The sequence below is a fragment of the Adiantum capillus-veneris genome, chromosome 11 (genome assembly GCF_014529385.1).
Source record: "Adiantum capillus-veneris isolate H3 chromosome 11, ASM1452938v2, whole genome shotgun sequence".
In the NCBI taxonomy this organism is placed as follows: Eukaryota; Viridiplantae; Streptophyta; class Polypodiopsida; order Polypodiales; family Pteridaceae; genus Adiantum; species Adiantum capillus-veneris.
In genome coordinates this window covers 120,219,559-120,291,647 of record NC_140941.1, presented here as the reverse complement: position 1 = coordinate 120,291,647, position 72,089 = coordinate 120,219,559, and the positions used below count along the sequence as shown (strand labels likewise).

The following is a 72,089-nucleotide window of genomic DNA, read 5'->3' as shown; positions in this document are numbered from 1 at the left end:
ACTACGGACCAATGCAAGCATACACTATATTTTAGATCTTGCAAATTCACATATTCACACATTAAGCATACTCTCAACATACTACGGGATTTGGTTCTGTAGGGTCTAGTGCTAGCGTTGATGCCCGGTCTACATGGGCTAGTGATATTGGTAGTGGAATTGTAGCAACAACAGTTAAAAGATTAGGGTAGTGGAGTGCACAGATGGCATGAGAAAACAATGCATGTTGGGCATCGCATAGTGCTATTTCCAAGACCACTTTTGGATAGCAATAGTAAAGTCCAAAAGAGACTATCCACTGGTCAGGATTCATTTCCATGTGCATGTGAGACCTTGAGAGCAAGAAGCCAACATCGTATGTTCTGACAAAGCATCAGCAGAGTTCATTTCCCAAAAAAGTTCATTGTTGAATCATCTGAGAGAGATTGATGGTGCTAAGCTTCCTAATTACTTCATCAAAAATTTGCTCGTTGTTCTTCCTGCTAAAAGCAAGACTGTAGACAAGGAGAAACACAAACTTCTTGTCCTTGATGATAGAAGGAGAGTCAAAAGTCTGCAAATGGAACTTCATCAATCAAGAAGTTGCAAAAGAGAATATGATGGAGATCGCAATAGATATGATTGACATGAGGATGGAGATTGGGGTAGACATAAATGGCATGAGAGAAGTATGAAAGACAAAGAGAGCATGACAGATTGGATGATTTTAAGATAGAAGGGATCATAGCCACAAAGATGTAGTGATTGAAGACTCACAGAAAGTATGATAATCACATGGATCAAAACAATGGATATGGTGGTAATGACAATAATGATGAACATAGAGACCTAGAAATAATTGGCATGAGAGAAGAATGAAAGACAAAGAGAGCATGACAGAGAGGATGATTTGAAGATAGAAGGGATCATAGCCACAAGGATGCAATGATTGAAGACTCACAAAAAGTATGGCAATCACATGGATAGAAACAATGGATATGGTGGTAATGACAATAATGATGAACAGAGAGACCTAAGTAGGTGGGAGATGCTAAAAATCCTAGCTCTTTAAAAGAGAATCAATCTTAGGAACTTGACCTATTTAATGTTTACTGAGGTAGGGGTTCACATGTCATGGATTATATATACTTTGTGCAGCCTTTTGTGATTGAAACAAAGGGATTGTACATGTTGCACAAAGGGCTTGTTGGGTTTATGATCACAGAGGAGGATGAAAATGAATCTTCTAGGCAACTACTAAAGAGAATGAAATTAAGCAAATAATGACAGCAGGGGTCTTGGATGTGATAAACAAGCCCAATTATGATGTTGATAGATCTTGACTCTTATACCAAGATGAGGCAGACAACAAATAGGAGCTTGAAGTTGAGCTCAATGACGAGGAACTAGCCCTCTTAAGGTACAAAACAAGGTACTCCATTGATGTCTCACTTGCAAAAGTCATCAAAAATTTGGATGATTCATTTCATAGCTTCATTGACACAATTTGAGAGGATAACCATCATCCCAAAAGATGTGAATTTTCCTCCCATGACACAAACAGGAGAGAAGCCCCTTGCTAAGAGACATCATGGTCCAGGGCTCTCAACATATGATACGCCGTGATGGAAAAAAGGATACATTCATTAAGGCATCCACATTTGGCCAACGGTGAAAGGTATTAGTAAGGGAACAAATGCAAGTTTCCTAATGATCTTTCTTTCCAAAATGTAGTTTCTCAAAAGATGTTGATTGCAGAATTCGTCCACCATGACTGTGGCAAGGTCTAGAATGTGAATTTACTAGAGAGAAATTCACATGCTTGTGGCATGGACTTGAATATCAAATTGTCATAGAGAAATTTAGGTTTGTTATATATCTTGTTCTTGAATACCATGACTATGTAGTAGGAATGGGACTGTAGGGTGAGGGGTGAACTAAACATTTTTTCCCTAAACCCTAGTTTATCCTTAGTTCACTTGATGATCGAATGTTGTAAATCATTTCAACATCACGCTCGATAAAAAAAGAGATAGATCCCCCTCAAGGATCTTGTGTGAGATAGTAATGATAATGGCCCACTAGCTCCTATATTTCTTGACAAGAGTTGTAGATCCCTCTTGAAGGAGCTTGAGTGACGAGGATGGCCCAATAGTTCCCATATATCTTGTATATGGACTTATAATTGATTTTATGCAATGCAAAGGGTCAAATACCCACTTCTATTGTGTGTGTGTGTGTGTGTGTGTGTGTGTGTGTGTGTGTGTGTGTGTGTGTGTGTGTGTGTGTGTGTGTGTGTGTGTGTGTGTGTGTGTGTGTGTGTGTGAGAGAGAGAGAGAGAGGGAGAGAGAGAGATAGAGAGAGGGAGAGGTAGAGAGAGAGAGAGAGAGAGAAAGAGAGAGAGGCCATCACCAATGTTATTGCTGCCCACATTAACCAAATTGCTAGATTTGCCTCCGACTCACCTACACTATTGCCATTGCTTCTCCGTCACCAACTCTTCCAAGTTCTCACACTCAGCTTTGAATTCCTACACCTGCTCCTACACATTGTAGCTCTGCAACCACATTTTGTTGGCTAGACTTCAAAAACCATGATAAAAGAGTGAGTAAAGTTATGAAAGAGTGAGTAAAGCTATTAAAAGATGAGCTCATTTTTTACTATATGTTAATGGCATGAGAGAGGCACTACATTGCACTGATTTACTCAGAAACAACATCACAAAATACAAGTTCACTTCTATCCTAAATTTGAGCATGGTCAGAGCATCAAGCAATAGGAAACTAGGTGTATTATAGCTAGTATTTGATAGATAGAAATCATGATCTTTTTGGTGCTCTTGGTTGAAGTGATTATTGGATCAAGGATTGCCTTCAATTTTGACATGATTTGCGGTCAGGACGGATCAGCACTTTGAGATTGCTTGCAATGGGCTATGGCCTCTTGAATGGCAGTATGGACGTCATGTAGTGAAGAGGAATCAGGGGGCTTGTTGACAACGGCAACAATCACTCCATTGTGATAAGGGGGAGATCTCATGGAAGTCGGGCAGCTTGTTGTGAAGCACTCCACTATGATGGGGGGAAGATCTCATGGAAGTCGGGCAGCTTGTTACAAAGCTGACATTGATATAATTTGAAGAAGGGGCATTGTAGAACTCCATAGTGTTGCCTACATTATCTTCCCTTCTTACTAGAGACTTGGTGAAAGGGATTGAGCTTAGTATTTTGGCTTTCATAGTGAACCTAGAGTGTATATCTTCATGTGGATGCCACGGAATAATTTGGAACTGTCTATCCCTCTTTCCTTTAGATCCGAGAAGGAGCTCCATGAACGACTAGTGAAAATATCATGTGGGCAACCCTCGATCTTTGTGATGTGCACCTCCATTGGAGAGCCATTCAAATCCGAGATGGTTGCCTTTTCTTCTTATGTAATGTTGTGTAGTAGCTCATAAGCCCTCTTGTAGTCTACACCACAAGGTTCTAGTTCAAGGTAGTCTTTAAGTCCAATTCTTTCCCAAAGTGGCCGGACTGCCTCTTCTTTGACTAAGTCTTCAGCTTCCTTTGGCAACATCTGAACGTCAACTTTAGATCCGTGTGCGCTTTTGAATGAGCCATGGTATATAGTGACATGTTGACTTTCAAGCTGTTCTTTTGACAGCCAAGTGACATTTGCTTCTTTGAGGGAGTCTTCTTCTAACTGGTATGGTGGAAGCTCTGCAAACTTTTCCTTCATGGTTTTCTTCTTTGGAGCTCCCGAGGTAGATGAGAGTGAACTAGGCAGGCAGCATTCAAGTCATTGATCAGGCCAAGTTAGAAAATCTCAATCAAGTAGAGAAACCAATAAGACAAAAATAAGCACTAAAAAGCACATTCTTGGCAAAATTTGTCTTAGGCATGCCTAAGATACAGATGGGTAAAGGTGCATGCAGTTTTGTGCCAGAGTGAATGATTAGGAAGTGTATGGGTTGTTGGTGGAGTTGGATAGCTTTTAAACACTTGCGGTGAGAATTGTACATAAATATGTGTCCACTTTACCGCTTTCATAACCCTTGGTGATTGAGAGGGTTTTAATGTTCCAACCCTGATGAAACTTGTCAGTGGGCCTTATTTGACCCTTGTAGACATATCTGTGTCATTAAACTCCAAGTCAGCCCTTCCCTCTAACAATTTTATTCTAAGCGCACCTAAGATAAAATTGACTAATTTGGACAAGTTTTGTGCTTCAAGCACCCTGATGGTTGTGGTGAGTAGAACCTTGATGTCATATGAAGGTGGGTTTTGATTTGATAGCCTAAAAGTCAATTTTTGGTGTACTTGACTTTATTTGGTGTGGTAATATGCATTTGAGAGTAATTATAAATGAAATGAGTGTACCAGTACGATATGGACAGTGCGAGGGTTAGGGGAGTCATACCAGGTGAATGTGTGTGTAAAATGTGCTCCCATCCTAACAGATTATCTTTGGTGCACCTAAGATAATTTTTACAAAGTACTGCAATTTAGGCCCAAATCTTGCCCCATATAGCCTCTACTAGGTTAATTAGGTAGGGTGAAGCCCTTGGTTGTCTTTCTTGCACTTGGTGGTGTCTCCGATCAGGTTGACAGTTCCCTTTTGAGCCGAGCTTGACTTGCAGTCTTTAGTCACTTACTGTCTGCTCACTCAAGGCTGGTAAGATTCCATTGTAAGTTGTAGAGTGTCCCCTTTGAGTTTGAGGTTAAACGGATCAATATTTTGCATTGTGGTGAAAAATGTCACTTTACGGTGAGGATATGGTCATCTTGCTATTCACTGATGCCTCGACCTTCATTGCACCCCTAACTCTCCAAAAATGCCTAACATAATAGCCCCAACAGGTCTGTGAAATTTGGTCCCCATCTGGGTCTTCTATCTTTGACGTGCCTAAGATACTAGGTCTTTTTTTTGGGACTTTTTGCAAGTTTGACCCTAGCATTGTGTTGCCCTACTCGTGAAGAGCCTCTGGTTCACTTTTGGTGCAATTTGGAGGTCTGGTATAGCCGTTTTTAGTGGCTCTGATCCCGAAAATTCCCGATTGGTTTGTGTATATGTGCCTCTACTACTCATGTGTTTGACAATGTGATATTCAAGATGCTTCTGGACATAGTGAGGAACTTACCCCTCATGGTTGGAGTGAGTAAGAGTCGATAAACAGGGCATAGGAGAGTGTGAAAGGTCGTCGAAATCCACAACTTGGAGCTCTCCCTCTAACGTCTAGAATGCAAATGAGAGGAAATGTGGCCCAAGGAGCTATACATACCTGGACTTTTTTTATATCACGTATCTGATGAGTCTACTAGGCCTGACAATGTACGCTCGGATCAAAAAAATTTGAAAACTGACATCCTTGGACCTTTTTGTCACAATTTGCTCTAGATGACTATTGAGTTGTAGTGGTCGTTGAGTTTTTTTATCGGACTTGCTTCAAAAAAAATTTGGTTGTTCCATTGAGGTTCCAGATTTGGCGTTTGAAGTCAAAAATCAATTTTGATATTCTTCTCATTAGTTTTTATTTTCTTTGATTTTATTAGCAAAAATAAGGAAAAATTTACCTAACCGCTCAAAAAATTCCATCTTATACTCGAAAAATATTAAAACACTTCTAAATTTATTATTTGGCTATATTTTTGTGGATTACTCCATTTTTATAATAATTTTGGCCAAAAAAACACACAACATAAGTAAAAACTGCACTATTTATGGTTTTTGGCAGTTATGTACAATATATACACATAGCAAGGAATTAACTCTTTGCATTATCCAATCATTATGTTGCATGGAAAATCAGCTAGTTTATTAAAGAAAGATTGTATTTTAACACACAATTACTTCAAAACATTGCTCGTATCTTTCCCAAGTCGATATGTTTTGTCCATTTTCAGATTGTCTCCCCCCTCCTGCTGGCTTCAGTTTGCCAGAATAACTGAGTATTCTGGTTGTGCAGTGCGTAGGTTACAAAATCGTGTCTGTGCATGGCCCTGATTGTCCCTATAATGCTATTGATGTCAATTTAGTTAAACACACTATGATGTGCAAGAGGTGGATCTTGAGTATTGTAAAGGGTTTTCGCTGGCGAGGTATGTTGTGGTTGAAATCTCTTGAATGTAGCACTCACTTGAGCACGTTCTTTTATGGTGCAATATGTACCTTCTACGATGTTCTGACTGGAGCCGATGGGCCCAATCGTGGTTGGTGGTTTGACTTTACATATCCACTTTGTACCTGATGGAGGTTGGTTTGAGTTGTGGTGGGGTCTTTGATACCCATAGTTTGACTTGTCTGCTTTGGGTATCCGGTCTTCTATTATGAATTGCATGCTTCTCCTTTGGCTGCCATATCCATTTCTTCTTTAGTAGTGGTGGTTTTTGTTGAAAAGATGGATGCAATTGTTTGCTCCTATGGTTGTTGGTGGTGCATAGCAATCTTTTGGGCACCCAGATTTACTGACATCGGTTAACCAGTTGACTTTTGGGTATCCAAACTTGCATGGTTCCCTGCATTGGTGGAGTACTGGAAGTCATTATTGGAGCTATAGTTGTAATTGTCATGGATGACTCATGCTCGTTTGATTCAAATTCACCTAAAGCTTTTTTCCATTCCTCTTTAATGTAGGCAAATGGTACTTTTAGTTATCCTCCTTTGAGTGTGACCTCTAGAATTATGGCATCCCAGTCTTGAATTTATATGTAGGTTCACTACAAGAGGTACTTCACATTAGCAATGCTCGCAGTGCGACGCTCAAAAGTAAAAATTCACGGCGTCGCTATCGGCATCGCTATGAGCGTCGCTAGTTTATTTGTAACATAGCGACGCTCATAGTGACTCCCATAGCGACGCCGACAGGGGTAAAAAATAAACCGAGAGTGCCCGAAAACTCAGATCTCGGATCTCAGATCTCAGTTTTCGGCGCTCAAGCAAGCAAAGAGGTAACCCGCACTCTCCCTCTCTCTCTCTCTCTCTCTTTCTTCTTCACACACACACACACATGCACGAGGAGAGGAAGGAGAGCCAGGTATGCTCCTTCCCTCTCCTCTCTCTCTCTCATGTTCCCTTCCCCTTTTTCTTTGTCTCTCCCTCTCTCTCTCTCTCTCTCTCTCTCACACGCACACACACACGCACACACACACACACACATTGTGTTTTTGAGAGAGAGAGAGAGAGAGAGAGAGAGAGAGAGAGAGAACATGCATAAACAAAACACACACACACACACATGCATAACAAAGAAGGCATACACACACACATTGAGAGAGGAAAAGATATATATATATATATATATATATATATATATATATATATATATATATATATATATATATATAACAAAGAGAGAGAGAGAGAGAAAAGAGAGAAGAAGAAGAAGAGAGTTTTAACGTCGTAGGAAACTATCCCAAGAGACCTTAAAGATCTAGCCGACGAGGAGTTGAACTCAAGACCTATTATTCAAGAGGGAAATGGCATAACCAATCTACCACACTTGGGTGATAGAAAGGTTATACCATTTTCCTCTTTTTATTGGCACACACACACACACACACCCGAGAAGAAGAGAGTTTTAACGTCGTAGGAAACTATCCCAAGAGACCAGCTTAAAGATCTAGTCGACGAGGATTTGAACTCAAGACCTATTATTTCAGAGGGAAATGGCATAACCAATCTACCACACTTGGGTGATAGAAAGGTTATACCATTTTCCTCTTTTTATTGGCACACACACACACACACACCCGAGAAGAAGAGATTTTTAACGTCGTAGGAAACTATCCCAAGAGACCTTAAAGATCTAGCCGACGAGGAGTTGAACTCAAGACCTGTTGAACAAAGAGAAAGAGAGAGAATAAAAAACCAAAGAGAGAGAGAGGGGGGGAGAAGATGAAAGAGAGAGGTAAGGGGAGAAAACAAAGAGAGAAAGGGATTATGTTAAAATTTAAATTAGATTAGGTTAGATTACATTTAGATTTATGTTTATGTTGAGTTTAAGATTTGGTTACATTTAGATTTACGTTAGATTATATTTAGGTTTATTTAGGTTAGATTAGATTAGATTTAGGTTTATTTTGAGTTAGATTTACGTTAGATTCGATTTAGGTTTATTTATGTTAGATTTAGATTTACATTAGATTAGATTAGATTTAGGTTTATTTTGAGTTTAAGATTAAATTATATCTAGATTTATGTTCGATGGACTAGATTGTTTTAGATTTAGGTTAGATTTTAGTGCATGTCAATGAAGGTGCACTCATGATGTTAAGCATTGTATGAAAAACACTTGCTCATATGAAAAACACTGAAAAAGACTTTGTTTTCCTACATGAGAAAATTTCTTGCGCTCACAGCCTCGACCCATGCGGACCAGCAATTCCACCTGCATGTTTGACTGATGCTGCCAGACAATAAGCCGTCATGATCAGCCAATGGAAGAGCAAATTGAGCCTACACAGAAATTAGTGATGCAAGATGACGATTCCAAGGGTCACACACACGCACACGCACACACACACACTACACAACTTGTCAAATCTAGAGTAAGAATTAAGTGCTTTGAGCAGGCATCAGCTACATTGCAAGAATGGCGTACCTGCATGCTATAGACAAAGATCTACTGTGAAAAGATGTTAAGATGCTGTGAAATGCTACAGCTAGAGAAGAGGCAAAGGGGTTTTTTCCACTACATGCACTATCATGTAGACGTGGGTGTGTAGATTTCTTGTACCCACAAATATAGGCATTGACCAATAAAGACAAGATTATAACCCGGTGGTTCTAATCTCCGTGCACCTCTAGACCGAGGTGTGTGGGAATTGGACATGACTAGAGAATGTGAGGTAGTTTACAGTGTGAACAAAAGAGAGAGAGAGAGAGAGAGAGAGAGAGAGAGAGAGAGAGAGAGAGAGAGAGAGAGAGATAAAAGACGGAGGATGCCAATAGAAGATTAAATTTAGAGAGAGAGAGAGCGTGCGAGAGAGCATATGACAAATTTAAAATTTAAAATCATGCTATGAAGTGAGGCCCATTCACATCTACGCAGCTAGTAGCTCCATTGGTATGTCTTTTATTCTTCAATGGAGCGAATCACCACATGTTCAATTAGATTAGATTTAAGATTAGATTTTGGATTGAGTTTTTATATTAGAGTCTACCTTCGCGATTACGGTAAAAAAATTAGAGTTAGACGAACGGTGATCCCTCTCTTCCTCTCTACGGATGCGACCTTAAGCTGGAAAGCTTTCAACGGCATGATACTCAGATTGGAGGCCAACATGTAATGTGTTAAGTAATCGTGAATCGTTAAGATCTACTGTGAAAACTTGTCAAGATCTTAACGTGATACTCAGATTGTAGGCCAACATCTACTGTGAAAAGATGTTAAGATGTTGTGAAATTCTACAGCTAGAGAAGAGGCAAAGGGGTTTGTCCACTACATGCACTATCATGTAGATGTGGGTGTGTAGATTTCTTGTACCCACAAATATAGGCATTGACCAATAAAGACGAGATTATAACCCGGTGGTTCTGATCTCCGTGCACCTCTAGACGGAGGTGTGTGGGGATTGGACATGACTAGAGAATGTGAGGTAGTTTACAGTGTGAACAAAGAGAGAGAGAGAGAGAGAGAGAGATAAAGGACGGAGAATGCCAATAGAAGATTAAATTTATTGTCCAAGTTATAAGGTTTTTACCCTCATTATGAGTAGTGACGAGGATGTGGGGCCGTCCAACCGAAACACCTATCTCTCAACGAGGATTTTATGTCCTTGTAATCAATGCAAGCATGTTGTGCGACGGACAAGATGCGTTTCTTTGTAGCACGCTCGTGAATTTGGCGAGTTTGATCCATCTATTATAGATTGAGTTGTTGCCAATTATAACTCGTCGGACTGTGACGCTGGCCAACAGGCAGCAATCTTGCAATCCAATAGACATCTTCGCAGGCGCTTTAGTCGAGCAGCATATGTGAGGCCACAAGATGTAGCCTCTGATAGCTCAGGGATGATCTTGCAGACCACATTCCCAACGAGGCAAAGTTTGAGCCCAAGATCAATGAAATGATCAAGACGATCATGGATTCACAAAGGCTTATCTATGATGATATGAAAAGTGAAGCCGATACGCCATTGTATGATTGAGCAGGTGTGTCTAGATTGAAGGCGCTCCTGGTTCTTCTCAACATGCAGACAAAGTTTGGATGAGTGACACTAGCGTCACAGCACTTTTCAGGTGATCTATTACAATGTGTTTACTTTAATAAAAAACTTTAGATGTATAATGATCTGATAGATTTTTACACAATTGTACTGTATTTTTTTGGTTGTGTAGATTGCTCAAAGAGCACATAGTGTCAGCTAATAATGTGATGCCAAATTGCGAAACTTGGGGATGGATTACAATTCAATCCACGCTTGTCCTAACGACTACATTCTTTTCAGAGGGGAATACATAAACATGGAGAAGTATCCGAAATGTGATTCTGAGAGATATCGAGTAGATCTCCACGGAACAAAAATTCCACAAAAGGTTTTGCGACATTTTTCTCTGCTTCCTCGCATCAAGAATTTCTTTGAATGTAAGTCCATGGCCGCCCTAGCATCATGGCATGAGGAGAATAAATCTTCGGATGGTGTGCTACGGATTCTTGCAGATTGCGCAGCCTGGAAACATATAGATGAAACATGGTCGGATTTTTCCAGGGAAGCTCAAAATTTGCACCTAGGCCTGGCTATGGATGGCATAAATCCATTTGGTCAAAGATCAACATCCTACAGTGTATGGCCCATTGTCATCGTCAACTACAACATTCCCCCGTGGTTGACAACGAAGAAGGGGCACCTATGGCTAAGCTTGATTGTATCGGGTCAGTATAAAGTGAAGAATATGGATGTGTATCTTTGTCCGCCATTAAAAGAGCTACAACAATTGTGGATTTGGCATAGAAGTGGTGGATATGAGCCGACACACAGGTCGACGGAATGCTTTGATCATAGGCATTCTAATGTGGACCATGCATGACTATCTCGGACTAACAGAATGCTCAGGTTATTTACACTTAAACTCAAACACTGTAAATCTTGGTTTTTCTCAAGCTTATCTATTATCATGTGTATACATGCAGGGCTTCAAACAAGCGGATACTGAGCATGTGTCACATGTGGACCTAGACTGAATGCACGTCGGGTGCCCTAATTGAAGGAGCAATGTACAACGAACGGCCACATAATCTTTGTTGATTGTAGTATAAGTCATACACAGTAGCATGGTGTAAAGGTCGACATTTTAGGGTGGAACGGATCGACAAAAAGCGTTTTATTCAAGATTGTGGAATCATGGCAAAATTTGAACAGTCTAGTCGATGACGGTTCTCTGATGCAGATCCTATGGTGGCGGAACTCACTTACTTCGGCACGCTACAAGATATTTTGAGGATCGATAATAGAGGATTTTTTGTCGACTGATTCGACGTGCAATGGTTCAAGATAATCATGGAGGGTCGCAACGCTACAGTGAGTAGAGGAGAGTTTGGTTTTCTTGAGGTGGATTCAACTAAGAAATGGACTGACCTAAGAGACACTTTCGTACTACCCGAGCATTGTGAACAAGTAAGTACATAAATAATTAACATCCAATTTTAGAAGTTATGTGCTTGGAAGATCTCATGTAAGTTATGTGGCTCTAGCAAGTGATATTTCATCCTACAAAGTCTGCATCAAACTGGTGGTGCGTCATAGAGGTAGCCCCTCATAGTGCACGGACGTATGAAGGCTACCATGTGCCAATCACAGTGGCATCAATGGAGGAGATCGAAGAAGATGCTCAGTCAGAAGCCACTGAGGTGCTGCCAGACGAGCATCAAGCTGCTACTCTCTATGGGGTGCATGCAGAGGATCTACAAAATGAAACGGAGGACATCTGTTTAAACGGAGATCTCTATATAGATATAAGAAGTTATGCTGAGCTTTGCGAGGATGAGAGAGAGACCTCTTAAAGCCATAAATATTGTATTTGAACAATTTTTCTCCGTTTTATAATATATATTGTATTCACATGGCTTTTTGTCCATTTCTGTCTATATGCGTCATTGTGTCATTGTATTTAATGGTCTCTCTATCCACTCTAGGTACGTATGCTCTAGGTATGTTCTCACAAGCAGGGACGACGAGCACGACGCTCCGAGTGTGATGGAGACTGAAGCTTCAATCGCGAAGGTCTGTTCGATATAGATGTTGCTTGTTCCACCGCTAGATCTAGCTGATTGGGTGAAAGAGACATTTAGAAGCACTACTACTGCTTCTCAGCGTCTCTTTCACCTGATCAATTAGATTTATTGGTGGGGCAAGCAACTTCTATGATCAGACCTTCATGATGCAACTTCAGTCTCCATCGCACCCAAAGCGCAGTACTTTATAGAAATTGAACAAAATCTCTCTACACAGGAATCCCTCCCCCTTTATGAGTCCTCTCTTTCTCTCTCTCTCTCTCTCTCTCTCTCTCTCTCTCTCTCTCTCTCTCTCTCTCTCTCTCTCTCTCTCTCTCTCTCTCTCTCTCTCTCTCTCTCTCTACTTGTCCATTTTTCTTCTCCATTCATTCAATATTAAGATTAAATGTTCGTGTGTTTAATGCAGGTATGGATGATGATGAGTTTCTTTCTTCTTTGTCACCCCAACAGAGACAGTGGTACGTGGAGCATCATTGCTATGGAGCACCATCACACGTTCCGACTCCTTTAGTGTCTCCCTCTGTTCCACAGCATTCAACACGATCCGAAGCTTCGGTAATGACCAGACGATCTTCAGACTCGTCTAGGCACCGGTGCTCTAGTGGTGGCGGCGGCGGTTGTTTTGGGAATTCTGCCACCGATTCCTCAACACCGCCTCGTGTTCAACAAGGCTCTTTACCCTCCCCTTCTTTGCCCGCCCACACACGAGCCACGGCATCGCCATCTACACCAGGTTTTGCGCGGCTGATGGCCGTTCCTAGCAGTTACACACCACTAGCTACTCCTCTAGGAGTCACTCCAGTCGACACTCCTTGCTTCGGGACCCAGACTCCAGTGGAGACACCTGACGTCCGTACCCCCTTCAACACGCCGCTAGAGACCCCTGTCGGGACACCCAGGTTCACGCGTCACCGGCGAGAGGGATTGCCTTACTTCGTCAACTTCAACGGCGGCATCATCTTGGATGATGAAGGCAAGAAGAGGATCTCGCGCATGCGTGGTCTTTGCTCTCAGGTGTTTATACACTGCATACTAAACATCTGGAGTGAAGTGCCAAGTGATTTAAAAGACAAAATCATCAGCATGCTGCATGACGAGTTTCCCATTTCAACACGGGATGACCACTTCAATGAAGACCTGATGAAGGTTTGAATGCGCGAATACTGCAAGCACAAGCGTTCCGAAGTGCAAAAAGCAATTAAGCATGGGTGGAACAGACCAGATTGACTAGCCAAAGAAGATTGGAAGAATGCAAAGAAAGCAGCGTGCGAGAATCCCGACAAGTGGAAGCAACAAAAGGAGGCAGCCAAAGCGCGAGTAGAGGCAGGGAGCTCGCACCACTTGGGGAGCAGCAGGTGCGCATAATTTGAGGACGATTTTGTAAGTGTTTTTGCATTGCTCTTTAGGTTTGATAGTTTAGGGTTTATGGGTTTTCAAATTCTAACATAATGGATTCTTTGTATGTTTTGACAGTGGTCAATGACAGGATGTGACCCCACACCGTACGAGCACGAGTATGCAGGCAGGAAGGGCTTAAATGCCCTGATGGACATTCTGAGTTCTCGCGGCGGCATGGTTAGTATTAGGGTTTACTCTTTTCCATATGTTGTATTGTTTTATAAATTATATGTTTATACTTACAGAAAGCTGTCTCATTGTTTTTTTTTGCAGAATCCAACAGATACGTCGCTTGGACGCGATGAGACTTCTGATTAGACAACGTCAGTGTAGCCGTAGCTAAATAGCATTAGTTTCCTTTTGTCATAGGATATTATCATGAGATAACATTTATACGTCTTTTTGTAACTATTGGAAAACCATGTATATTTTTTCAATAATGACAATGGTGTTGTAACTATTACATTTGCAAATTTTAACAATCAAGTGATTTTGCCTATGATGTGTACAATTGTCATTGATTTACTTTCATCAATTTACTTTTGTCAGTTTTTATCTTTATTCTGCAAACAATACTATGGATGATGGAGTTAATGGTTATATTATCTGGTGGGTGACTACTTTGGGTCTATATCTAAGCTTGCACTTTCTTTCAAAGGTGAATCTGGGCTTATCTTGGATTCATTTAGGTTTACTCAATTATTGAAACATTCAAAATGGTTGATGGGTGGCAGGGCATTCAATGCCCTCACGAATTCCTTGCCACCAATTTTTTTTCTCTCGGGCGTCGCTATGACCATCGTTATATAAGGCTCTACAGCGTTGCTATAAATGTCGCTATAGGTGGCCTGTAAACATCGCTATGATCATCGCTATAGGCGTCGCTATGTAGAGATGGCTATAGCGATGCATATAGCAACGGTTATAGCGACGCTCATATCGACGTTCCCGTATCTACGCTGTTAACGACAGTCTTAGCGACATCGGGGAGTATAAAATCCCAATGCATTTCTGTCGCTAACAACGTCACAAGTGCACACAACCTCTTGTAGTGGTTCTCATCCACGGAACACCTAATATTAGGTTCTCGTTCATGTGTTCATCCACTATACATATGAAAGTATGCGGTGAAGAGAATCCATGAACCATAATATTCAAGTTGATTTTTCCTAAAGTTGGAGTGACACTCTTGTTGCAGCCGTTGACAGTGGCTCGACAGTACTCAAGTGGTTGAGTAGTTGCTTTGCGGTAAGTGGAATAGTTGACCACATTGACTCGGGTCCCTGTATTTGCCAGAGCTTTAACTTTTTAACTTTTTTTCAGATTCACATTGATTCGCATATCGAAACATCTAGCCACTCGTCATCAGTCTCTACCTCATCCTCTGCTAAGGGTTGAATGTGGAGGGCATTGAGTGATACAGCTTGGAAAATAGGTTGTCTTGCCACTTTTCGTTTGAGAACGTGAATTCGAGCTCTTCTTGAGCCTCCTCGATAAGTTGTTTTTGTTTAAGGTTCCTTTCCTTTGATGCATGCATTCTCTGTAGAAGTTCATTAGTTCAGGGAAGGTTGTATTGGCAGAGTTTACATCCACTAATCTAGTTTTCCATGATTTCTCCATCTACCGTGGATAACTTGATAGCCCCACTTGGTGAAACATCTTCAATTACAAAAGGACCATGTCCTTTTTTCTTGAATTTAGATATATGTAGTTTTAATGAGTATACTAGGACTAAATACCCTTGTCTTAAAACTTTAGTCAGCAAATACGAGTCGAAGAAGAGCTTTTGTTTCCGTTTTTGTGCGTATATATGCGCAATGGCCGCTAAACATTTTTCATCTAGGCGTTCTAAGTCCTTGAGTCATTCTGACAATTCATGTCTTTTTCATTTCAACTCAGTTGCAACTCTAATTGTGGGTAAGAAGAACTCCATTGGCAATATTGCATACAAGCCATATTCCAAGTTAAAACAAAGCCGTTTTAAAGGAAACTTGATAAGCCCATAAGGCAAAGTGAAGATGCATTTCCTAGTCTGATCTGCCTGAACTAACAATTTTGGTCAGTACAGAGCTCAAAATTTTGTTTGTATGTTCTGCTTGACCATTTGCATGGGGGTGGTAGGGTGCAGATTTGTTAAGGATTACCATGAACTCATCTAGAAGATATTCTATCACCTCATTGAGGAAATGAGATCCATGATCACTCACAAGCTCAATAGGAAGTCCATATCTAGTAAAGATGCATTCTACAGGAATACAACCGTGGTTCATGCATCGTTCTTCCGGGTGGCACGTGCCTCATGCCACTTGGTTAAGTAATCTGTTGCCACAATAATATATTGGGATTGAGTTTTGTAAGTTGGTGGTTGTATTGGACCTGAAAAGTCTACACCCATTTAGAAAATGCGTGTGCTCCCATCATAGGTCATAGTGGCATGTTATGCATTCTTGTTGGCATCCTTTCTCGTTGTGGCACATAGCCTAAGCTATTGATCTTTCCCCCATCGATAGAGCTGATTTCCAATCATTGTGTAGTTGGCTGCCTCAATTTCTATAGCTCTTTTACGTCTTATACTCTTGTCTTTTGGGAATATTCTATTAGTCAAATACTCAACCAGGTATCTACTCCACTGTGGTGTGACTGAAATATGGAATAATGTGGCATGGGGTATGGCAGATCTTTCTTTACATTGAGAGAAATCATTCACGTAGTGATGAACATCTCTCTTCATGGTAGGCCAGTAACACCCAACCAGGTTAGTCTTTGCAGGGTTTCATCTCGTAAAAAGTGTAGAGCTATGATTGTGGTATGAGATTGGCTCAAGTAGGTGTCTTGCTCTTTAGGATTGATGCACAAGGGCAGGATTCCCTCCTTGTTTTTACGATACAATTTTCCCACCAACAATTGATATAGAGTAGATTGCTCAATCCATCCTGGTATAATATGAATTAGTGAGAATCCACTTGTGATATAGTCATTAAAGACACAAGTTCTTCTAACCATCTTGGAATCATTTCCATAGAGAACAGATATACATCGGGTAAGTCATCAGCTACCCCTTTAGGTGCTTCCCCCGTGGTGAGTCTTGACAAGTGATTTGTCCTTGGTGAGTCGTGCCTTTTTTTACCACAACTGTGAAGTCAAATTCAAGTAGGATTATAAATCATCTTACTATCCTACCGGTATTGTTTCATGGCTTATTCACCAAGGAGAGTAAGGCTTGATGCTCTACAAAGAAGACAAACTTGTTAGCTAACAAGTAGTGTCTGAATTTGTTGTGATTGAATACACCATACTAAGACCTTCTCTTTTTGTGGTTGTATAGTTCTTTTTCGCCATGTTTAACTGTTTGCTAGCATAGGAGATAGGAAAATCCATTGATCCTTCTCTCGATTGGGCTAAGATGCAACCAATGGCATAACTTGAAGCATCAACATGTATGTGGAACACTTTGTTCCAGTTTGGAGCTTTCAGGATTGGTGCTAAGCTTAAAAGGCTTGCTTAATCTTTTGGAAGGATTCCTCACATTCATTAGTCCATTGGAAGTGAGTGATACGGCTATATATGGGCCGAGCAATTACCGCATACATGTAGATAAAGCTACGATAGTAACCACAATGTCCCATGAATGCCTGCACTTCCTTGACGATTGTCGGTATAGCCATTTCCGCAATCACTGCCACTTTCTCCATATCTATGTCTACCATTTTTTTGACACAATATGTCCAAGAATTTCTTTTGTCTAACCATAAAACGCATTTTTTTAGGATTTAAGCAAAACCTATATAGATGCCATTTCTCAAAGACACATCGTAAATGTTCAAAATGACTTTCTTGTTCTGTGGAGTGCACACAAAGATCATCCATAGAGACTTCCACGAACTTTTGTAGATACTCCTTAAAGGCATGGCTCATTAACCTGTGGAATCTTGCTGGTAATTGGTCAATCCAAAAGGCATTACTCTATAAGCAAAAATTCCCCACTACATGGCAAAGGCCATTTTATGTTGGTCCTTGGGATGAATAGTCAATTGGTTGTATCCAGAGAAGCCATCCAAAAAGCTATAGGCTTCCTTTCGAGCTATTTATTCTAGCACGTGATCAGTGATAGGAAGAGAATAGTTATCGTGTATGGTTCACCTTTTTGAGATTTACACACACTTTAAGTTTTTCTTTCTTTTTAGGCACCACTACAATTGGTGATACCCAATCAGTGTGTTCTATATCATAGATAAACTCAGCCTCCTTGAGTTTCTCTATCTCTTCCTTGATCTTCTTGGCAAAGGTTTCATTATAAATGTATGGTCTCTGTCTACTTGGCTTAGCGTCATCTCTCATTGGGATAGTGTGCTAGCATATGGCAGGATCCACACCTTTGAGATCTTTACAAGACCATGCAAAAAAATCCCTATATTTGTTAACGTTCTTGTGAGAATCACCTCTTCTTCTTGCGATAGATCCTTGGCTATGTATGCCGGCTTTGGCTCTTCTCCATGCGTGACAAGGTCAATTTGTTTGGCATTTTCTAACCCTCCATAAGACTTTCCTGGTTCTATTGATTGTCGCAAGGGTTTCTCTACAATGATCCTATGATCTTGTAAAGCGTATTTCTTATAATGTGTTGAAACATTTAAATTTTCTTGATTTATCACTGTCTGATTCAATTTTCATGGTCCAAACTTCCTTCAAGGTTTGTTTTAATTCTTTGTATTTTTCCTTTCACTCTGTGTTGGTCACCATCAGAGGTTCTTTCCCTTTAACTTTATATGGCTTAATCGACCTTGGTTCCGTTTGGTGTTGTATCTTTGTAAGCTTCACGTTTGGATATCTTCCAATTATCTTGTCTTATATGCAATCCACTGCATTCACTTTCATCAAGAATTGAGTTTTGATTTCCAATGGCCTATTTATAGCTTTCTTTCTTAAGTTATGGTCTTGTTTCTTCCGGTATCTTTGGTGGCGTCTTCGGTGTTGGTTTGGAAACTCAAAAAATCTTTCTTTCCCTCCTTTTTATTAGAATCTTATCTCTTACCTGCTCTTTCTCCAATTCCGGTCACTCTGTTGTAATTGATTCTTCTTCCCACTCCTCTGTAGCATCGTAATAGTGATCAATGAAAATCTATTGCTCCTCGATCATCTCAATTGATACCATTTTGACGGGGACTATATCATAGCCCTCCTCGTCACAAAATGTGTGGGTGTAGATTCATTAATACATACATACAAGATTTGCATCCATTCAAAGGGTTCAAACAAATGTTCAGGGAATGGTTTTGGTATGTAATTTGTGTCATTTACATCTCTATCTAGAACACAATCTTCCTTTTGGAAGTTTCCCAATTAAGGAGCACCACACATCTAGCTTGGAGTGTTTTTATGTACCCAGGATGGCCATTCAGTTTTTGCACAAGTTTCAGAGTCCAATTCTTGTATTGGTGTCCTCATGACATCGTTGTAAGAATGCTCTTTCAAGTTCACTCGAGTGACTACCCCTACTTGTTTCAAGTAGAGATGATCGTTGTCCTGGTCTTAAATTAACTATATCTACCTCATGAATGGTCTTCCCAAGATAATTTCATAATTAAGTTTCTTCCCCATGACATCGTTGTAAGAATGCTCTTTCAAGTTCACTCGAGTGACTACCCCTACTTGTTTCAAGTAGAGATGATCGTTGTCCTGGTCTTAAATTAACTATATCTACCTCATGAATGGTCTTCCCAAGATAATTTCATAATTAAGTTTCTTCCCAAAGTCTACAATGGAAAAAGTGTGCTGGTAGTCAATCTTGTAGGAGGTGACTGTCACATTTCCTAGTAGGCCCATTGGTTTCTCTATGTGTCCATCCGTCAATTGTAGTTTCATGTTGGCTTTCCCTAAGCTTCCCAAATAGCTCTGGTTTCTATGGTTATGCCCACTCCACTGTTTAAAATAGCCATAATTGTTATCTTATTGTATTGCATTGGAAGGGTTGTGTTTCCTTCATTCCCTTCACAATAGTCACATTTCCTAGTAGGCCCATTGGTTTCTCTATGTGTCCATCCGTCAATTGTAGTTTCATGTTGGCTTTCCCTAAGCTTCCCAAATAGCTCTGGTTGCTATGGTTATGCCCACTCCACTGTTTAAAATAGCCATAATTTCTATCTTATTGTATTGCATTGGAAGGGTTGTGTTTTCTTCATTCCCTGCACAATAGTCCGTGACCTTATTCATAGGTATTGATTTCACAAATCTAGCATGTATCTCTTCTTTTTGCAATTTTTCCAAGTCCATTTGAGATACTCCTTTCAATCCCATTCTTTCCATGGTAACTTGTATATCTCCCCATAGGTGTGGTCTCAATTTCAACAGCTCACCCAAAGTGATTGTGCACTAAATTGGTGTCGACATAATGGATTGTGTGTTAGCCACATCCAAAGCCTGTCTTGGCCTTTCTAGTTTTCTTGTTTTGCAGACCATTGACTTCTCTTCATTCTCACCTAAGTAAGATGGTAGTGTCCACAATGTTTCAACTTTTGTAGAGTCTGAATGTTCCGATCCCCAATCTCCATACAATGACTATTCATCTAGTTTCATGGGTGATCTGTCAAACTGAACTTCTTCTATTGGTGCTGTTTTAAAGTCAAAATCCCATCTTTCGCTTCCCTAACCCGTTTACATAGGTAGTTTGGCCAATCATCTTCAACTATTGGCACCCCATCCCATCTTTCTTCACTACCTGGAACTTCCAGTTTAGGTGCTTGGACTTCCTCGTTCTCACAAATTTTTGACCTTTACTTTTTTGGAGTTTTTTCTCTTAGGATTTTGGTATCAGCTTCAAGTTTGATTCTCCTACATCTCTTTGTTGAGGATTCTTTCTTTCCATTAAGGCTGGTGTGATTTGCACTAGGTTTCTTTAAGCTTCTGACTTAGCTGCTTCCATTTCAGGTGTTGGATAGTTTTTCCATTGGTTTTCCAATGTTTGCCCTGCTTTTTGTCCAGCTTGAAAAGCTTGCAAAGCTACATTGATTGGTTTGTAAATTTTGTCAACTAGAACAGATCCAACCAATTTTGGTTCGGGTTCCTTAAAGTCTGTTGAAGGAGTCTTTATTTTTTCCTCTGTCTCCTTCCATATCAATCTCCTTTCATTGTTTTTGTCTCTTGAGTTTGTATCTTTTGCGCCTTTCTTTCCTAGAGTTTTTGGAGAAATTGCCAGATTTCTTCGATCCAGTCACGTTTTCCTATTTGTTTTGCATGGTTTGTACCCTGGTCATCACTTGAACTGGAATTATCCGCTCCCATTCTGATGAACTACTCAACACTATTTGAACTATGTTTAAAACAGTTTTCCCCTTGTTTGTCGGATTCCTAGGGCAGTCCTCAGGAAAGTGTCCACCCTTGCGTTTGCATGCTCTACAATATGCCTCTATAGGCCTCACATTCTTATCCGGTTCAGGACAGTCATTTATCCATTAGTCATCCGCTCCACAGTTGTGACAATTTTTACTTTTTGGTTTGGACATTGACTCGACCATAGGTGTCTCACCCCTTGGTTTGCAATAAAGTAAACAGGTGTTGTATCCGTGGGTGCTTGACACATCGGCTCGAGAGGAACTGGAGCAGGTTGGTTATACCACTCTTTTTCTATCCCCATTGTTACTGAACTAGTCTTAGGATATGGAGTAATGGGTACTAGCGCTTGCTCCTTTGTTTGCTCCTCAGACACCATGTACTTGATCAATATAGATCTATTCCCTAGAAGTGGAGGTTGCTGACCTAATATTGGTTGAGGTCGCTCCACATTCATGGGTGATCTTTGCATGGGTGCCATATTGGGAGGGTATCTATACATGGGTTGCCCATGTGGCCTCATTGACACATACTAGACATTTCCATCATATTTCGATTTGTAAAAGCACTCATTTATCTCACGATTTGTCCATTTCCATTCAATAGTGCACCATTTTGATTGCCTTTTTTGTCCCATAGGTTGTCCTTGATTTTGTCCCTGCATTGGGCCTCGCATTGGACTTCTTTGCATGTTGCTCATCATATCGTTCATGCGTTTAAGCATGTCCTCGCATTGGCAGGAGCTATATCTACTAATCCTACTTGTGCTAACATAATGGATGTGTTTTGCTTGCTCTGACTATCCTTAGCGTTTCTTTCCTCATTGAAGATCTCAAAATTATCATTCAAGTCAGTCGCATCTAAAGTACATGCCTCCTAGGTCATGTGTTTCTTACTCTACAAAACTGCATACAAATCTTTGTTTAACAATCCCTCTAGAAACAGTGAAACTAGTCTTTCCTTGGTTGGAATCTCCGACTCTGGGCATCTGTCAATGTACTGCCTCATTCAACTCGCACTATTTCTTACAGTTTCTCCTTGTTTCTGTTTGAAAATATAGATTTGTGCCACAATGCTATGCTTTATGCCCATTTTAGAACATGTAGCAACAAATCTCATGGCCAAAGTTGACAAGTCAGTGATCGATCCAGGAGGTATGGTCTAGAACCAAGTCAAAATCCCTCAAACTATGTATGGAAATCGTTTATGTGACCAGCTCTCAAAACCTATCTAAAGCTGGCCAAATGGTCATATGGGTCCCCTATCCCGCTATATTTTTGAACCCACTTTTGGAAATTTGCTGGTCGGACTCTACGATTGTGTTCGGCCCCCATTCTCTGCCATTGAGCCGGTGTTTTTCCCGTTAATCCCTCAAGCCAGCTGTTTGGTAAGTGTGACTCATGTGGATTTCTTCTTGTTCTCACTGTCACCCCTTTCTCCCTTGTTATAGTTGGTTTTCACCTTTCTTTCTTTGTTGCACCATTGAGGTGACTACTCCTTGTTGTGCTTCCTCATTGGTTGGCCATGCTCTCATAAGCTCTAGCATTTGGATCCACATCCCGATCAATTTCCGATTCCCATGATCACTTCACGGATTGAGTGTCCCTGGTATTTGGTTTGTTCAATCTTCTTTGGAGTCACCATGACAAAATTATTGTTCTAACAATCCCTAAAGAGATAAATGGGAAGTTCTGCTAGCCCCTTTTCTTGATTTTGAAAATGTACACAATTTTCAAGGGTGTTTTTTTACCTAATCTGGCATGGAAAGTCCATACCAAATCCTTAATATTGTTTTCTTCCCAGCAATAAACTCCAAGTCTTGGGTTATTATTGGGGATGTGTTTCAATGGTTTTGCATCTTGTAACTCATACCCTGCTAATTCTAACACTAGAGGTCCCTCCTTTACAGCCTTATCTGGTATTAGAGTATCAACCTCTAATCCCCATTTATCCATTGAATCAGGGTCTTGTATCTTGCGACATTGTACTCGATTTTGGTCTGCATAGATGTTTTCCTTTTTGTTTGCCCTAACTTCCTCTTCAAAATCAGTGGTATGGTCATCTATCCTCACTGAAAACTCCTCATTTGGGTCCAAATAAATATGGGCTTCATACTTGTTGGTCTTGAAAAAATTCAAGATGTGCTTGAACTTGAGAGAGGTCCCAGTTCCTGATTGTGTTGAAAAAGAAGACATGTATGATCTTGAATCGGAGTAAGTGTCTAATCGGAGTAAGTGTCTGGCACTTCCTCCGCAATGGTTTTTAATGGTCTCCCTTAGTTTACACTCTCTTTTGTGGACACTTTGCTCATCTTCTCTCCTAAGTCAATCGAGTTTTCAAAAACTCTATCAGATCTTAGGTTCATATACGAATTTACACAACTTAATTGAATTGATACTTCAAACCTGGAAGGTTGTCTTTGGTTTCAAGCGCAATGCTTTTGCCGTTTGTTGTGTTGTCCTTCACAAAGTCACAATTCCCTGCACGACAACGCTTAAATCCATATGTGATTCCACACTTTGTCAATCCTCGATCATAAAATATACAGAATTCCTTTTTCTAGTGCCCAATAGACCTTATGTGCAAAAATTGTGAAATTCTGCTTATTTTATCTTAGGCGCGCCTACGATAATTGCATCTATCTGTAGGGTCTATATCAACTATTATCACATATTTGGGATTTCCAGAGCCTGACAAAGTCAACCATGGTGTCAAACGGTCAAAAACACTTTCCTGGTGGAAGGTTTATTTTCAGTGCGCTTAAGATAAAACTTCTCTATTTCACCATAATTTTGGTTATTGTGACTTGGAGTGGACTCTTCATGTGATTTCAAGCTTGTATAATGAGTTTTACAAAGTTTGGACAATTCACCAATGTTTTTATCAGTATTTTTGATCCCGTGGCTTGGTTTTTCAGTTTTCTTGGTGTTTGTACCCTTACACAGCTCCAAATTTGATGAAATTGATCAGGGGTTGTCTTATGGTTTAAATAGATTTTATGAGTTGAAACTTTGTTAAAATACCCCCTCTGGAGAGTTTTCTATCTTCGGTGCCCTTAAGATACTACTCTTCCCGATTTACATATTTTTCATCTTTTTCTTTATAGATTGATTTTCCCACAAGTTTTAGGATTTATCCACACCCTAGTTCCAAGTTTTAGCCTGATTTGACTTTTCCTTGATGATTTTCTCTAAAGTCTGCGGTTTTTTTTTTCAATTTTGGGCTTGACCACGTGTTTTAGTGATCCAAATGTTTTCAAAATCAATGGGGATTATCTAATCAAGTTGTCATACCACCTTGAAAGTTCAATTTCTTAGCTTCAGTCCCAGAACCCCCTGTCTATCTTATGCACGCCTAAGATAAATCTGACAAATTTTGTGGTTTTCTACGTGCAACTCCAATCAGATGCAATCCTTATGGTTTTTCTACTTACCCTACTCCTACTAATCATGAAAAAATAGTACAAAAGATTAAAAAAATCAACTTTCAGTCTGAAATCTCTACTTCTTACTTAGGTGATACCCTTACCGACCACTAGTTAGTCTCAAGGATCTTTCACCAATCCGTCCTACTAAACTAATGCTCTTGAGGCTCTTACTGAGTATCCCTACTCTCAAGCACCTCTCAGCATTCATAAAGTCAAAAAATGGGTTAGTCTAGCCAAAACTAGAGGAAATGATGGAAATTTAACTAAATACTTTGGGTTTTTCTCTAGTCTAGGTTGCCTCGTCCCAAGCAACAATGCCTAAGTGTCGACAGGCTACCAAGCCCCACCATATCAGTGCTCTAGCAAAGCAAGAACCACAAACATAAAAATTGACAATATGTGGGACGTAGCTGACCCGTGCATGGAAGCTACAAGAGATAGCTAATCTCTCTAAAAAACCAAGTCTAAACCGCTCCTACCTATCTCAGTCTCAAATGTGTGTCGAACATCAAAAGCTACTTTTATTACCGCAATCTTGTTTAGATGATTTAGTATAGCTATGAGTCTCCAAATGCAACGAAACTTTATGCCTAGCATGAGCAGAGTATCCTTGACATTCCCGTATACTCAAATGTCATTTTTGACACTAAAAAAAATCGTGCCTAAGATAAACAACCTATATTAGGTCAGTCAGTTTCGGACTCAAAAGCACTCTAAAGCTTCCTCTAGGCGTGCTCTACCTATTCCTAAGGTCAAAAACCAGTTTTGGTATGTGTGGTGCATAAGGTGCAAAATCAGCTTGTAGACAACATGACTAAAATCACACTTTCATCGTGAGAAACTTACATTAAATGGAAGAGCTTTCACCTGCGAACGCATTTGTATGCTCAAAATAGCAATGCCCCACGCCGTACAAGAGAGACACAAAGAAACAGTAGACTCATGTTGAGCTTCTGTAGCAAACGCCTACTTTCATTCAAAGAAACAGTAGACTCATGTTGAGCTTCTGCAGCAGCAAACGCCTACTTTCATTATCCAAAAACTTAGGTTTTTAATTACAAAGGTTGGTTTTTATACCTTAGCTAAGGTTCAAAGAATGGATTTCTAGCTACTTGCGCTCAATACAAGGCTTAGAAACTGTATATGATTACAAACATGGAGGCCCTCAACCCCTTTAGAGTCATTGACCATCAATAATATTATGATGGCTTTGGAATTTGCAAGATTTTTCATTGATACAAAGGGATTTAATAAATTCAATTGGCTCTAAAAATGAGTTGCACCCCTTTCGATGCTCTTTGTCTTGCTCTTGTTAGCTGAGCAGCTAACACAATGGCAACTCCCCCATTGGTTTTTTGGAATAAAAGTACCTTTCTTAAGGATACTTCAAGAATTTTTTGGTCATAGTTTGTTTTTTTGTGTTTCAATTGTATGACAAGGATTATGTAATATTTATTTGGCCATAATTTTGATTGTAAACTATGGATTTGGTAATGGATGTACAAGCTTTAGACTTGATGGTTTCATAGTAGCGAATGTGTTTTTGGAACATTATGGTTTGGATTTTATCCATGTGTGTGTGGGCATACCTTAAATACAAAGAAACAAAAATGTGCCTATGATTGGCATGCAATCATTGCGAAGATTGCATACAATTGCAAGTTGGCCACCGAATACAGTTAATGTGAGGACAATGGGATGAGATGAACGTAGGCTACTGGCTAAAGCTATAAAATAGCTCATAACAAGCGCATGAATGTAGCACACAAGGGGCTACTTGTTGAAGCCCTACCTGGAGTGCTCTCTCTCTCTCTCTCTCTCTCTCTCTCTCTCTCTCTCTCTCTCTCTCTCTCTCTCTCTCTCACACACACACACACACACACACACACACACACTTGGTCACTGCATCTTGTTGGGATTGCTTCATCTAGCTACACACACATTTACATTTGAGTTGTTGATATACCTAATGGTTATAATGTCTTATGGATGATTACCTTGAGTCTTTATCTTGCACTTCCCTCAATGAGAGATTTTGGCTTTTGCAATGAATAAATGATTTGATGTGTCTTATGGGTGTTTACCATTTGACAATACTTAGTCACTTCACTTAGCTGAGATTGCTTGATCTGACCATAATCTACTAAAGACATTATATGTCTAAAACTCACTTTTCTGGCATTTGTTTGAAACTAAGAAGTTGCTTTAGTTTGGTAAACTTTCATATGTTTATAATTGTTGACTCACATTCCTCAGACTCCCCCTCTATCTTTGTACCATGACTTGATTATCTTGGAAGATTTGCCCTCATAATACCTCTGTGATTTCCTTTATGAGATTTACCTGGCACTTTTCTTAACCTTGGTGTGACCCCCCTTTCTTAGGATACAAAAATGCTTAGTATGGGATATTATTTTGGTGTTATGGTCTTTCTCACCAAAAACGAGCTCTAGTCCCTGTATACTCTGACATATCGCGATTGGTTCTCTCTCTCGCCAAGTGGCTATGCTTTGTCTGTGATTGACATCTCCCCTCACTCTTAATTTTCCCACAGGCTCGACCATCTATTATAAGGCATGTTGCATGTCTTTATAGATTTCCTTGAATTTTGTGTCCTGCTTTTAATTGGGTATGCCCTTGTGAACTTGGTGGATTTCTATATTATACCTCATGCACATGTATACTTAACAATTCTTTGCAATGCAAGATTAAAACTTTGATGTTCTTCATTGTCATTATCTCGTTAGATTATTTTTCTCCCAACTGGGTAATTTTAATATGCTCAAATCGTATAGCCCTCGGATGTTGAGATGAACGATGTCCATGTTAGGGCTTTTGCACAAATCAAACTCCTGTTATCTCTAAACCTTGGATACTTAAGGTGAGGTTCCTCTAACCCTCACTTAGACTTGGGTTGTCCTTTTTTTGTTTGTTCTTACAATTCAATGAGATTATCCAAGTGGTTAGCTACCTGTAAAGATATCATATCATTTGGAATCATGTTTGTTGCCTTGGGCTTGGTGATGTCTTCTGGTTGTTAAAAGAAAACATTGGCATACAAATTATTATGTGCCCTTTTAGAAAGGATGATAGTGGAAAATGACACCAAATCGACGCCTATGTGGATAATCTGATCCTTTTAACTATAGCTTTTTTGGATAACTTTGGAAAAGTATATACATTATACATGGGGTATCCATGCGTGTGTGGGCATACCTTAAACACAAAGAAATAAAATTGTTCCTATAATTGGCAAGCAATCATTCTGAAGATTGCATACAGTTGCAAGTTGGCCACCGAATACAGGTAATGTGAGGAGAATGGGATGAGATGAACGTAGGCTAGATGAAGCTATAAAATATCTCATAGCGAGAGCATGAACATAACACACAAGGGGCTACTTGTTGAAGTGCTCCTTGGAGTGAGTGATCCTCTCTCTCTCTCTCTCTCTCTCTCTCTCTCTCTCTCTCTCTCTCTCTCTCTCTCTCTCTCTCTCTCTCTCTCTCTCTCTCTCTCTCTCTCTCTCTCTCTCTCTCACACACACACACACACACACACACACACACACACACACACACACACAAGTACTTATATAGCTAGCATGTAACCAAATACAAAAGATGACTCTTCTCTGGGATACCTATAAACTATGATAAAAAACCCCTAAGCTCACTCTAAATATTATATGGCTCGGCATTAACAAAAAAATCGGGAAAACTCCTTCCTTTCTCCCCCCTATGGGAATCCACCCATAATACTGAGCCGAAAAGACGTGGCATTCATGCCTCTTAATTCTTGGCCAAACTTTCACACTCTCTCTCCCCCTTGTCCTTACTACAGCGCATCTCGTATGCAAGGAAACCCCGCGCTAGATCTTACTTTCTCTCCCCCTCTCAACCCCCACTATACGAGCAGGGGCGGTCGTAACTGCTTTTTGGAAACCTGCATCTATTGAGTATTTGGATCGTTGGGCTTTTACCACCTTGGACCAGCATGAAGAAACCGAACCTTGCAGCACTATATAAAGAGGTGAGGGTGCTTTGGCCCCTCACTTAGTTTGTGGTGTATTTCTCTTTGCATGTGTTTGTGAAAGAGATAAGTGAGGGCATAGACGTGTACTGTGCAATCATGAAGGTGGTTGAACTACCGTCTCAGGTTGGTGTTTACCTTTTGATGGAATTTGGTGGACACCTTGCGAAAGTTGTTTTACAAAGCTCATGATTTACGTAATATGGTTACTTTGTTTGTTTAGGTTTTTTGGTCTGTAAGCGCAATAAACATTTCACTGCATATGGTAATTAGTGGAAACTACCTGGCTTAAATTCGTTTTGTACTGTAGTACTTTGATCTCTCTATAGACCTCTATCAAAAGGGTTGTTCTGTGGTGGTGGAAGCACTTCTGTTTTTTTTAAATTTTTGGTAAGACACACAGAGGGTTGATTTGTGATAGCTATTATGCGTGTATTTATTCACTATTAAGTGGTGCACAATATGGAAAGATAAGGTTGGTAAAGATGTCTCTCTCTGCTCTATCGCTATCATTCACTGTCCTAAAGATGCCTTGCGGTTTTGTAAAGTGGGCTTGATAGTGCCCTTGTATTAGATGGATTGGCCTAAGAATATACATGACATCACCTTGTAAAGGCAGTTGATAGTGTTTGGACGTTGTTGATGGTCATATAAAGGTAAGTAGCACAATTTATAGATGGATTTCTTTGTGTTATGTGTCTTACTTTGGTTGTTGCATCAAAAAATTTTACTCAGATTTCAAGGACTGTTGGTAAGATACAAAAAGGCTAAAACTTGGGGAAGTAGCACACTTAGATTGTAAGGGGTGGTGGCCTTCTGATCAAAATGATATGTATGCTATGATCTATTTAAAATCTAATAAACATGGGGATATATAGAAGCCATACTTATAAGTACTTCTATAAATCTTTGGGATAATAAACCTTTTTTTACAAAAAAAACCAAAGAACTGGAATACATGAACACTTTGGACAGTGGTTTTAAGTTAAAAAGGTTGTAAGTTGGACATGGATAACAACTGATGTAGTCCATTAACACCTATAAAACACATCCAAGGGGCTAACGTATTTGTTGTCTTGTTTGGATGGATGCAGGTGAGGACTCTATCTTTTCTTGGAATTTTTTTGGCTTAAAGCAAATGTTTGTCCATGATTACACTTGCTCCTACTACTTGGATGGTACTTCTTTAATGAGTCATCATCATTGTATATTAGAATGAGGCTTTGTTCTCATAAGCCATGTACAAAGATAATTCTAAAACTGAGTTGTTTTTGTTAATCATTTCCTTTTCTCTAAAGCCAGTTGTCTTTTGAATGTTAAATTTCATTTATGTCTTATTATTTAAGTAAAACAGCTACACACACACAAGTTTTAAATAAGGTCTCAATGCACGGATCTTCATGATTATGCGTGCAAATGCATACAAGTTTGGTTGCAGTGGGAATGTTATCAACACAATGCAAAAAATCTTGAAGATTTAGTAACCACCACAATGATGACGACTACAAATCAGGTAAAATTGTAAATTAGATTCTATGATTATGTAGCACAATCAATTTAGAAGAACATCGCCGAGCGTAGGTTGCAATTTTTTGAAAAAGAAAGTTATTTTAAAGATTAAAAAGCACCAAGTAGTGCTCAAAAATTAAAGAATCCTCCTATGAGGTAAAAGATTATACGATTTTTTTAAAAATAAAACCGAAATCTAGACGAAATGCTGTCGAAATTAAGTAAATATATACAGTACAAACTAACAAAAAGGGGTATAAGATGGTTAATAGAGTACATCTAAAACAATTTTGGGATGAAAGATAGCATTTAAGCAATAACATAGTCAATAATATTGTGTGTGTGTGTGTGTGTGTGTGTGTGTGTGTGTGTGTGTGTGTGTGTGTGTGTGTGTGTGTGTGTGTGTGTGTGTGTGTGTGTGTGTGTGTGTAATTGAACATTATAAGTATAGTGGTTTTTTGAATAAATACTCAAGAGTCCTCTTGTGATGTATTTTTGGTATTGAAGTATATGATTTTTTGAAAATTTAACTAAGGCTCAGAGGAAATGGTGCCAAATTTTGGCAAAATATGTACTAATCAAAACGAGGAACGTGGGAATAGGTGGATTGACATAAAATTATAAAGGGGATTTTAAGTGATAATGTATAGACAACAAAATCCATAGGTGTAATGGAAATAAATTCTTATAAGTATAACAGCGTTTGCATAAAAACTTCCATTAAAGTCTCTGATATGGGTGAAAGTTAATTGTGGGAAAATGAGGAAATTTTACAAGGACTTTTTTCACATTTCAATCATGAATTTTAATTGCCGTAATGGGCAAAGGTAGAGGAAAATTTGGGCGAGAAAGAAGTAGGATCCCTAAAATACATTAGAAATTGAAAAAAAGATGCTCTCTAGTATGTAGATAGTAAACCACTTATGAGGATTTCTTATGTTAGCAGGGTTACAGGCAAACAACTCGGATGTGTGTTACTGCACATAATTCAAGGCAAACTTAATGAGGCACGTAATAATTATCACAGATATAAGCCAATAGCAATTCAAGATCCTATTGCCAAACCCTGTAAACCTATTAATATTTTTAATGATAGTCTCAGGCCTTACCTACATAGGCAGGAAAAGGAGAACATAGTATATTACAAAATGGAGGGGTATGAGGGTTTTTTTGGGATGTGATAGCAATAACAAGCAGTGGGAGCTGCTTTGATACTTGTCACCCATTATGTGCAATATAATTCTAATTAGTTGTGCTAATGGTTGGTTGGCAGGTAAAGGTCCCCGCTTTCATCTAGCAGGAGTCTTCGCTTATGATCCTCCTCATCCAGGTTTTTTATGTGACTAGTGTATCAATGTTGATGTACAACTAGTATATTGGCAATAATTGAATGGCATTGTAATAGAAACTTATTGATGGTATTGCATTGTGTATATTGAATTAGTCTTCAACAATGTCTAAGGGTCTTAGTATATGATTCAAATTGATGGGATTTTCAAGTTTAAATCCACAATAATTTTTCCCAATTTACCCTTGGTCGTGTAATTATCATATACTGAGACTTCTTAAAATTGCCAAGCTAGTTAAGGTATTAATGAAGTTTTTTGACATCAACTGGCATGTTGGATCTCATCTCTCACTCAATTGGGATATGGTGTAGACAAAGGTTTCCCTATCCCGCCCCTTGGCACCCAAAGTATTCTCTCCCGCTTTTAAGGAGTCAAATCCCATAAGAAACTCTTATACTTTGAAAAACAAGCAGTGGTCTCACAATCACTTTCAGTCTTAAACACTGCATCTATCAACAACTGGTTTCTCAAAAAGAGAAAGATAAAATCTTAGAGGCTTTCTCTTTGTTTCTTTCCAATTTACTGATCATTTTGATGCACAAGATTGTTCTAACTTGGATTTTTATTTCTCATCATTGCCTAACATTGTAAATAATCTCTATTTCATCAATGGCATCCCAATTGTCAACATTGAAATCAAGCACCCAGAAAGCGTGCAAACCTACTTCTGGATGTTGATTTACTCAAAGAAGATGAGAAAGAAGCCTTGAACCGCTTAGCAGATTCTAGTAACCTACCCCCTGAAAGCTCTGTATCCAAAATATTTTGCACACACACACACACACACACTCAAGAACACATGCAAGTGAGCACTCTCTCTCTCTCTCTCTCTCTCTCTCTCTCTCTCTCTCTCTCTCTCTCTCTCTCTCTCTCTCTCTCACACACACACACACACACACACACACACAACAAGTGAGTTTTTGCCAAGCCTTTTTGACAACCATAAGTTGTTCAGAAGAAAATGCTTTTGTAGTGAAAAACATCTAAGATTCGAGAAGAATTCACTATCAAAAATTTACTATCAAGATAATATATTTAATGGCTTTTGGAATACAGTCACACGATGTAGTACCATCGTAAATGTGTTTTTTCAAAAGGGACATTTTTTCCATATGTTTAGAGTTGAGGAAATGCAAGTAACATTAGTCCTACACATAAAAAGTAGGCAACCATGTTCTTGTATGATTATGCATCATAATGCAATACACACACAAACAAGCCCTAAGTAAGATCTCAATGCACGAATCTTCATGAATATGCGTGCAAATGCATACAGGGTCGGTTGCAGTGGGAGTGTTATCTACACAATATCAAAAAACTATAAGATTTAGCAACCAAACGCAATGACGATGACTATTGATGGTTGAACAAGGGAAAGCAACACCATTTTTGTATTATTTAATTTTGATGAGAAGCAGGACATTTTGTAAGGGTTAAGAGATCATTTTTGGTGGGAATGAGCTTCTAAAGAGGAATGTATATAAGCCAAAGTTTTGTAACCCTAAGCAGACTTTTGAATTAATCAAACTATTGTGTTTACTTTGTTGTGTCTATGTAACTGAGAGAGAGAGAGAGAGAGAGAGAGAGAGAGAGAGAGAGAGAGAGAGAGAGAGAGAGAGAGAATGGTCTTATCTCTTCACTACGCACGCTACGAGGTAGCCATTGTGAAGTCAACACCACCAGCGGGTTAGCAACGGTAAGTGCTACGTGCAACGCCAAACTTGCGGATTTTTTATTTCGCCGCAAAGCAAGCTCCCACAAGATTTTGGGTGATTTATCTTGCAAACCGTGTGTCTATTTTGTGATTTCTTTATACCAGTAGGTTCATGATGAGTAGAGCTACACATTAAGATCATATAAGTTGAGAATCAATGACCTGCAATAAACTACCTATCTTCCTACATGTTTGCTGCACCAAGTGGTTACGAGCAGGATATAGGGTCAGAGTCCATAGGGTAGTGACATCTAGGTAAGTAGAGTAACCCTTGTGAGTTTCAAGGCGATTTGAGGACTTTTGGTCATGACTTTGATAACATGAATGTTGTGGATTGTTTCACAGTCATGAGCACATAGTATGCTTGGGAATGATTTCCTCGAGTAGTGATTCTCTTAGAAGGTTGAGTAGGTGATTGAAAACCATCTATTTGCTTCCACGTGCCTGTAGGTTGAGCTACATCCTTGGCCGACATTTTGGTATGTTGGTTTAGTTCTCGCTATACTAGCGTCTTCTCACGGCATATCCGCCAACATTGGCACCATTGTCGGGGACGAGAGCCCTAGGTAGATGACCTTTACACTAGTCCTACAAGGTAAAAATCCCTCTGGTTTGCCAGAATCTTGTTATTTTATTTTAGGTAGGATCCAGGAGTGCGACTCTTTAGATCTCAGGGAAGTGCTAGGGAGCATGTGACTTGCCTGGATTTTCCACCATAGGTAGTATTACTCTTAGTTTAGTGTTGATTGGAGTGTGAGTGATTTGTGAGGTGATAAAAGCATTAGCTAGTCCTTGTGAGGCAATGAAGCGTTTTTCTAATCATAAATGCAACACCCCATATGATGTGTAGGACTAGTTGTAGATAGGACATGTTGATTATGATCTAGAGCTACTCATCAAAGATTTATTTGCTTGTGTGCTTGTTTGCATTTAAAATCCTAGAAAACTTGATCTTTAAGGAAAAAGTGCACAAATATTCTTGATGCTAAGCATATAAGAAAGCATATGCAAGAAGTCTACTACGAAAATTTGCAATTCTGCAATTCCAGACTTCATACGTGTATGATGTCCTAAGGCCTAGTAGGAGACCAAATTTGACAAAACAAACTGCACCAAAGTGCTCAAAAGGGGCGTTTTATCCTTAGTACACCTTGAGACTAAAGTTTTGACTAATCTTTGGTACACAAAAGACAAAAGCCGGAGTGTCAGAAACGGAAAAACAAGGAATTTGTGATTTTGACCATATTTTTGCATGAAAACTGGTATAAGTGCTTGACAACGAGTGCTAGAGACTTGTGGATGCTTGTGGATAAATTTTGGACCAAAATCCATCAGCAAACATCATACACGTATGATGTCTGAGGAGTCAATCTCGCAACCAAATTGACTTTTTGACTTTATACCCACATTTTGCAAGTTGTGTTGAGCACATACACCAAGTTTCATTTCATTTGGACATGTAGATTGACTATCGAGAGTATTTTACTCTTTTTGGGAAATTCCTTGTCAAAAGTTGGTGAATTTGTGCAAATTTGACTTCCAAAATTTGTTGTGAGCACATCTTGTACACATCAAGAAGCACCTTGGGTAGAAACAAAATTCCATTCTGACCAAATAGACATCATACACGTATGATGGCTTTGAGACCAGATTGGGAGCCAAAGGACACATCTGTGTGCACCGTTGTGATCTAGTGCAGTAAGAAGAAAATGGGAAAAATTCCATTGAGTTTGAAGCATTTTTGGGCCTGTAAAGGCCAAAAGATGGATCTAGGCAAAGTGAATGCTTGAATTGATCTTGTCGAGCACTAAAAGTGTTGAAATTGAGTTTTAAAAGCTGCTAAGAGTTGCTTGGAGGGGGAAGACTTCATGAGTGAATTTCACTTCAAGTTTGCTAGCTAGATATCATACGTGTATGATGTCTGCAAGGCATTTTTTAGGGACCAAAGCTGATATCAAATCTTACAAGGGACAAAACAAACTTAGAGACCAAGTTTCATCCAATTTGGAGCATCTTTGACTTAGAAGACCTCCCAAAGAGGCTCACAGCAACTAAGAACAAATTAGGGGAGATTGACATGTCTATAGGTGTCTAAATCACAAAAAAGATTGGATTTGGACAAACTCATCAAGGAGAGTCTAAATTTCAAGTTTGGGCTAATTCTGAGCACTTAGAAATCATACGGGTATGAATTCTAAAGGCTCATTTTAGGGCTCAAATAATTATTTTGGTTGTCTAAGAGCTTTACCCTAGGATCCCATCTATCTCTTTAGATCAATGCTTAGAGCTCACATAGGGAATCAATTCCTTATAAATAGTTGTTTGGTTGAGGTTAACCTTCTAGTTATACCGATCACTATTTTGACAAAGAATTGAAGAGCTGAAAGTTTTGTACAAATAGCCAGAACCAAGAGCCCTGTAAGTTGATGATCATTTCGGAGTGAAAAGTACTTTACAAGTTGAGAAAGCAGTTTGAAAGCAAATCAAAGCAAAGAGCAACTGCAAGCAGACTTCTAAGGTAAGAGGTTTGGGTTGATAGTTGTGTGTGTGAAAGATTTGATGAATTTGAGATCTGGTAGGTGTCTTCAAAGAGACTGAAGAGTGGTAGGAGATCAAGCTAGCTTAGTGTCAATATAAGGGAGTGTAAACCAAGCAAGGATAGATCCATCCGCTAGCACCAATCATAGAAGAGGACATTGATATTGACACCTCTTCCGAGGATCATATCAAAGGATGGCTAACCAACAACTTGGAAGGTTTCCAACAGCAAGGGACTATGGAGGGTAGCACCTCCCAAAAACCCTTAAACATACCAAAATACACGGCAATCTTCCTGAAGGGAACAAACGCCCATGGAGCCCTAATGTATGCTGATGTTTGAGGAGACAATTCGTCTCTGTTGAAGAACGGCCAATGAAAGGTTTGGCAATAATCATGGTAAACGATGATGGAGATAGAGGAGGGAAACCACTACCTCATTGTCAAAGACCCTGAAAATTACAATCCGTATGGAGATAACTTAGTAAAAGAGAAGATGGTTATGGAATCAAATAGGTTGTAAGAAGAAAAGTATGAATTACCATGTAGTGGGTATTGCTTTAACTACTCCATGCATGTTACATACTTTTACCAGAGGCTTCGAGAGGTAGCTTCAATTTCATGTTGTCATTGTATATCCATTCTTTCTTGACAAGAAACAAAAAAAACCTCATCAAGAGCCATCCACACTTTTGCTTTGTGATTCCTAGCTTTTCCATTATTAGCTTGGTCTTTAATAGCATTGTGAAGCTTCTTCCTCTGCTCATACTTTATCATTGAGCAATTATGACTCTTGTTGAATTTTCTTAGTTCACCATGAAATGATAAAAACATGCGAGCTTTCCACCTCCAAGTGAAGGTTTTACAGGAACTCCATGTGATGTTGTTGAATTCCTTTGACAAGCAATTATATTTACTTTACCTCGGTTGAGCCCCATCTCTGATAATATTTGCTCTATTTTTTCAATTGTTTTTCTTGACTCAGTCTTTGGCTTCAACGTACATGCATATTCAATGTATAAATACAAAAGCTTCTCAACCATTGTGCACAATGCATGCAATATACATATATGGACATGTGAAAGTGGAAATGAAGAATGGCTCGGAAGTTAGGATCCTCATCATCTCTAGAGGGATTTTTTTTGTGTTGCTTCAAGCTCAAAGAGTGAGATTTGTTCTTACAATATAGACAAGGTGATTTAGAGTTAGCACCTTTTGCAATGTTATACATACACTTGGGTGTCTTGAGATCACCAACAAGATGTCACTCTACTTGGAAGCTTCCAATATCTTCAATTTGAAGAAGTTCTCCCCTTTTTTTCTACAAATGACATCAGGAATTTTTGTTTGGTGAAATGTCCAGTACAAAACGTCATGATCTTCTTTGTCAACCTACATAAATGAAGTTGTGTTATCAACATTTCTTGATACATTAACTAGAGAAAGCTTAAAAGTTATTATACCTTGAAAGGTCCTAACCACCATATATCATTCTTTGATCATACACTGAAGTTATCATTGTTTCTCAAAGATTTTGTGCTACTCCTTGAAATGCTCTATTCATCAGGGTTATGGTGACTCATTTTGTCTTCTTTTGCTTCAATATCACATTCATCCAGCTTAAGCACAAAGACATTGTACCTCCTTGCTTGTAACATTATAAAATTTGACCATTTGCTTCTGAAGATTTTGCAAATTGAAAAAAATATTAGATGATTCATTAAAATGTACCACCTTTCCTGCATTTCTAAATTCTTGGTTGATGAAATATGAATCACCCAGGTATGTTGAACTTCATTGTTGAGACCTTGTTGTGCTTGACATACATGAGCTGGTATAGGTAAGACAGAAGATGAAACCTTTTTATCTTTGATCTGGCTCTTTCCTAATTTAGAGATGCTTGAATATCCTTTTTGACTGATTCCACAATTATCTATGACACTTTGAACATCTAAAGTATCAATGGTTGTGCTCTATAGAAAATGATTGATTGTATTTTGCTTTACCTTCTTGAACTTTGAGGCATCCAAAATCTCTTTTGCAACATCAGGTGCAATCATAGAGGAATATGAAGATTTGGCCATTTGAGGATCAATATTTTCCTTCTCATAATGAATCATGCCTCTACAAAAACTTAATTTTGATAATCTAATGGTCAATACTTTGTTACAACAAGAATATGTACTAAAACGGTATACCTTATTGCTCGAATCTTGCGCTTAAGACCTCTACTCCCAACTTTGAGGGTTTCAATGTTGGAAACACTTTTGCATCTTTGACGAAGACCAAGTGGAGTGGTTTTTATCCTCGTCCTTCTCACCTCTTTTTCAAGCTCAACAATGGTTTCTTTGGAGGATAATATATTGTTCTTCAAAAGGGTTTGTTCTTGGAGAAGCTTAGTGTTTTGCATCGATAAATTGAACAAAGATGCTTGTCGTTGCTTCAACATCTCTAGGTTTATCATTTCTTGTTGTGTATTCCTCATCACCAAGTTATTGCAATAACCTAAGAGACCATGAGACCCATCACCAACAAAATTTAATAGAGATGTAAGATTATTAAACGAAGGAATAGACATAGTAAGGGGATCCATAGGATAAAGTATTCCATCACACCAAAGATCAAGATGTTTATGATTAGTATGTCTCAAGCAATCCAACTACACCTTGGTAAGTGTGGGAGATCAATTTCGTTTTTGAATGGGCTCATAATTTGTGTTTGATTTCGTTTTTGAATGGGCTCATAATTTATGTTTATATCTATATGGACATGATATTTACGCTTAACACTAGTTTGGCAACCTACCAGGACATAAAAGTGTTCTTGTAGGGCTTTGGAAAAAAATTCAATACTCATAGTATATGTGTGAATTTTCAAGAATCATTACACGAGTTTCAAGCTAAGAACCCATTCAAATTTTGAAAAATAAGTAACATGCCTATCTCTTGATTTCTTGGTCATGACAAGCTTCCAAAGCCAAGGTTGTGCTGCATTTTACCAAAAACAACATACTTTCATGGTTACCCCCATGGTACACCATATATAAAATTGTCCATGCTACAAATCTATTTCTCCCATGAACTTCAATGGGTTCATAGTCTTAGTATATGGGTGATATAGCCAAAAAAAATCTTAAACTATGTGTAGAATTAGATACAAAAAAGTGGCATTTTGTGCATTCTGCTGACCTATCCTCCATGTTTACGTGCCCACACCCATATTCTACACTTTATAACCTATCTATTGATACAACTTGGTACTTCACCCTCATATTGACACCCAAAAACTATCAAGTGAATGAAAACATGTCTTATTATGATCATTCTAAACATAACCACAAGACAAAAATTGCAAGAACGAAAAAACTAGGTTCCACATTGTGGCCATCCTAGCCACCTTGAAAAATAGCTACTTATACCCAAATTGGGTTTGTATGCTTAGATATGGACCTAAGCTAGAAGTTGACAATGTTCATTGTATGTAACGACCAATATTGAACATAATAAATTTCTAATTCAAAATGAGTGCGATTTTGGTAAAGTGGAATTCTCTTTCCGACTTTGTATTTTTAGCTCTTTGGGGTATTAGGTTCCCCAAAACTCGTGAAAGAAGACTTACCTAGTTATAAGGCTATATGTACAATCAAAAATACCTTTGTCTAGCATAAACATATCCAAAAAATTTATGAAAGTGTAAAATTTCTCCCTAAATCTATATGGTAATTTTTTTTATAATTAGGAAATAACTTTTAATATATACACTTGTTATGCCTTAGAAGCATTAGAAAACCTTTAGAATGGCAAAGACTAATAATGCAGCACCCTAGAAGCCACTTAGAGGTGTTTTTGGGCGGTCTATGCCCGGGGCGATCACTTATCAAAAGCTTCTTATATCACGTGTGTTCAAGAGGTTATTAATAATACCTTAATATACATACTATATTTACACTACCTATTTAAAAAACCCCCACCCCCCTCTATATGTATACATTTTGATACATTTTGATCTTTTAATAATCCTCTCCGCTTAAATCACGTGATAGCATACACATTCTAAAAAGTGACCACCCCGGGGGTCTATAGCCAAATTTATGGAAAATGGTAAAAACCAGTACACGGTTTTTGGGTCAGTTTAGGTTGGAAAATCTTTGTCAAACACAATGTTAGAGCCAAAATTAATAGCCCCAAAAAAATTTCCAAGTTTTTTAAAGCTCATAAGCTATCTTTGCAAATATCAAACACTCAAAAACCAAATTAGCATCTCCTACAATAATTCTAGGAAATTGCTTGGTTAACAGGACATAAAGTGTCATGTTACCAATTTAGTGTTAAAGAGTAAAGAAGATTGGCTACTAGATTGTGCATTCTCCATAGTCAAGGATTGTTTAGCAAAATGATCAATCTTTGTAAAAGTTTCCCATAGAAATAGATTGATGTTGGCGCCAATTTTTTTAGCTCAAATGAGTTTGAACTTTCCCTCTCTTATTTCAAAGTAAAAAACATCTACTTAGATCTTGTAGGATCCTTTAAGGCACAAACTTTTAGCAAAATCTTAATCGTTGCAACACAAAATCTTTGTTTTTCCTTATTGATAGATTTTCTCTTTAACTTAAAATTAATTTATGCTAAAAGAATTGCATGAAAAATTTGCTGAGGTAAAAACTCTTATAGGGCCCAAAGAAGACCCCAAAATTTTCCTAATGAGGGATGGATGATGAGAACAATGTAGAGCTACCTATCACAACAGGCTGACGCTCTCTAAAGGGCAAGTTGTTGAGTGCCTTCAATGACCAAGAGGTTCCAGATATAGCAACTGCTCAAAATAAACAAGAAAAATAAAGTATACTTTAGTCTTTACTTGCTTGGGTTCAACATTTGAAAGTTTCTACACTAAACATACGTTTTCTTTGACAAATTTGTGGGTGGGAAACTATGTAATTTAGAGGGTACATTAAATCTAGCTTTTTTTGGGAGTTGTGAGGCCCTCTTCTCTGCTTGGAAGCATATCTTAGGAACTTCACTCATTGGGGGATACATCCCCTTTTCTCCCTTTGACGGGATACATCCCCTATGGTCCCTTTGAGACTTGAGTTAGTTGGAGAAGGGACCTTTGACTTTCTCTACAATGATTAGGTTGCCTCACATGGATGGTGGAAAGGGAGTTGATGAGCATACGGTCCACAAGAGATTAAGCAATAGCTACATGTTGGCATGTTGCTTCTGAAAGATGAGCTCGATCAAGTAAAGTTCGATGATATAAAACCAGGATGTTATAATAGATTTAGAAGCAAAAAGTAGGGTTAGGAGTAGCTCTGGGCTTTGAAAGTAGCGTTGCAATTGTGAAAATCTTGGAGTTAACACTTTAGGCATATGTAGGGACCAATACATGTTGAAGTTGAAACTCTCTCTCTCTCTCTCTCTCTCTCCACAAAGAGCTTCAAGTACCTTGATTGTGAGTGTTTCACTAATGACAAATGGAATGAATGTGCTATGTGATGTTCTGATGTGGTGAAGAGATCTTATTTTGCATTCAAGAACATGTGCAATGTGGGAGAGTAAATTTTGGGTTCTCAAGAAATAACTCTTTGTCGGTTTAGGGACACTTATGCTTCTTTATGGGAGTTGAAGTATGCAATGGTAGAATCTCCAACTCTACTTGGAAAGAGTTGTTCTAGAAGGTATTTTGACAAAAAAAATTCAAAGTCAAGTCATGCAAACACCATAGAATAACACAATTAAGATTTCCAACTTATTGTGAGGATCGAATTTGCTTCGATCGGTCCCCCCTCCAAAAGGACTTTGTATTATAATTCTCTCAATGAGAGCTATGATATACAAGCTTGTGCTCTTGAAGTAAGCATCATGATCTCTTAATTTTTACCAAGCATAAGAGAGTGTTGATCCTTTGCAATGGCCTTCCTCTTTTGAAGCTTCCGCCATGTAGCTCCAAGTACACAAGAAGAGAGAGCTCCTCCTAGTGAGACCTCCAAAAGAGGAACCTCTTTGCCTATCAAGTGGCTAATAGCTCAATAATGGCAAGTCTGAAAAGACTGCATTATTAAGTCGATGGTGTCTCCCATAACCTACAAGCAGGCATGCCAACCGAGATAATAAATCCCAATCTCACTTACACTATTGCAATGAGAAACTCCAACCTTTCATAGATTACTCAAGGATCTCTCTTCTTAGGCAAGAAAAGTGAAACCTTAGCTCTGATACCAATGTCAAAGAATCTAGTACTTTTATGTGCTTACAATGGAATTAATTTATGAAAGGGAGAGTTTTTCCTTAAGAGGATTCCTAAATAGAACCATAAATAGTGTAGGGCTGATTTCATTTCATCATTTTCACATTAGAACATCGAATTGGGAACATAACTTGAAGGGAATAACACAATTAAGATCCATAACTTATTGAGGATCGAATTTTCTTAGAGCTGGTCCCCCCCCCCAAATGGACTTTATATTATAATCCTCTCCATGAGAGCTTTGATTACAATACAAGCTTGTGCTCTTGCAGAGCTTCTTTGGAACCAAGAAGATGATGAGCTTCATGATTCCATGGTGTAACCCTCCTTCCCAAGCCCTGAGGAGGAGAAAGAACTACGAGGATGGAGGTAGATGAGGGTGATGAGAAATATTTTTCAATCAAAGAAGTTGTAATTTATTATATGCAGAAGCAAGATCTTAGCATAGCTAGAATAATAGAGAAGATGAAGAATATGATCTTACTGGCTTGGATTTGCATCCATAGACAAGTGCTTCAGCATGGAGACTATCTTTTTGGCTCCCATATGAGAGAGAGAGAGAGAGAGAGAGAGAGAGTACTTTCTTGGCAACTCTTAGGCTCTTGAGAGTGTGTGAGATTATGGGAGACGGAACCCAAAATCCCACAAGCCCCCTTCCTTTTTCCCCATTCTCTACTTGTAAAAAATCTTCAAAATGGAATACTAATGCATGGACTAATCACAAGTGAACACTTAAAGTGCAGCTAGATGCATGTTTGGACACTTGTTCCCCTTGCTATCCTTGAAAAAAACTCGCCTCCTTCTCCTTTTGACTTGTCTTTGGAAAGTGTACTCTCTCTCTCTCTCTCTCTCTCTCTCTCTCTCTCTCTCTCTCTCTCTCTCTCTCTCGGCCAACTTCTTATAAAGCAAGTGCAAGGTACTTTGGACATTTGTCCTAGTCAAACTTGGAAGAGAAGGACTAGAGTCAACTTTTTCAATAGGGAAGGATTGATCTAATATTAGGCTTTTAATTTCCCCTTGCATTAATTAAAAACCATAGAATTATCTTTAATTTAATTAGCTCAAGTGCAAGACCTTTTCACCATCCTTTGGAGGCTTTAGGAAGCCGACCCAGGCTTGAATTTACTTGGTAATTTAGAACCTCCTAATTAGGACGGGCTTTGGTAAAATTTAAAGTTTTCCTTAGGCTTGGAGCTTCACCTCATGTGTAAAACCTTAGCCCAATCCTTTGAGGTTGTATGAAGTTGGTCTTGAAACCTGTTAATTTACAATTGCTAGATTTAAACTTTTTTGGCAAGTTATAAATCTACCCTAAGGCTTCCCAGACTTCATACTTGGAGTGTAATGAATAAATTTAATTACTTAAAATTTACACAGCTAGTTTCTATTTTTAGACTCCTATAATTGACGTACCTTTGGTCAAGGTTGCACACGATAGCTTTATCCTTTCTTGATTTGTACCTTTGACCTGAGATAATTAAATAGCAATTATTCTTGCTCTTTTATAGACTTCTTTTCTTTGATTGCAAGCCCTTGACCAAACGAAGTCCATAAATACTTTAATCAATTTCTCTTGTTCTCCTTTATTTTCCCAGACTTAAGTGGCCAAATTAAGATGGAAAATACTTTTAGAAGTTAAGAGATTAATTTTCATGATTGATAGAGATATCATCTTGTTCTTTGTCCATGCACGACATTGTTGTTATACTTCAAATTCAAAAGATAGCTTACCCATAGATTTGCCACACAATGTTATTATGTTCGTTGATATTCTCTGAAAGGGTTCCTTGAAGGGGTTCATTCGGTGAATGTCTTAAGGAAAAGATTGACAGTATGTGAATGTGCATGTGTGTGTGAGTGTGTGGGTTTGCGCATGCACATTTTGTGTATCTCCTAGCTAGGAGGTGCAATAGTTTCGGTTTGAAGGAAATAGGTGACAAGATGTGTGGAAAGGTAATTGGAGTGGTTGAGGAATTGTAATCATATAATGATATGTTGAGTGAGTGTCTTAGAAGATGGAGCATGTGGTATGTACAAATCTAGAATGGAATAGAAATTGCAAATTTGGTGTTTAAAGGCCAAGTTACTAAGTTGCTCCTGGAGGAGGTAAAGTGACTTCCAAATCTCAAGATTGAGTAATGGCCTCTTAGAAGAAGATTTGCTTCCCATAGTGGGGAATCAACAAGATAACAAGCAATCACATAAAGCTTCTTCACAACATCCCATATGTGCCCATGGTCATGATCCTCTCTCTCTCTCTCTCTCTCTCTCTCTCTCTCTCTCTCTTTCTAACCATCAAGATGAAGATGAAGAAGTAAAACAAGTGGATTGATGGAGTAAAGAATCTATTCTATGTATAACAAGTATCTATGCTATGTGTAATAAATATAAATTGTAAAGGTTTTCACCCTCCATGTGGTTGTATTTTCAACAAAATGGAGGTCTCTTCTCGCACATGTGTGTGTGTGTGTGTGAATAAATGAGGACATTGGAATAACCTTTCAATCACCCAAGTGTGGTAGATTGGTTCAAAATTCCCACTGGACCCCTCGGATAAGATCTTTGAGGCTCTTGGGATTGTTCTTACAACGTTAAAGATTTCTCTTCTTCTTCTTCTTCTTCTTCTTCTCTCTCTCTCTCTCTCTCTCTCTCTCTCTCTCTCTCTCTCTCGCTCGCTCTCTCGCTTTACATTTCTTTGCCAATATTAGGCTCATGCACTTGAAGCAATAGCTTCGACACTACACGATTTACTTGAGTTTGGGGTTCAAATAATAGATTTAACAAAAGTGTGTCGAGCTCCATCTCAATAGCTTGATCGTGTTGAAATCGCACGACTAAGAGTGCTATGTAAGGATTTTTTTGGCAACAAAGTAATGTAACCTCTGAAATTTTTATTATGTAGGAAAAAAAACCCCATTTTTGTTTGAAAAATTTACCCTCAGCGCTATACTTATTTGTACACTCTCTCTCTCTCTCTCTCTCTCTCTCTCTCTCTATATATATATATATATATATATATATATATATATATATATATATACCAAAATACGCACACATAATAGATTGCAAGCGGAAGGAGTATATTAAGATGTATTCAACATACAAAGTATGAATAAGGTGTGCAAAGGATCGGTATAGGAATTACAATATAAGGCTAGACTTCACTTGAGATAATTTACAATGAAGGGGAGTCTCCCTTTTATAGGAGATTGGGTGGCTTCCTCTACAAGTTTCATGTTGTACGTGTTTCTTTCTAAAGTGAACAAGTGTATTCCACTAAAGTAAAAGTGAACATGTGTATTCCACTAGAGTGAACATATGTATTCCACTAAAGTAGAATCTTCCTATGCACTCCATTATGCTCACGTTTTTTTTCGGTCACTATGTGCTGGCACAGCCGTGGCATTGTGGATAACATCAGTGCTTATGTCACCAGGAGTTAGTGGAAAGGAAATAATATTATTCCACCCGGCCTGTGGGATGAGACGGCTTAGGATGTTAGCGAGGACGTTGCGGACGCCTTTGATATGTTTGTATTTGTAGTCCCACTGAGCAAACCAAGAGGCCCATCGGATAAGGCGTTTATCTTCGCTGGCATTTTTCGAAGTGAGAAATCCAGGAAAATTGTTGAGATCCATTCGTAGAATGAAAACTCATCCAAAAAGAATTAGCCTAAATTTATTGATGCTTAATTTTGCAGCAAGAATCTCTCTTTGAGTAGAGGGATAATTCTGTTCTGCTTTCAGGAAGGAACCACTTGCGAATCTGTAGACCATCATTTCTTTGTTGTTAATTTCTTCACAGAGGATTGCTCCCCATGCTTGGAGAGAGGCGTTGGTGTAGAGGATAAGTTGTCCATCACCGGGTAGCTTTAATGGGGGAAGTTGACTACAGATCATTTTGATTAATTCGATGGTTTTGCTGTGTGAAACCTCCCATTGTTTAGAACTGTTCTTCTGCAAAAGCACCCTAATTTTCTTTGTGAGGATGACTAGGTAAGGGATATTCCAATTGATCCAATTTAGGCATCCAAAAATTGTTGGAGCTCGGTGATATTTTTCAGTTGATTTGGAGGTTAGCGATTTTAGCTAATACATGCTCCTGTAATTTTATACATCCATTACAGATGGTAATGCCTAAAAAGTCTACTTCTTCTTGGGCAAAGTTGCACTTCATGTAAGATAAAACGAGACCTGTTTTTCTCAGCAGCTCATAGAATTCCCTCAGATGTTCCATGTGCTCTTCCATGTTTTTCGAGTATATAAGGATGTCATCCAAATATACTAAACAATTTTTTTTAATAGGGCCAAATATCATTCCAACCCTGAGTTGGCATTCTGAAGGGGCATTTGCTAATCCCATGGGCATAGATATCCATTCATACATTCGTTGTGGTACCACAAAAGAAATTTTGTACCTATCTCTGGGATGCACCTTAAATTGCCAGAATCTGCTTTTAAGATCAAATTTGGAGAAGACTTTTCTGCCATTTATTCTTTTGATCAAGTCTTCCTGAAGAGGGATAGGAAATTTCTTTGGAACCAAGAATTTGTTCAGGGGTTTGTAATCAATTACTAACCTCTTTTTTCCTCTCTTCTGTTCGTTGTGATTGTTGATGTAGAAGGCTCTGCAGGCCCAATTTGAGTTGGATGGTTGGATTATACCTTTCTGTAGTAGTTCTTCTATTTCTCTGCGACAAAGCTCATTATCTAAAATTGACATTCCTGGGTGTGAAGCTTTGGTTGGATTAACTTCAGGGATAGTAGGGAGAGTGATCATATACTTTTCTTCATCTCAGAAAGCTAATGGGTTATCGGAGGTTCTCTGCATGATTTTCTCTTTTATTTCTTCTATTTGGGTTTTATATTTTGCTTTTTCCTTATGGAACCAATCTCTAAATTTGCTATCACAATAGTTGATGGAAACTAAACAGCTGTTGATAGCATAGCTGGCTCTCTGCTTAATTGGAGTAAAATATCTTTTGCCCAAATAAGAGAAATGAAAGCTGGTTTCTGTGAATGTGCTAGGGGCTAGTTTTAACACTAGGTCCGATTCCAGGTGGAGTGGGCTTAGGTTGAGAATTTCGAGTATATATATATATATATATATATCTTCCTCTCTTTGATCAAGAAATACTTTCTTTTGTTGCCAGATACGAAGTGAGTCTCACTCATTATATTTCAATATCCAACCTCCTCCTCTTCCTCCTTCTCCTCTCTCTCTATATCTGTCTGAGTGCATTCGCACATCAATTGGTAGCGTCAAGTGGACGGAATCAAATTTGGCATGTTAACTTACTATATATATATATATATCTTCCTCTCTCTGACCAAGAAATACTTTCTTTTGCTGCCAGAAACGGAGTGAGTCTCACTCATTATATTTCAATATCCAACCTCCTCCTCCTCCTCCTCCTCCTCTCTCTTTATATCTGTTTGAGCGCATTCGCACGTCAATTGGTAGCGTCAAGTGGACGGAATCAAATTTGGCATGTTGTGTTAACTTACTATTCGGCTGTTGCGTTTGCCTAAGAGCGTGACGGGGTAGAGAAGAGAGTTTTGTAACTCAACACATGAGCGGCATAGTTTGCTGACATAGGGTTCCCCACTTGTGCGGATCCACCCTTTTTCGCGCCTAAGGCCCGTGTCATATTGGGACAGGCAAAATGCAGCCCATCTGAGATGGCGATTCCTCATTGGCTACGCGAAAAGCAAAAGATGGTCGCTTCACCTTGTTAGAGTGCCGGCCTTACCAGTGCGGCCATGTTTTTCCTTGCGCGGCCACCTTCCAAAACTGAAAGCGCGAACGCAGCTCACGGGGCTCGAGCTCTGTCAATCAGCTTCAAACGCGGACGGGCTACAATCTAGCCATAGGCCATTTGCTGATAGATATCGCCGTTAGTTTACCTAAGGCCCAATGTGACACTGCGAGGCCGCCCGCCATCCAAAGGGAAAGTGGGTGGGTGCCCGAGTGTGATAGGGGCCTAAGGCGTAGTGGGACAAAACATGCTGGACCACTAGTTTTGAGATTAACCTTGTGGGCGATTCCAATTTGACTTTACAATTTGTAGACGGGCAAAATTGCTGCACGGATCTTATCCCAGCTAGCGTAATCGAGTGCTCCTTATGCAGAGTGTCCCAGCGCTTTTGAGCAATGGAACGGAAACAGCAGCTCAGTAGGGTGCTTACCAATTTGTTTTTTGCATTGTTTTCCTATCTTTTGATTGCATCGCCTACTTGCGCCCGAGATCGGATTGAGCTCAGAGAAGAAGCGCGCCAAATGTGAGTACCCAATCTGCCTCTTCTCCGTATCTGTGGCTTGTTTTCATGTGAGCAATTCACACAGCGAATGCATCTGTGCGCCTTGTGCTCGCATACTTACTGGATCATATTACCTTCAATATTTTACATGGGTTTCATCGTCAAATGTGAGCAAGTGTGTGTATATTTGCCATCAATCATTTGTATGCGACAGTGTAGACCTGTATAGACGTCTTTCTAGCTGGTGCATGTGTTAAAATCCTTTCAAAAGTCCCTTTTTTGTGCAGGTTTTATCATGCATATGACAATTACATGCAGTATGCTTTTCCAGTAAGCAGTTTCACATAAAAGTTTTTGTCGATATGTTGGTTTTAATGAAAGGACGTGAAGTGTGTGCCCTTGTCCATTCAGCATGACGAGTTGAAGCCCTTGTCAAGGACATACACAGATTCACTAGCAGAATTAGGAAACTTAAATGTAAGTTGTGCTATTTCAAACGGGCAGAATGCCAAAGTTTCTTTGAGCTTAATGGACTGTTATTGTGGGTCAGCATGAGCATTTACCAGAATTCTACAATGGCACGGCTCTCACTTTGGTGGAGTCCCTATCCAGGTAATATGCTATGTCTATATTAGATTTTACCATTTGTAGATCTTTGTAAAAGATTTTTAGCTTGTTATCGAACTCAAACTGTGAAAACTTTTTTGGAAGGCGTGTATTGATTGATTGGCTAATAGGCCCTCTGTGGAATAGGTGGATTTTCAAAGCTGCTTAATCCTACTATGGTACACATGGATTTTAAACAAATAAGTTTCGGAGGAATATTGTGAGCTAGTTTATCTTCCCAGTCTACATTGTAAAAAAAAGGTACAGTTTCAATAAGATCTTATGAAGCCCAAAAACTCCAAGTGTGACAGTCACTTTGAGTCGGATTGTTTTTTTGTCAATGCCAATGAGTTGTAGATATAGACATATAGAAATCAGTTTGGGAAAAAAACTCCTTTGTAAAGAGTGGTTGCAAAGCAAAATAGGATGTCATTTATCTTTTCTTTTATCTGGAAAGGTCCAGAGTACCTCATGCTAAGCTTTGGAAAAAGCCGCTCCTTTCCTTTTTTCTTCCTCAGGTGTGCCTTCTCAAAACTTAAGAGCACCCAATTGTCTTCCTTTAATTTCAAATCGCGACGGTGTCGATTTGCTGCCTTCTTGTGTCTTTCCTGAGATTTCGCTAAAGCCTCCCAGACCCAGTGTCCAAGTCCCTCGTGTACTGGTCGGCTTCAAAAATCTTATCTTTTGTGCTTAGGAAGAGTGAACTTTCGTAGCACCTTCAATTATCTCAAATGGCGCCTTCCCCGTTGAAGAGTGGATCATGTTATTGTAGGCAAATCCCACTAAGGGCAAAAACTTTTCCCATTGAGTCTTCCGATCATAAATGTAAGACTTCAATAAATTCAGTACGACCGAATTTGCAATCTCAGATTGCCCATCTGTCTGCGGGCGGAAAGGTGACGAGAACTTCAACCGTGTGCCAATGTTCTCCCAAATAGCCTTCCAAAACAAACTCGTAAATTGGGGATCTCTGTCAGAGACTATTGTCTCTGGCATGCTATGTAATTTGAATATCTGGGCAATGAATAGTCTCGCTAAATGATCCCGCTTGACTGTTTTCTTCACTAAAATGAAATGGGCTTGTTTGCTAAATTTGTCAATAATAGTCCAGATACCATCGTGCCCACTCTGTGTCTTTGGGAGATAAAAAATGAAATCCATTGCAATACTTTTCCAGGGGCGGGTGGGAATGGGTAAAGGCTCTAACAATCCCTGTGCTTTATGCCTGTCAAACTTGACCTTCTGGCACACCAAGCAACTGCGTACAAAATCGTCCACGTCCTGCTGGAGTCTCGGCCAAAAGAAGTATCGCTCTACACCTTTCAAGGTGGTGTCAATGCAGCGTTGACCCGTATATGGTGGACAGTGGCATTCGGTTAGAACCTTTTCCCTCAACAGCTGTGTAACTCACAACGTCATTTTCTTCATCAAGTAGCCATCCCGAATGGAATATCCTGCTACTACCTTCCCATTCTGTATTCGACTGAATACATCTGAAAAATCTGGATCAGTGGCGTACTGATCGACCATGTCCTCGAAGATTCTATGATGATTCACGGAAATAGCCAAGACTAACGGCTTCCGGGACCAAGCATTTGTCACCAAGTTTTTCTGTCCCTGCACATGGACAATCTGTAAGTGAAATAGTGACAAGATGTTAGCCCACCGCATCTGCTTTTTCAATAGCTGCTTCTGTGACAAGAAGTAGCGTAAACTCTGATGATCAGTGAAGATCGTAGAATCGACTCCGAGTAGGTAATGTCGCCATTTGAGTAAGAGCATGGATAACTGTTAAAAGCTCTTTCTCATAAATCTGTGCTGTCAATTCGGGCCTTGAAAACAATTGGCTCTCATAGGCAATGACATGGCCTTCTTGCATTAAGACTGCACCCAGACTACGACCACAACATCACAATATACTTCGAATGACTTTTTCAAATCCGGCAAAGTCAAAACTGGTCCTGTAGTCAATTTCTCTTTCAAAGTTTGAAAGGCACTCACCTTTGTGGGTCCCTACGAGAACGGGATTCCTTTTTGTGTCAAGATATGCAAAGGGGAAGCAACCTCTGCAAACTTTCTAATGAACCGCCGGTAGTAAGAATATAAGCCCAAAAAGCTTCTAACTTCATGGACATTCAGTTAAAAGTCGTTGGAGCATTGGTAAGGCCTAAAGGCATCACCAAATATTCATATAAACCAAAGCTCATCTGAAAAGCTGTCTTGTAGACATCTCCTTGCGCGATTTGGATCTGATGATATCCGCTTTTCAAATTGATCTTGCTGAAACAAGATGATCTCTGTAGTCTATCAAGAATATCATCGATTCTTGGAATCGGAAATCTGTTTCGAAGATATGGCAAAACCCGGTTTCGCATGACCCATTAATTCTTGAATAGAATTTGACTTTTGTTCTAAGCAGTAGTCTCGGATCTCTGTAGGAAGTCCGCAGCAAAACCGCTCAATCTGTTCTTTAAATGAGACCTCAAATGAAGAGGCTGGTAGAAAAGAGCTCCAATATCTCTCGCAATAAGCGTCCAAAGAATCTCCCTTGGTCATCCGAAGATGATTCCAAGCAGTTCGTACATCTCGTTCGTACTCCCGAGTCAGCCAAGAAGAAATAAAAAGCCTTTTGAATTTCAACTATTTAACTGGAGCTTCCTTTCTTAGTAGAAGAGTGGACCACCATGTTTGAGCATTTCCCTTGAAGAAAGATGTAGCCCTCCGAATCTTGGAGTGCTCTGAGTAATGCCCTCCAAAGAAAGCTATGTCAAACTACTGTATGAAGGTCAAAGCCCTCGGAGCATCTCGAAATCTAGAAAAAAACTTAATTGAATGTCCACCTTGTTTGAATTCTCTTACTCTCTTGCTTTTATCTTCGAGAAAGTCATATTGGTTGGCTTTATAAAAATGCTTCTTCTTTGCATAAAACATGTGATCGTCGGAGTCCGAACTGTCTGGGGATGAGTTCTCCGTAGAACTGTCAAAAATTGGGCGAAATTTAGGCTTCTTTGCCTTTTTCTTGCCCTTTCCGAAGCTTTGCTTTTTGCTTCACTTTTTGCCTTTTCTGTCTTCTTCGCTCAAGGCAGAAGAGCTAGAAGAATTGTCAGAAGAAGAAGGTGAAGAAGAACTGGGTAGTCCTTCAAATCGTACACGCTTCTTCTGCTTTCTTGCCGATGCAAAAGTAGATTGACAACCCAAATAACCTCGGAAGTTGGTTCCTTGCTTATGCTTTTTATCGTGCTTTTTGGCTTTATTGTTTACGTCCAAAAGTTGGCTGATGTGTGTCTGAACCACTTCTTGTAATTCTTGCTTTGTAAACATCCTCGGGAAGGAGGTTTTTTGAGTGTCGGTTTGATGGGTGGCTTTGTTGCCTTGTGCCACTGGGTGTGCACTTCTGCAAGGGATTGCTGAGTCAAAAATTTTGCAAATATTGGATCCTTTGCAATTTTAATCATCCCCTTTGTTGCTTCGTCAACCAATTGTCGACATTCCATCTCTTAAATCTCAGACTGAGTAGGCCAAGGTGGGCCTACTCTTCTGATTGCTCATGAGAATCTTCTCCGTGATCTCCTCCCGCATTCGCAGATGCAGAAGAAGTCAATTGATTTTTGTTAGAATCCAAAAGTCCCGCGAGAAAAGGATCGGATTTCCCGGTAGAAGAGAAATCGGACGCACTGTGATACCACTTGGACACCCCAAGTCAAAATTCTACCGCGACATAGCAGAGATTCACTTCAAAACAATTCACAATTCACAATTCAGTCGACACGGCCCGACGTAGTTCCGTGCCTAGAGATATTGGCCCCAAAGACTGGGGCCTCTTTCAGTATTTCTTTTTGTATTAATCTGTGTTCAAAGTACAAGAGAGCTTGCAGGTGCTCACTCTCAGACTCTACGTCCGATGATCTAAGAAGTGAGGCCTTGCCCACTTATTTAAAGGTACAATGGATGCCCAAAAGCAAAGCCTTAAAAGCACTTAAACTCAAAAGCTTATAATCCTCAAAAGCAATTATCCCAAAAGCTTTCAAAAATTAAAGCATCCAATCCCAAAAGCTGCCGTAAATCAGCTAGTGCAATTTCCGGATTTCGGTACGGACTGCCACATCAGCAGTGCGATTTGCGGCACAATTTCCGGGGGTCCGTACATTCTGCCACGTCAGCCTATCGGTGCGTTTTACAGAGCCTGCTGCCACTTCAGCATTGTGTTTGTCCGGGAGCCTGTTGCCACGTTACCAGTCTGTGACAGTGAGAGCAGGCACTGCTAGCAATGGGCTTTGAATTGTCTCCTGAGCATTGTACTTGGCTTGTCACCTGCTCGTAGAGAGTCTCCTATATCATCTTCGATGGCACACCAAGTGTATGAAGGCACTGGAAGAGTTTTGTCGTATGGGACCGTGTGGAAAGCCGAAATCCACAAAATAGCAGTGTAGTCACCTCTTCTGTGCCTAGTGCAGAGTAAAAGATGTGCTCGATGGTAGAGAAGGCTTGTCTGAAAGCGGCCTATTGTAGAGCTTGTAGGCCCTCACTCTTGGCAAGCGCTGCTATGGCCGATCTGGAGCCGATATGTGGCCAATCATGATGGTCTTGTAGCTGAAGGGGTCAAGAGTGTCCTCGGACTGTTGATTGGCAAAATGGTGTGTCTAGTCCACTCTGCTGCTGCTAATCCCTTTGCTAGTGCTTTGATGACAAGCAAGGCAATGAAGGGCACGAGGGTGCATGCAGCAATTATGAGGTGTGTGATCTGTGGAACAGCTATGTTGCATGCGGTGAATAGCCCTCTCCACCATCATGGCTTTAAAGAGAGTGGATGTGGCCGGGCGTGGGTTTGGAATTGGTTGCTGTCCAGGTACCTGATGGAGTTTTTGCAGGTAGTCATGGCATCTCTGTGGGTCCTGTGAGTGGGTGGGAAGGACTCCCATATTGGCGCCATACTGCATCTGAATCTTGACTGATGAGTGAGATGGAATAGCTTTAGCTTGTGGGCCTCCTTGAGCTCCCACTATTTACGGCGGGTGAGGATTTTCATCTGTCTGCGAGCCTGTCTCTTGTAGTGATTTCATCTAGTTCATGGTGTGCACATCGCTGTTGTATAGCTCGTTGCATTTGTCATCTTACCATCTGTTCTGGGGCATAGTCCCAGAGCGTGTAGTGCTAAAGCGTGCAGTGCTGCTTGCGTGATGTTAAACCACTGAGGGTTGATGTGTGCAAATCAAAAGAAAGCTGTGTGGTGAGTGCCTTAAGTGGTGCTGAAGGGTTTACCTGTTAGATGGCCTCATGAACATGCTGAGCGTAGATATTGCACAAATCATGTGAGAAGTTTATAATGGTGTGTGCCATGTGGGGTGCATGTGGGTGGTATGCATGGTGGGGGTGTGCTTTCAAATGAAAGTGGGGGGTAAGTGAGACCAGCACCGATGGGTTTGGGGGGGGGGGAGGCAGAGGGGGAGTGAAGAGGGCGGCCTCTACCGTTTCGCTGCGCTGCCATTGCCCTCCTTCTTCAGTGACCCTTCAGTAGCCTCAGCCGCGGCTGCCCTGCATGCTGCTGCTGTCCGTCCCCTGGGGCTGCTGTGTCGCTGCTTGCTGCTGACTTTTCCACCAGCTTGGTGTGTGCATGCTTGAATATGTGCGCTTTCATGGCATATATTTCCACCTCTAGGTAGATTTTCCGAATGGGTATCCTTATTTATAAACCTGCAAATAAACTTAAGATTTAGTGTAGTTTATTTGCTGATCATGGTGCCCAAGTATCCAAAGAAAACCCTGAAGAGTAATATTCAAAGGGTTTAGATTGTAACTACAGCTGGCCTAATATTGTGAAATGAAGCAGGTAAGGGTGGCATGTTTGCTGATAAGTGTGTGTTCAGCAAGCTCCATGTTTTTGAGATTTTTATAAATTTTTGCTGATCTGACTTTGCTTGTGGTCCCTTCAGACTTTTTTCTCTCTATTTAGTTTTAATTTTCTTTCAATCTTTTTGCTACAGTGCTCGGTAGAATTGTTTGTACGTGCGAATATTGGCTACTTGTGATAGAGGATGTGCTTCCACATCCCATTGCCTGTAGATTCTGGGCAAGTAACTGTTGTTGTTTATTTCAGCTTAGCTGTGTTGGGAAATGAGACGGAGTTTGTAAAAGGGGTGGCCTGGCTCGGAGATAACCTCTCCTTTGATATTGATGTCCGTGTCAATCTTTTTGAGGTATAATTATTGTTCATAACTGTTGATTGTACAAACCTGTGTCCTTGCATCCAGTGGCGTACATACATCAATAGTATAGCATGTAACTGCAAGCAATTTGGTTAAACATATGCAGTGCAATATTAGGCTTCTTGGAGGTCTTATATCAGCACATCTCCTTGCTTCAGAATCTTTTGGAGGGCTGATACAAGGAGGCTACAAGAATCAGCTTTTGCAACTAGCAGATGATCTTGGTCAAAGATTGTTACCAGCATTTGATACACCTACAGGCATACCTTATGCCTGGATTAACTTGAAGGTTTGACTTTCTCATGAGTGATACGCTTTAAGGATGTGTTATTGCTACACCCCTAATGTGGACTCCTTATTTTGTAATCTAGAATGGAGTGATGATAGACGAAACTTTGGAAACCAGTACATCAGGATGTGGTAAGATATCAGAATGCAGTGCATTTTTTGAATATAGCATGGGAGTAGTCACGGTTCTCATATGAGGTCAAACAGGGTCTCTGATTCTTGAGATGGGTGCATTATCACGGCTAACCGGGAATCCTCATTACGAAGATGCTGCTCTGAAAGCTCTTCGAAAGCTCTGGAGTATGCGCAGCTCATTGGATCTTATGGGAACCACCTTGAATGTGGCAACGGGAAAATGGATTGAACACTCATCTGGCATTGGTGCAGGTAGAGTATATGCTTTGGGAATTTCTGTGTGTGTGTTCTTTATGCACTCCCTGCATAAATTGGCTTGTGGGACAATCTTTGGAATGATGTATCTGATATTTAGCTGCTGGTTGGATCCAGGGGTAGATTCATTTTATGAATATCTACTTAAAGCTCATATCCTTTTTGGAAGGGAAGAGTATTGGGACATGTTTCAGCCAGCCTATGTGGCTGTGCAGCAATACTTTCGTCATGGCCCATGGTGTGTGCTGCTTCTTTTATATGGTTTGTTTGCTACTCATACTGAGTGAAGAAATCACCTTTTCGCTTTATTTACATGTGATAATCAGGTATCATGAAGCCGATATGCGAACTGGAAAAGCAACGTATTGGCAGCTCACAAGCCTCCAAGCTTTTTGGCCAGCTGTGCAGGTTGGCATTTGCCTGCTTTCATGAACATGCTATCTTTAAGTTTTCAATCCATCATCGCTAGCCAAGTGCTTTACTAACTTAATCTTTGATCAAGCAGGTTCTGATTGGTGATGTTGCAGCTGCTAATGCAACTCATCGCGAGTTCTTTTCTGTGTGGGAGAAGTATGGTGTGATGCCTGAAAGGTATGCTCAACTCGAAGACAGATACACAATTAGGATGAATCAAGATCAATCAGATTTATGGTTTTGCTCAAATAAGGATATGAAATGTTCTCTTCTGTGTGGCTGCTTTTTCCTGAAGATTACTTGTTCTTGTTGAAGATACTTGCTGGATAGAGGCACTATTCATCCTACCGAACGTTATTACCCTCTTCGACCTGAGTTAGCGGAGTCAACTTTTTATCTCTATCAAGCCACAAAGGGTGATCCGTCATTTTTTTAACTCTGTTTCAATTAGTTTGTTGGCTCATTTACCTTGGTAGAGTCGATCAAAGCAGTGCCCTAAAAATAAACTAGAACTAGTGGCTTTGCTTACAATCTGAGGAAAAAAGCTTGTGTAGAGACACAGCATGTAATTCTCATTGTGTGAAGCATTGGCTAGAAAGTTGAAACAACTGCTGCTTGAGGAGTTAGTCATATGGAGTCGTGCGGGGTCTTATTAGGCTTTGAGTGCCTCAAGCGCTTATTTTTGGAGTTAATTGATGTAGACGCTGAAGACGAGGTTGCTTGATGGTACAAGCATAAAAGGTTTTTTTAAATAAAAAACACACAAAAACAAAAAGTAGTCAGTCAAAAACACGCCCTTCACTGTGACTAGTTAGTGCATGCAACTTTTACCTGCAGTGTAAAGCATGCGGGCAATAAAGTTTCTGCATGCTTTCTTGACAGAATCAAATATATTTTTGGCTATCTACTAAAAAAGCTTTTCTGAAAGTAGTCTACCTTTCACTATGACTAGTTAGTGCATGCACCTTTTTACCTGGAGTGTAGCGTGCAGGCAATAAAGTTGTTGCATTCTTTTGTGACCAGAATCAAATATGTTTCCTGTTATCTACACAAATTTTTATCAATGGTCTCACTGAAGAACTCTGTATGAAATAATATTTGTCATTGCTATAAGTCAAGGGACTCACTCATACTGCAAAGCTGATGTCCATACCCATACCTTCAGTAGCCAACAGTTATACGGGAACGTCATGTACAACTTACAATATGCGTGCAGTTATTAAGCTACAACAGTTTTACTGCTAAGGTAGAGGAAATCTTAGTTTAGAGACCAACTTGCAGGATTATAAAGAACAAAAATCCAGCCTTGAGTTTAAACTAATAGTTTTAATCTTGTCTGAGTTATGCTTGGGAATACTTGGGGCAATGACAAAAAGGGTTCAATAGAGTTCAATGTAATGGAGGTCTTAGAATGTCCTGATGTTGCAAAGCTGCTTGCAATAATACGACAATTTCATAAACTGCAGGACAAGTAAAGTTTGTTGCCCCTATAGGTTATACTTTAGAATAGATAACAGAATTTGATGTCCTGCATTTGCAGATCCTTGGTATCTTGATGTGGGTGAGAAACTTCTTACTTCCTTGAATAAGTTAACTCGTGTTGATGGAGGTTATGCAAGTGTTCGAGATGTGACCACCATGGAATTGGAAGACCACCAGCACAGCTTTTTCCTTTCTGAAACGTAATGCTCTCTCTCTCTCTCTCTCTCTCTCTCTCTCTCTCTCTCTCTCTCTCTCTCTCTAATATATAGCAGGTGTGTGTGCGTGCGTGCACGTGTGTGTGTGTGGCAGGTCTTGACTTCAAGCCCTGTTGGATAGATCTTTGAGGTTTCTTGGGATTGTTCCTTCAATGTTAAAAACTTCTCTCTCTCTCTCTCTCTCTCTCTCTCTCTCTCTCAGCAGCAATGTGGGACCCTGGACTATCAGCCACCTCATGGACACAGATTGAGAGACCACAAATATGTATGATATCACGCTTGTTCTGCAGCAAGCCCTCAGTACCACACGACGTTATTAAAGCAGAATCAGCCACTCCACCCATGCCAGTTGAGGCTATTTTCCAGACAGTTTACCTTTTCAGAGGATGAGAGAGATGCCATCAGATAGACTCACGCACAGAGCGTTCGAGGCCTTCAGACAGTGAGCACTTTTTGACCGTGCTAGATGAGGGGTTCATCCAGAGACCACGATACATGTACATATACATGCCACATAGCTCACAAGTTGTGATTGGTTAGCTCCGAGGATCACCACACGAGCTAGAGATAGAGGCAGCAAGAGCTGCTTATACCCCCCCAAGCTGAGAGGTTCCGCCAGCTTTGCACAGAAAGGGTGATTGAGGACGAGGAGCACTTTCTCTGCAGATGTATAGCATATACGTGGTTCTTTTCAGAGGACAGCCCACCCTAAGACAGATCACGGAGTTTAGAGGATTAGTGCCAGTTTGGCCATTTTGTAGTGGAGGTACATAGACGTAGAGACACTACGAGTGCCACTACTTGCACTTGTAGTGACACTAGAGGGTGGCAGATAGTCACGGACTCCTTCCAGAGGACCACAACCCTACTGCCACTAGTCACACAGGCACAAAGAGCTGTCACCCTACAGCAGGCTGAAACCGTCAGAGCTAGGAGACGCCCCTAGCTCCAAGAAACATAGCTTTGAGACTCAGATCCAGACTCGCTAGGGTGGAGCTAGTCAGCTTGATGCACTTCATAATTGTTCTTCCTTAAGCTAGAGAAAGCGCCCCCCCCCCCCCCCCCCCCCCCCCCCCCCCCCCCTCCCCCCTCTCTCTCTCTCATAATCCTTGTATCTTGTATCCTATTCTCCCATGGATCACCCCCTCCCCTCTTTCCACAGGACCACATCTTGTTACTTTGTACTTTTGTCGTTTCTTGATGGATGTAGGACACATACATGTATATTTGATTTGTCTCATAGGCCGACTTCGGCCTCTAATAGACGTAAACAAATCTCTCTCTCTCTCTCTCTCTCTCTCTCTCTCTCTCTCTCTCTCTCTCTCTCTCTAAACTTGAAATAATGCAATTCTATAAGATCCCTTGATTGCTCTTTAACCTCAGGTCAATTGTCAAGAGAGTTTGTGCCAAATTTTACTACTATTGCACAAAATAGTAGGAAAGGCCAGAAACTTTATGCAGTATGACAATGTGGTGGGGCCTGAAGTTTCCTATTTCTGCCTAGGTTGGAGGGGCTTGTAGCTTCAGAGAAAGGATCTGATTGATAATGCTTGTGCCTTGTGAATTGAATTATACTCTATAAATTTAGCATGCTCCCTCCCCATAGCCATATGGAGGACATGAGAGGTGTTATCGGCCTTGTCAATCCGAGAGTATCACTTCTAGACCTGGGGGCCTGGATTGCCTGTAATCCTGAAAGTGTAAACGCCATCTGTCCTCCTGCCCTCCTCTGGACTTGGTATTGGTGTGTCTCGCCAATGTCTCACTGTTCTGCACAGCCGTCTAGCTCTTTCCTAGCCCTTAAAATTAAAATTTGTAGAAATGTAGATACCCAAATGCCTCTTGACTTTCCAAACATTGAATTCTTAGCCATGAGCTCTCCTAGGCTTTTATGATAACTACTTTTATGATGCCAGTTTCTCCCCTGGTGGTCGCCCACGTCCAACAGATGGACCCCTGTGCTGACCCATCCAGTCCCATATGGACGTCCGAACTAGTATGTTAGGCTTGCGGTCAGCTTAACCGTTGACTGAATTGCTGTTGTTTTGGGCAATTTGGGTCCTTTAGGCACTATTGTCACATGCCCCATGGTGCCAAGGGCCAAGGCTCAAGGATCTAGGGCCAAAGTTTAAGCCTTGTGCTTCAAAGATGCCATTTGGGCCTTTCAACTTTGGCATCCTTAGGTCTTTATTGGATTCTCACTTTCTCTCTCTTTCTTCCATTGCGCGTATTGTGCTAGCTTTGGCTTAGTACATTTCGCACCGTACTAACATCGAACTGCACTAGCATCGGAAGGTCAATTCTGGCTCAGCAGTGGTAGGCTTCAAGTAAATAATTGTAGACCATTTAGAAGATAGCCTATATAGAGAAATATTTTAAGTGAGATATGTTGTTGAAACCTGCCTGTTGGATGGTGTTTGTAAACAATTTAGCTGCCTTCATGATTATTCAAAAGAACCTAGGTCTCATGTTTGTATTGTGCAGACATTCAAGGTTTTGTTTGTTTGTTTTTTGAAACAGGTGCAAATACCTGTACTTGCTGTTTGACGACACTTTTCTATCAGACACTAATTACGTTTTCAACACTGAAGGGCATCCATTACCGGTGCTAAGATCATGGCAACAATGGTTCTCTTTGGAGTCTTCCAAAGATAATACATCCACAAAGGTAAAGCCAGCTTTTCCGTCTCATTTGTAGGTGCTTTCTCATTCATTTTAACCTTGTGTTGTTTACAGAGAGAGGCGGATAGTAGGCGAAATGCAAGTTGGAGTAGTGCTATGGAGTCTCAAATGTGTCCAAATTTGAGAAGTGTCTTCACAAATAGATCCTGGAAAGTTGAAAGTGTTTGCCATGTTTTGGATGAGCAAGACGATCATACCTGCGACTCTCGTGCCAGCTGTGGGGTGGATGCAGCAACTTGTAGAAAAAGGACCTGCAGCTCTTCTGGATATTGCGGTTTGTGGGAAAAGGCTTAATTGAAAGGGTAGATCTCGATTCTGCCATGGAAAATAAAGAGTGGGCTCATCAGATGCGCCCTTTTGCTTTATCAAAGCTTTTTTGCTTTCATTTCTCTGGGATTCTGCTCAAACTTGCAGATTTCCACGCACCCGTTTGCTACTTCGTCTTCTACCAGAGTGAAGTTTTGGTGTCCATATGTGCACTTCCACTGCTGGATGTTTATAATCTCAAAATATGGAGTTTGAGATGGAGTCCGCCCTTCATCATCCTATCACAAGCCTGGACTAATGGAATATCTCGAATTCGTCTGTTCTCTACAAAAGGAGAGAAGCAGAACCTCATCTGCCCTAGATAGGCCAAATCCTGATTGACCTTCTCCACTACCAAAGAGCGGAGTCGAACATGGTTGCACTGTAGCATACATGGCTGCTTAAATTATCGGCCTCTTTTTGCATTCTTTGCCATGCCTATAAGCAGGACTAACATCTCTGTACAAAGAACATAGAAATCTTGCTCTTGTAAAGCTTGCCACAGCTTTATGATTACTTGACAGCAATTGACAGAACAACTTGATTTGTCTTTTTGACGTGTGTAGTGGTTACCCAAGGGATTCACTAGTAGTAATAGGGAGATGGCACCTGCGTGCGCCGAAATTGCCGTATTTACCCCTTTATACAGTTTCCTCCTTTGTAAAATCTATCCTTTTTGCCTTGCAAAACCCCCCTATTACATGTACCCCTCATGTGTCACCATACGGTAACCTTCAGTGTAATACCCGAGGATTGGTTGTCCCATTTTCCTCTTTTTTAATTGATATTGCTTCTATAATGCATGGGATTGAGGTGAGGGATTGAACCCAATTCACTTGGGAGGCCCAAAATTTAGAGAGCTTGAACTAGCAACATTTTTTTTTTTTTTTTTTTGCATTCTTTGCCATTGCTAGAAGTAGGGTTAACATCTCCAGACAATACACGCATGGATGGAATAACTCGTTCTTGTAAAGTTTGTTTTAGCCCTATGATTGCTTGAGAGAAATTGATAGAACTTTTGTTTGAATTTGTATGCTCTCTCTATCACCCAAGTGTAATAGGTTCGTCATCCATTTACCTCTTTTTTTTTTTTTTCCTGTTGTCAATGCACCTTGAATGCCATGGGGATTGAGGTGAGGGATTAAACTCCACACTTCACTGCCCAAAACTTACACCCTAATCTTGTAGCCCATTTCCCTCTTGAGTAATGGATGCTAACCAGTGTTCGGGAAAAATCATTTTTCCAAACATACAAAATTCCTTTCCTTGAATTTTCCGAAATTTGAAAAAATTAGGCAATTTTTTCAGGTTTTACACTATTTTTCTATATTTTGGGGCAAAATTTCTCCTTTTTCCCTTGCACTCAACTGGCATTTTTGAAATTGAAAACAACACGATATTAAATTGAGACACATTTTTGCTAATTGATGCTAACTCAAGACTCATTGGGTAGCTCTGACACTTTATGCACAAAGGGGTATCCCTTTGGATATTGCCTTTCTTGAGATACTACTATTGCAAGGTCTAGATCTGATATTTCAAGCCTATGGTATTTGCACTTCTTGTATTCTCTATATACCTAGCCAGGTACGATTGGGGGCAGGGGACCACTGGGCCGGTGCCCCCCCACCGGCCCGGTGGTCCCTTGCTCCCAATTGTACCTAGCTAGGTATGCGGTGCCTCCCTCACATAAGCTCATGATGTTGAGGTAAGTCACAATGTGGGAATTCGTCCAAAACTTCTTGTGATTTGACATACAAGGTTGCCTCCTCTCTCAAGGTATGGTATGCAAGGTCTTTGAATGTCAGTTCAAGGATTTACTGCTCTCTACTTGTTGTTCTTAACCTTACCTTGAACATATGGGCACCTCTCTCTGTCGCTCACTCTGTTTTGAATGTGTACACGTAGCCAGTTTTTGGCCACCAGTTTCCTCTCCTCCCTTTTGTATGCTACCTTGCTTTGATGGTTTTGGATGGGCCTTGAGTATCCTCCCTCTTATCCCTCATTCCCATACACATTAAAGGTATGACTAGCCTACTAGTGATCCAAATTAATCATAAAAGTCTTGCTGAATATTTACATATGAGACCTATGTGGATGCTAATTTTTCCTTGTCTTGTACTAGCTGACATTCAATAAGGATAGGTTCTTGATAGTTCTTATCTATGATTGGCTCCTAAAACAAGGATTGTATTTGGCACTCTTTTGAAATACCATAATGTTGAGATCTTTTTATGTTGGATTTTACTTCCCTATTACATGAGGCTTGAGATGTCTTATACCTTTGACAGCTGGGAAAACTTACTTAACAATGCCTAACTTCTTTGCTTCTTCTAAGCTTGATGTGTTGATTATTACTATAAGGACCCACCACATTGCATCCATTTAGCGCACTCTTTTGTTTCCTACTTGCTTTGTTCATGATTATATGGTAGTCTTTTCTTATACACCAAGTATATGATTGATGGACCAGTGTACTTCTAGGATTACATCTTACCTTGCTAAATATGGGGAGTATGTTAGAGTAATCATGTGCATGCAAATCCCATCATACTTTGAATCCATCTTGGTGACTATTAAGGTGCCAATAATATCCTTGACAAAGTATCCTTCATTTTAAATTGCTTGGGTGGAATAAAGTCCATTTTTACCTGTCACAAATTGGTCACGTGGCACTGTCCTAGATACAAACACAGTAGACCCGGATCCCCGCAATATGTGCTGATAGGTTGACGTGGCATCCGTACGAAAATCTCAAAAATTGCGGCGCAAATTCCGTTGACATGCTGACGTGGCAGCCATACGGACAACAATACGAAATTTCCTACTTTTGCGTTGGTTGCACGCAGGCTGAATTGGCAGCTTTTGGATAATTGCTTTATATTAAAAGCTTTTAAAAGATGAATGTTTTTGGGGCTCTGCTTTTGGGCATCCCTTGTACCAATAAATAAGTGGGCAGGGCCTCACTTCTCATAGCATCTGGACGCAGAGTCTGAGAGTGAGCACCTACCCACTCTCTTGTACTTTGAACATAGATTAATACAAAAAGAAATACTGAAAGGGGCGCTAGTCTTTGAGGCCAATATCTCTAGGCATGGAACTACGCCGGACCGTGTCGACTCAAGTGTGAATTGTGAACTGTTTTGAAGTGAATCTCTGCTGTGTCGCGGTAGAATCTTGACTTGGGGTTTCCAAGTTTGTTACAGTGGTATCAGAGCGCGGGCAATTTCTCTTCTGCTGGGAAATCCGATTTTTTTCTCGCAACACTTATGGATTACAACAGAGAATAGTCGACTTCTTCCGCATCTACGAATGCGAGAGGAGATCACGAAGAAGATTCGCATGAAGAGTACGGCCCACCTCGGCCTACTCAGGCTGAGATTGAAGAGATGGAACGTCGACAAGTGGTTGACGACACAACAAAGACGATGATTAACATTGCCAAGGATCCAAAATTTGCAAAATTTTTGACAACAATCCTTCGAAGAAGTCCAGGCTACAGAGCCACCCATCAAACCGGCACTCAAGAAACCTCTGCTCTAAGGATGTTTATAGAACAAGAATTAGAAGAGGTGGTTGATACACGGATCAGTCGGCTTTTGGACACGCAAACAACAAAGCCAAAAAACACGGAAGAAAGGAACTGACTTTCCGGGTTATTTGGGTTGTCTATCTACTTTTACATCGGCATGAAAGTAGAAGAAGCGTGTACGATTTGAAGGACTACCCAGTTCTTCTTCTTCTTCTTCTTCTGACAGTTCTTCTAGCTTTTCTGTCTCGAGCGAAGAAGACAGGAAAGGAAAAAGCAAAGCAAAAAGCAAAGTTTAGAAAAGGGCAAGAAAAAGGCAAAGAAGCCTAAGTTTCCCCCAGTTTCTGACAGTCCTACAGAGGACTTATCCTTACATAGTTCAGACTCCGACGATTACAGGTTTTACGCAAAGAAGAAGCATTTCTATAAAGCCAACCAATATGACTTCCTCGAAGATAAAAAGCAAGAAAGTTAGAGAATTTAAAGAAGGTGGACAATCAATTAAGTTTGACACTTTTTCTCGATTTCGAGATGCTTCGAGGGCTTTGGCCTTCATACAACAGTTTGAAATAGCTTTCTCTGGAGGGCATTACTCAGAGCGCTCCAAGATTCGGAGGGCTACCTCTTTCTTCAAGGGAAATGCTCGAACATGGTGGTCCACCCTTCTACTGAACAAGGAAGCTCCGATTAAATGCTTGAAATTCAAAAGGCTTTTTATTTCTTATTGGCTGACTCGGGAGTACGAACGAGATATACAAACTGCTTGGAATCATTTTCGGATGACCAAGGGAGATTCTTTGGACGCGTATTGCGAGAGATTTTGAAGCTCTTTTCTACCAGCTTCTTCATTTAAGCAGATCTCGTTTAAAGAACAAATTGAGTGGTTTTGCTGCGAACTTCCTACAAAGATCCGAGATCACTGCTTAGAACAAAAGTCAAATTCTATTCAAGAATTGATGGTCATGCGAAATGGCATTTTGCCATACATTCAGGCAATTTGACTTACCCCATTGATGAGATCTTGACTTAGAGAACCCAACAGACTTCTAATAATGAAAGTAGAAAGAAAAAGAGCTTGCAAGAAAAGAAAGATAAGGATACACGACCCCGGTCACTCTTCGGGAGAGGGCCAACTACATGAAAGAGGGGAAGTGTTTTGGATGTGGGGAACATGGGCACGTCTCCGTGAAGTGCCCTAAAAAGGCACATCAAGAGCAGAAAGAAGACAGGCCAAAGAATTCGAGAGCAGCTGAGGAACGTGGACGGAAAGGCAAGATGAAAGTAGGAATGGTTCCATATTGCATGGGTATTGACCCAGCACGATTGATGAAAGTACAAAACTTTGCCGAGCTTGGGGCAAAGTGAAAGATCAAGAAGCCCTGATTTTCTTTGATGGAGGAGCCAAGGCAAACTTCATTTCACTTGAATTGACGGAGCGGCTCGAGATTACACCCGATCGGATGGGACCACAAGTAGAGGCAGTTCTAGCAGCACCCGGTAGGGATGTGGCCATTACACCTGTTATTGGCAAAATTCGGTTGCATTGTCAGGGGTATTTGGGGCACGAGGACTTCTATATAATATCCTTGGAAGGTTGTGATGTCCTCCTGGGAGTCCCTTGGTACCATAAGAACAACGCCGTGGTCGATTATCAGGCGAAGAGAGCGACATTGACGACTAAAAAGGGCCAAAACATTGTACTTGATGTGAAACTGAAGGGTGAGTCTGTCCCTATTGTATCGGCTTCGACCGTTTTGAAATTAATGAAATCCAGTTTATTTATTTATTTGATCTTTTTGAAAGAGTTGAATGATGAACATAGGACAAATATGTCTAAACTTGAGAATGCCAAGAATTTTTCCACACTCATGCCGATTGCTTTTCAAAGGGCTTGCCAGGCGAATCGCCACCAGCTCGTCCTGAGGATCATACCATTGATCTGATACCTGGAAGCACACCACCGAACCGACCACCTTATCATGTGAGCCGAGCCCAGAATGAAGAGATTATGAACCAAGTGAAAGACCTCTTGGAAAAGGGTCTATCCAGCCGAGTACTTCACCTTATTTCTCTCCGGTGTTGTTAGTTTTGAAGAAAGACGGATCTTGGAGAATATGCATTGATTATAGAGCTCTCAATAAAATCACCATCAAGAATAGATTTTCGATGCCGAGGATCGATGATATTCTTCATAGATTACACGGATCCTCTTGTTTTACCAGGATCAATCTGAAGAGCGCATATCATCATATCAAAATCGCGTCGGGAGATGTCTACAAGATAGCTTTTCGGACGAGCTTTGGTTTATATGAATTTTTGGTGATGACTTTTGGCCTTACCAATGCTCCAACAACCTTTAACCGAATGATTGACAAGATTTTTAGAGAGTACATATCTTTTGTTGGCACTTTCTTTGATGACATTATAGTCTTTTCGAAGGATGAGGCAGAACATAGAGAACATCTGCTCAGGTCTTTCAGGCATTGAGAGATCACAAGTTGGTGATCAATGCAAAGAAGAGTGAATTTTTTCTATCAGAGATACACTTTTTGGGACCCGGCCAAGATCGAGACTATTTGTGATTGGCCCGATTTGAAGAATGTCCATTAAGTTAGAAGCTTCTTGGGCTGATGTTCTTACTACCGGTGGTTCATTGGAAAGTTTGCAGAGGTTGCTTCCCCTTTTCATATCTTGACACAGAAAGGAGTCCCTTTCTCGTGGGGACCCACAGAGGTGACTGCCTTTCAGACTTTGAAAGAGAAGTTGACCACAAAACCAATTTTGACTTTGTCGGATTTGCAGAAGTCATTCGAAGTATATTGTAATGCTTGTGGTCGTAGTCTGGGTGCGGTCTTAATGTAAGAAGGCCATTTCATTGCCTATGAGAGCTGATTGTTTTCAAGGCCGGAATTGACAGCACAGATTTATGAGAAAGAGCTTGTGGCGGTTATCCATGCTCTTACTCAGTGGCAACATTACCTACTCGGAGCCGGTTTTACGGTCTTCACTGATCATTAGAGTTTACGCTACGTCTTGTCATAGAAGCAGCTATCGAAAAAGCAGATGCGGTGGGCTAACATCTTGTTACAGTTTCACTTCCAGATTGTCCATGTGCAGGGACAAAAGAACTTGGAGGCATATGATTTGTCCCAGAAGTCATTGGTTTTGGCTATTTCCGCGATTCATCATAGAAGCTTCGAGGATATGATCGATCAGTATGCGACAGATCCAGATTTTGCAGTGTATTCAGTCGAATACAGAATGGGAAGGTAGTAGCGGGATATTCCATTTGGGATGGCTACTTGATGAAGAAAACGATGTTGTGCGTTACACAGCCAATGAGGGAAAAGGTTCTAACCGAATACCACTGTCCACCATTTACGGGTCACCGCGGCATTCATATCACCTTGAAAGGTGTGGAGCGATACTTCTTTTGGCCGAGACTCAAGAAGGACGTGGACGATTTTGTACACAGTTGCTTGGTATGCCAGAAGGTCAAGTTTGACAGGCATAAAGCAAAGGGATTGTTACAGTCTTTACCCATTCCCACCTGCCCCTAGGAAAGTATTGCTATGGATTTCATCTTTAATCTCCCGAAGACACAGAGTGGGCATGATGGTATTTGGACTATTATTGAAAGATTTAGCAAGCAAGCTCATTTCATTCCAATGAAGAAAACAGTCAAGCCGGATGATTTAGGGAGACTGTTCATTGCCCAGATATTTAGATTACATGGCATGCCTGAGACAATTGTCTCTGCAGAGATCCCCGATTCACGAGTTTGTTTTGGAAGGATTTTTGGGAGAACATTGGCACACGGTTGCAGTTCTCGTCATCTTTCCACCCACAGACAGATGAGCAATCTAAGATGCAAATTCAGTCGTACTGGATTTATTGAAGTCTTACATTTCGGATCAGAAGACTCAACGGGAAAAGTTTTTGCCCTTGGTGGAATTTGCCTACAATAACACAATCCACTCTTCGACGGGAAGGCGCCATTTGAGATTATTGAAGGTGCTACGAAGGTTCCACCCTTCCTAAGCACGAAAGATAAGATTTTTGAAGCCAACCAGTACACGAGGGACTTGGACACTGCTTTTGCCAAGGTCCGGGAGGCTTTACAGAATTCTCAGGAAAGACAGAAGAAGGTAGCAGATCGACACCATCGCGATTTGAAACTAAAGGAAGACGATTGGGCGCTCTTACATTTTGAGAAGGCACGCTTGAGAAAGGAAAAGGGAAAGGAGCGGCTTTTTCCAAAGTTTAGCATGAGATACTATGGACCTTTCCAGATAAAAAAAAGATAAATGATGTCTCCTTTAGATTGAAGCTGCTTGATACTTGGAGAATTTACAATGCTTTTCATGTGAGTCTCTTGAAGCCTTTTAAAGGCGATGTGCCCGATGATGGGGAGCCATATGAGCAACCCGAAGTGGAGGAAAGCGAGGAGATACTCATTACAAAGCAGATATTGGCACATAAAGATAGAAAGATTAAAAGTAAAGTGATGAGCTGGTTCTTGGTCAAATTCAATAACTATCCTGCATTGGATGCGAAGTAGATGGAGAAGGAGAACCTAGTAGATACTCCTTAGATTATGAAACTTTACCTTGAAGCATTTGGTTTAGCATAGTCTACTTTGATAGAACCCCGATTTCAACATGGGCAAATTTATTGTAGCGGGTTTGCACAAGAGGGGAGTCCCGCCTTCATTGCTCCATTCGAGCTCCCAGCCTTTATCTATCCGAGTCGAATGAGGAGTGTGAGCCTTCATCAGCAGCTCCATCACGCTCCTTCGAAAAAGATAGTTTGGAGAACGACAAGCTCTCTCATAAATAAGATCGAAGACTTGGAACTTGCGATATTCAACCACAGAATCTTCCTGAAATATCGACGCATAAGCCTTGGATTACCTAACCAATTTTTCTTGTTTTTAAAATTTTCAGACAGTACAAATTTTTTCCAAACTAACCTAGGCTCTGAACCCTAGGCTCTGATACTAGCTGTGAGGTCCCCTCCCCGTCTCACCATGACGGAACTGGAGGACACCTGACGGTCGCTAGATCGTATGCGGAAGCAAACACAAATTGGCTAAGAAGAAAAAGAAGACCAGTGGATGGTCTCTTGTCGCTTAGTGAGTTGAGTCCAAGCCACCAATGAAAAGGAGTCTAGCTCCGCCCCATAGGGGAAGCGTAATTTTGTACTATTGGTCCTATTCTCATCTTCCAGGAGGAGAAGTAACCTCAGTGCCTTTTTTCCCATAATTTTCAGAGGCACGTACACCGAGTTCCTTCTGCTCTGGCGTAATAGGCTATCTAATGAAGTGTTCTATTGCATAGGGCAGATAGTTCTCAACTAATCGGGACCACCCGTCTCGTAGGCTTTGGCAACCTGAGCCAAGCCCCCACTTTCCACCCCGCACTCACACAGAGTCTTTGTGTGGCCTAATTACTAATGCATTGTTGTTCAACACTTAGGGTTCTTCTTTTTTATATATTTCCTCGACACAAGTTCGTTAAGACACCCCTTCACACATTGTCAAATCGGCACCAAACCATATCTTTCCCAGGAAAATACTTAACAAACAATACGTCATTAAAAATTCCAATGTCCTGGAGTCGTGAGGACCTCTAGCGAGTATTAAGTCCACCCTTTGTCAATTGGATACCCATACAACCAGTCCATGATTCCACCCAATTCATGGAGTAACTCTCCGGGTAACAATCATGTATCCACCGCATAGAAAGCAAGCCATGGACATATCCACCGCATAGAAAGCAAGTCGTGGATTTAGCTCCTACGATAACTTCGCGAGCTACCGCCCTGTGATCAGTAGGGGGCTCAGACTAAATCGACATTGGACTAATGAATGAAACTTGTTTGAGATATTTTTTCCTACCAACCATTCTTTCCTACTTCCAAGCAGTCTTTCCATAAAGCAATTCTTTCCTATTTACTTCAAACTTAAATTTCAATAAAATCTAAAAAAAAAACCTATGCCGTTGTCTCAGTTGGATTTCCAACATAGTTTGGAGAATTTTAACATTCCTAAGTTATCGTAATGCAATATTTATGTAAAATACAAAAATTAAATTCATCCAACCTCATAAATTTCCTCCTCGATGCCTCGTGAGATGGCTAGATTTTCTTCTCTGATCAGTGCTTTACCGTTGTTCACCATGTTGCTAGTTCCTGCCTCGCGGTCGTTAGCACCACCAAACCGGGTTCTCTTGAGGGCTATATCTCACTACTAGGATTATTTCTTTCGGAGAAACAAGAGACTAGGCATAATTCCCACAACAACCAATGAGGAAACTTGACAAGGAATAACCTTATTCTTACACATAATGCTAGATTAAATGTCAAGCCTTAACAATTGTAATTATGCAAGCTAATTCAAGGATGCAATGAGATGATTATGCCTTAATTACTCATAAACTCGTCCTAAGATTATCATAACCAAAACGTCCGTCGTATCTATTGCAACATGAGATCAAGATAAATGTACTAATTAGATGCATCATTATAACATAAAATGATAGAATGAAAATACCCAATATAATAGATGATTAATTTCCACAAAATCATACACAATTTGCTAATGCAACACAATACCCTAGTTGTACATCTTTTTTTTTTTGGTATGCAAGAAGTCTCATAATCATGTCCTAAATTTATGGGCAATTCAAGGATTTAATTCCTTGATTAATCCTCAATTTGGGTGCACAAAAGTCTCACCATATCTTAGAGAATCATAGGTGAAGAGCTTTACAATATAACTATGCACAACATGCATAACTGGCAATGATGATTATATGCATAAACTCATGCTTAATTAAAGAAAAATTAACTACCTTTAAGAAGCAAGGTGCTCCTTAACCCAACAATGAAAATACAATCAATGGATGGAAACCATTGACAATACCCCACATAATATAGAGAATAGATTATTTAATGTTGTAGCCAGCTAGCATAATTAAGCATGCCTAGGAATCCTCTAGAGAAAAGAGGCTATGGAGCAATAGGATTAACATAAATATAATTAAATTAACCTTAATTAATACCTCCTTTGTGTGTTATGTGATGTAGAAAGGCTTCATAAAAGATTGCTCTGGTAGCAGCACTTCCTTGCTCTGTCTTGGGAATTGTGTGTAAAATTGGGTGGGAATGCTTCTTATATAGGCTTCTGGGGTTTTTTTGATGGCCAAGGCATGCCCATACCTCCCTTGCGCACCCCCTCTTGCCAAAAGAAGAAGTAGAGGTGTCACAAGCCTCTCACTAACCACTAGAGGTGTCCCCTTTTACCTAATTAAGTGATACACCTCTTTAGTCCAAACTTAGCCTCCATGCCACACTCCCATACTTGACCCAACATTTGGCACAAGGCTACCTATACACATGACCGATGGCCATACATGATGGGGTTACATGCCCATGCATACCCATGACCATGCATACCCATGCATGCACATCCTCATACATGCCATACACATACCTTAGGAAATGCTAACCTTAGGCTAACTTGATCTATACTAACCCAAATTCAATTCTGAAACTTGCTAACTCGAGACAGACTTGCACGTAACAGATACGACTACATGCCATAAATAGCACCTTCCGGTGTCCGGACCCTATTTTTAAGGAAATCTGGGTCGATGCACAATTTGACGAGCCGGTCGATCCTAGACCATGCCGGGGATCAAAAAAATTCTACTTTTTGGAATTTTTCACAAAAAATGAATTTGACCAGAATTAAAAGATCTACAAGGATCACAACTCAAAAAATGACATCTGATCATTGAAACCTGCTAAAAATAGCATCTTTTGCCAAAGTGATAATTTAGACTTCAAATTTTACATAGGTAATCCTCTTCTAGGGCAGGTAGAGACCTTACAATTCTAACAGTCAAACCCTAAGGGAGCAGATTTGATGGATGCAGGTCCTTCTCAGCCTGCATCTGATGTTA

The 72,089-nt window shown here is 40.2% G+C and overlaps 1 protein-coding gene and 2 pseudogenes across 2 annotated transcripts; 2 read left to right on the top strand and 1 right to left on the bottom strand.

Annotated features, from left to right (window-relative positions):
* The first annotated feature begins 10,829 nt into the window (after positions 1-10,829).
* LOC147447921 (uncharacterized) lies at positions 10,830-13,927 on the top strand (annotated as a pseudogene).
* A 22,843-nt stretch (positions 13,928-36,770) lies between these two features.
* LOC147447920 (uncharacterized) lies at positions 36,771-38,094 on the bottom strand (annotated as a pseudogene).
* A 9,717-nt stretch (positions 38,095-47,811) lies between these two features.
* LOC147447919 (Glycosyl hydrolase family 47 protein) lies at positions 47,812-61,392 on the top strand. Of its 2 annotated transcripts, none has more exons than XM_086523824.1 (15): positions 47,812-48,028; positions 48,295-48,337; positions 48,419-48,484; positions 48,558-48,619; positions 54,708-54,807; positions 54,923-55,105; positions 55,188-55,236; positions 55,312-55,491; positions 55,612-55,732; positions 55,821-55,902; positions 56,000-56,085; positions 56,224-56,324; positions 57,449-57,590; positions 60,126-60,273; positions 60,342-61,392. In XM_086523824.1, the coding sequence occupies exons 1-15, from the start codon at positions 47,901-47,903 to the stop codon at positions 60,579-60,581; spliced, it is 1,731 nt and encodes a 576-aa protein (XP_086379950.1). In that variant the 5' UTR covers positions 47,812-47,900; the 3' UTR covers positions 60,582-61,392. The 2 variants fall into 2 exon arrangements, with proteins under 2 accessions (XP_086379950.1, XP_086379951.1); XM_086523825.1 differs by having other exon boundaries at positions 47,961-48,028; positions 48,279-48,337.
* Positions 61,393-72,089: the final 10,697 nt, after the last annotated feature.

Bases quoted from the DNA above. Each gene is read 5' to 3' on its own strand.
- LOC147447919 (XM_086523824.1), top strand. From the start codon at position 47,901: ATGGAACGGAAACAGCAGCTCAGTAGGGTGCTTACCAATTTGTTTTTT. The intron at 54,808-54,922 runs GTATAATTATTG...AAACATATGCAG, and splicing joins TCCGTGTCAATCTTTTTGAG to TGCAATATTAGGCTTCTTGG. The intron at 55,733-55,820 runs GTGTGTGCTGCT...TGTGATAATCAG, and splicing joins TACTTTCGTCATGGCCCATG to GTATCATGAAGCCGATATGC.